This window comes from Oryza glaberrima, chromosome 6 (genome assembly GCF_000147395.1).
Source record: "Oryza glaberrima chromosome 6, OglaRS2, whole genome shotgun sequence".
Classification (NCBI taxonomy): Eukaryota; Viridiplantae; Streptophyta; class Magnoliopsida; order Poales; family Poaceae; genus Oryza; species Oryza glaberrima.
In genome coordinates, this window is record NC_068331.1 from 12,348,866 (window position 1) to 12,420,490 (window position 71,625).

General features: G+C 40.8%; 5 protein-coding genes across 5 annotated transcripts; 1 reads left to right on the forward strand and 4 right to left on the reverse strand.

The window, feature by feature from the left end:
* Nucleotides 1-1,686: 1,686 nt before the first annotated feature.
* Nucleotides 1,687-4,241, forward strand: LOC127775762 (protein MOTHER of FT and TFL1 homolog 1). The gene is made up of 4 exons (XM_052302051.1): nt 1,687-1,981; nt 2,142-2,203; nt 2,444-2,484; nt 3,820-4,241. The coding sequence occupies exons 1-4, from the start codon at nt 1,787-1,789 to the stop codon at nt 4,050-4,052; spliced, it is 531 nt and encodes a 176-aa protein (XP_052158011.1). The 5' UTR covers nt 1,687-1,786; the 3' UTR covers nt 4,053-4,241.
* Nucleotides 4,242-23,315: 19,074 nt separating this feature from the next.
* On the reverse strand, nt 23,316-23,864 carry LOC127776913 (U-box domain-containing protein 20-like). Its single transcript, XM_052303477.1, has one exon. The coding sequence runs from the start codon at nt 23,862-23,864 to the stop codon at nt 23,316-23,318; it is 549 nt and encodes a 182-aa protein (XP_052159437.1).
* A 6,796-nt stretch (nt 23,865-30,660) lies between these two features.
* LOC127777161 (nucleolar complex-associated protein 3) lies at nt 30,661-37,842 on the reverse strand. The gene is made up of 12 exons (XM_052303702.1): nt 37,319-37,842; nt 36,075-36,268; nt 35,055-35,263; nt 34,870-34,972; nt 34,320-34,483; nt 33,919-34,057; nt 33,533-33,703; nt 33,313-33,449; nt 32,852-33,166; nt 32,049-32,188; nt 31,772-31,869; nt 30,661-31,685 (listed from the first exon to the last, which is right to left on the reverse strand). Exons 1-12 carry the CDS (start codon nt 37,674-37,676, stop codon nt 31,173-31,175), a joined length of 2,541 nt encoding a protein of 846 aa, XP_052159662.1. The 5' UTR covers nt 37,677-37,842; the 3' UTR covers nt 30,661-31,172.
* Nucleotides 37,843-41,955: 4,113 nt separating this feature from the next.
* LOC127775867 (alpha-glucan water dikinase, chloroplastic) lies at nt 41,956-56,878 on the reverse strand. The gene is made up of 33 exons (XM_052302178.1): nt 56,775-56,878; nt 52,833-53,051; nt 52,706-52,747; nt 52,480-52,589; nt 52,260-52,338; nt 52,090-52,181; nt 51,833-52,007; nt 51,307-51,534; nt 50,893-51,228; nt 50,709-50,816; nt 50,512-50,610; nt 50,298-50,432; nt 49,607-49,698; nt 49,390-49,524; nt 48,990-49,152; nt 48,812-48,901; nt 48,541-48,726; nt 47,532-47,594; nt 47,393-47,455; nt 47,249-47,308; nt 46,881-47,033; nt 46,677-46,760; nt 45,681-45,857; nt 45,500-45,606; nt 45,220-45,433; nt 45,030-45,133; nt 44,230-44,365; nt 43,975-44,100; nt 43,499-43,609; nt 43,225-43,323; nt 42,658-42,924; nt 42,469-42,584; nt 41,956-42,387 (listed from the first exon to the last, which is right to left on the reverse strand). Exons 1-33 carry the CDS (start codon nt 56,868-56,870, stop codon nt 42,183-42,185), a joined length of 4,470 nt encoding a protein of 1,489 aa, XP_052158138.1. The 5' UTR covers nt 56,871-56,878; the 3' UTR covers nt 41,956-42,182.
* A 3,115-nt stretch (nt 56,879-59,993) lies between these two features.
* Nucleotides 59,994-64,050, reverse strand: LOC127775868 (uncharacterized). Its single transcript, XM_052302179.1, has 3 exons — nt 63,930-64,050; nt 60,359-61,220; nt 59,994-60,260 (listed from the first exon to the last, which is right to left on the reverse strand). Exons 1-2 carry the CDS (start codon nt 63,943-63,945, stop codon nt 60,517-60,519), a joined length of 720 nt encoding a protein of 239 aa, XP_052158139.1. The 5' UTR covers nt 63,946-64,050; the 3' UTR covers nt 59,994-60,260; nt 60,359-60,516.
* Between the last annotated feature and the right edge of the window lie 7,575 nt (nt 64,051-71,625).

Sequence of the window (71,625 nt, forward strand, 5' to 3'; positions counted from 1 at the left end):
ATATGGATTGAGAGATTACACCATTGAACATGTAAATTTGTAGACAATTTCAGCAGGGGGAGAAATAGGGACCCAAAGAACAAAACGTCATAATAAGTCAAAATCGAGCAATCCCTCACAAATGTCAAGCAACTAAAGCCTAGTCGCTCGCAACATGTGCATCATCTAGCTACTTTAGAAGGAAAGAGGATCGTGGCTAGAGAGAAACTAAGTACTCCATATTTTTTTTTGACATGAATTACTGTCAGGCATTAGCCCAACAGTATAGCTTTTATAAAAAAAAATGGAAAATATTTACATCTAAGTACTCCATATTCATATCTAAGTTCACTTGTTTGTGTTTCTACTATGTGAAATAAAATTATTTGTATGAGAATTCGAGGACATACTAGGAAATTCATCACTCGATAAAAAGAATGACACATATATAATTAGCATGCCATTCATCACCCGATACCAAATATATAATTAGCATGCCATTCATACTCGCATTTGAATGTTAAAATTCTAACAAATATTTAATATGCAAAATCTATCACTTGTTCTCTTTCTTTTTCTTTTCCATTACCTTTCTCTCCTTTTTCCTATGACATGGCAAGTTTCAGTGGGCCCAAGGACTACATATAGCAACATGATAAACTGTAGATTGCAGAGGTTCTATTCTTGTATTGTTATCTTGATGGATCTTTTAAAATAGATGTAGCTTTGTGATAAACTTTATGCTAAATATGCAGTTTTACAATACCATACTGTGATGATTTCAATATTAAATTTGTAGTTTTGTGATATGGCATATATTAAGTCTATCGTTTTGTTATTGTTTTATCAATTTATCTCTAGTTTTTTTTAAGGTTTACTAGCTCCAGTTTCAATATATATCTCATCACAGCAAAACAAATGGAGTAAATGAATTCTTTGCCAAGATTGATGGTCCCCGCAGAAAAAAGGCACTCCTTGTGCCTCACACCTATAATGCCGAGACAATATTTTGTTGTAATAATTATTGATGAACAAACTAAAATAATCAAGCTACAGGGACTAAAATGTTTTTATAAAAAACTCTACGCTTTAACCGACATAGAATTTCCACACTCCAATCTTTACTCTCCAGCTCCAGAAAAAAAAAGAAATAAATGATATAACTCTATATTCTTTTATCTGTACACGCAAAAACTTTAATTATGTCTTGAATTATATTAGAAGAAAACGGCATAGTACACACAACGGTAGCTTTAGTCAATAAAGTGAGCAGTTCACAAATTAAGAGATTACATAATATAGAATTCCAAACTATTTAGGAAGTTTTAGCATGTAAAAGTGGGAAAAGAAAAGAAAAGAAAAAAAGAAACAGAGGCCGGCCGGGACCAAAGCGTAGACATCTTGAATCGAATGCAAGTGTACTAATTCCTCAGGCGTGTCGAACAACCAAAGCCCCTCGGCAACATGCGGAACATCAAGCTATGGCACACCAACTTTAGAATGAAGGAAGATTAAACCAGGAGCTAGCTAGACACAGCAGACAAGTTAAGTAGATATTAATCCCCACACAATCTCCAAATTAAAACCATGCATGCTTATCATCATCACCATCACCACCAACAAGAATGTCCATGTCATCCTTCCACCATCGATCTCTCCATCTCTTTCATCCCCCCTCCACCTATAAATACTGCTAATTAGCTCCCTCTCTTCTTCATCCAAGCTAGCTATAGCTAGTATATATCTGACAAATTCAGAGAAATTCAGAGAGTCACCACGAGAGCTTAAGCTAGCTAGCTAGCCGGCCATGGCATCGCATGTGGACCCGCTGGTGGTGGGGAGGGTGATCGGCGACGTGGTGGACCTGTTCGTGCCGACGACGGCCATGTCGGTGCGGTGCGGGACCAAGGACCTCACCAACGGCTGCGAGATCAAGCCGTCCGTCGCCGCCGCGCCGCCCGCCGTGCAGATCGCCGGCAGGGTCAACGAGCTCTTCGCTCTGGTCAGCACACACACACACACGCACATGTGCAGCAGAATTATACTTGTGTTAATTACTAGTCCCTTTTGACATAAGCATGCTTAATTACTGCCTTGATCTGACTATTTGATAGACACATGTCGTGTTTTGTTGCGACCTGTGTGTGTTCGTGCGTGGTTAGGTCATGACTGATCCAGATGCTCCTAGCCCCAGCGAGCCGACTATGAGAGAGTGGCTTCACTGGTAATTAATTATTATTACTGTTACTGTTTTTCTTTTAGTCTTTTAATAATAAATATGGTATATACCTATATATATATCTCCGGCGTGTGGCAACATGCACACGGCTAATTTACTGTTACTGTTATGCATGAACTCGCCATGAATTTAAATGGTGATTATTTCGCATTGTGTCTTTTTCCTTTTGAAGTTACCGTTGCGGTTTTCTTTTTTTTTTTTAACTGTTCTATTGTTTTGGACCAGGCTGGTGGTTAACATACCAGGTGGAACAGATCCTTCTCAAGGTAAATAATCATGCAAGCATGCTAGCACCTTATAATTTCCTAAACAAGCTTAAGTGATATATATAGTACAGTATTACTTCCTAATTGACACTCTTTCTTCCATGCATCTTCACTTTTACTGTATATAGTCAAATATATCATGTATTAGGGTGTGTTTAGTTCACGCTAAAACTGAAAGTTTGCTTGAAATTGGAACGATGTGATGGAAAAGTTGTAAGTTTATGTGTATAGGAAAGTTTTGATGTGATGGAAAAGTTGGAAGTTTGAAGAAAAAGTTTGGAACTGGCCGTGTTTAGTTCACCCCCAACTACCCCAAACTTCCAATTTTCCATCACATCACATTACATCCAAAACTTTCCTACACACATAAACTTTCAACTTTTTTTCCGAACTTTCAACTTTCTCCAAACTTCCAACATTTTTTAGGAAATAAACTCAGCCTAAACAAGGCCTTAATTCCCCACAATGCAATTAACGAGTTGCATGCACTGATTTTGCCCTGTGCAAGGGAAGGTCGCTAGCTAGCGCTAGTAGTAGCAGTAAGCAAGTAGCAACCGACCGGCTAGATTCGGTGTAGCTATGCAGAGCCTGTGTCCATTTCAGCCAGCTATAGCTGCAGGCTGCGCACAGTAGGTGCCAGCCGGCGAGCGGCCACCTGTCGGCCGCCACGAGCAACACGTGGCGGGGCTGCGGGCCCCGCCGAAGGTACACGTGTAAGCCCACCTCCGCACTCCGCGCCGCCACGTGTCGCACGCCGGACGACGACGTCGGCCGCCACCGTCGTCATCGTCATCCGGCCGGTCGTCTCACATCGCTAGCTGGATTTAATTAGTTTAATTCGTTGGATTAATTAAACAGGGAGGAGGCTAATCTAGTCTAGCTACACGGTTGTTTTGGCTCTCATCGACCCTGATCCAACGACTAAAAAGACGTCGCCTAGCTTTTTTTGAGTTCGTCCTGGTAGGGTGGGTGGTGTGACCTGCTGGCGTGATCTTTTTCATCTGGCGACTCTTGGAAGCTTTTGGCCAAGGACACGTAGTCGCTTATCCATGATGATTAATTCACACTGTACATTTGGTATCTTCGTAGACAAGAGTAAGATTGCTAGCTAGCTAATTCAACCCAAGATCACCCGTCAAGAGTTATAGTGGAGTTGGTTCGCACGCGCACGGTTGATCTTGTAACAGCGACCGTCGTCTTATCGTTGATTAAAGCTGCATCATAATTTGATTTGATAATTAACACATGAATTATATTACTCCGTAGGCAAGCAGCAGCCAGAAGCTGTTTAATTACTGATTTTGATGTGTTCGTTTAATTTGTGGATCGATGCAGGGGATGTGGTGGTGCCGTACATGGGGCCACGGCCGCCGGTGGGGATCCACCGCTACGTGATGGTGCTGTTCCAGCAGAAGGCGCGCGTGGCGGCGCCGCCGCCCGACGAGGACGCCGCGCGCGCCAGGTTCAGCACGCGCGCCTTCGCCGACCGCCACGACCTCGGCCTCCCCGTCGCCGCCCTCTACTTCAACGCCCAGAAGGAGCCCGCCAACCGCCGCCGCCGCTACTAGCCTCCCTCCCCTCGCTCGGCGTCGCCCATCCATCCATCCATGGACGGCGACGGCGACCTAGCTAGCTAATAAGCCATCGGTCGGCCATGCTCGCCGTCCAAACTATCATGCACCATATCATGTCGTCGTTTATGTGGTTAATTAATTATTTCCGGCGTTTTATTACTGTGTGGTGATTAATTAGCTGAACTATTGTTTTGATGATGGTGATTGTTTTAGTACACTATGGACACACGCATATACAACACTACACGCACAACCACACTCACATCCTGTGAATGCACCCCTAACATACGCGTTCTAAGCGACGGAAACCTAAGACACATTCAGTACCCCGGATCAAGTCATCTCTGTCGGACCTAATCTATCACCTCTAATAGGTTCGGTCCTCACAAGATATTAATCGTCAGTGATGACTCCCCTCATATATGGCAGGTGAAGACCCATCAGTGACGATAAACATCTCCGATAGGCCGCATATAGAAGAGGCCCACCATATGTAAGGTTGACCACCTTGACTAGGTAGTGTTTGCTAACTGTTACAGGTAATTTGTGACGGATCTGTCACAGGTAAATCTCATATGTGATGGCTTGACAACGTAGTATAAAAAATAAGTCATTGATGAGTTAATTGGAAAAAAATAAATTTTAAATATTGGCTAGCCTCAGGATTGCTAGCAATGCTCTAAAAAAACAAATCATATCACAATCACATATATTCCCAGCCGTTCTCCCCAATAGGCAATAACTCCCGACCAACAACCAAAAATATGTACAAAAACATACAATTCAAACTCCCAAGTTACATATTCACAATGCAAATGTCTTCCTCATATATTTATTTTAACTCTTAAAGCCAAAAATTTACACAATGTTATATACTTGACGCCCATGGTTTCAAACAATGACATGTCATGTTAATAACTAGAAAAGGAATTGAATAATACGTAATACAAAATGATGATTGGATGTAAATGTTGAAAATATTATGATAATTTAGTAACCTATCCTAAATTACCAAAAATGACAAAATGTGAGGAGTTCGGGGTGCCAAGGTGTTTTAGTCTCTAACAAACCAACTTGGCACCCATAGCACTCCCCATTTTGTGATGATTTGATAATCAAAGAACTAAAAATAAATTAACATTGCATATATATGATTAAATAACATTGTCAACCACACCGAATAATACTTGTATGTTACATAACCAAGATTGTTTAATATATTGACCACAACTAGCACTTTGATCATCTACTTATCACGAAATACTCCTTTCTACTTCATGATTTCCGCGAGCATGAAAGCAACAATTTCCCATCTTATAGAAGATGGGTTGATGGGGCTAATTTTTCACATAGTATTATGTTGAATAAGACCTAAGTATGTATTGAGGAATAATATCGGTTTATATAAACAAAACATGATTTTGAGCACAAACCTCAGGGTCGGAGTCATTCACTTGTTTCATTATTGTTGACATGTTGTGGCACACGTGGAGAACCACACTAGTCCCCGATCTGTGATGCACATTTGAATTCGGTGTTGATGATGGTATCACTAGCTCGGATATGACCCTGATTACCTTATATATTCATCAACCAAATATGGATTCTTTCTATGTGAGAGTTATGTGTTATATATTTGAACAAGTATTATTGCATTATGAATTTTGTGTAGTCTCATTTGCAGATGTACTTGCTTGGATAAAGGGAAAGAAACCGAGTGCAAGAAGTAAAGAAGTTGATTGGGGATCAAACTAAGACCTTCCAAAGTTTACTCTAACATTACCACATCACTTTTGGTCTATAGAAGGCAAGAGATGAAGTTTTGTACGTTTTGGATTTGTATCTAGGTCTCCTTACAACATAAACTTCAAACGGACCTAGCCGCTGATCTAGAATGAATCTCAAGGCCCATGAGTACTTGTTGTAAAACAATCCATGTACCTCATTTAGTTCGAGTTTGATTTGGACCTTGGGCCTTATAATTGCGTCGTGGGCTAAGCCCAGGGGTGGACGCCCTAGGTCTAACACTAGGACGTCCCTAATTATATTTATTCAGTAGCCACATAGTATAGACTGGGGGGTTTTGCTTAGATTATTTCTACCATTGCAGTTTCATCGCTAGTACGGTTTGTGGAATCCCATCTTTGAGATCTTAATCATTCATCTATGAATTGAGCTACAATATACCTTGTTCTTGCTTGTGTTTTTCGATTCGCATGTAGGGATTAGCCTTCTCCACGAGGTCAACTAGGCAGCGCACTGTTGATAACCAAAGGAGACATGGCGCTATGATCTAGAATGAATCTCGAGGCCCATAAGTACTTATTGTAAAACAATCAGCGTACATCATCTAGTCCGAATATGATTTGGACCTTAGGCCTTATAATTGTGTCATAGGCTAAGCCCAAGGGGTGGACGTCCTAGGGCTAACACTAGGACATCCCTAATTATATTTATTCAGTAGCCACATAGTTTAGATTGGGTTTTTTCTTAGATTATTTCTACCATTACAGTTTCATCGCTAGTACGGTTTGTGGAATCCCATCTTTGAGATCTTAATCATTCATCTACAAATTGAGTTGTAATATACCTTGTTCTTGCTTGTGTTTTTTGATTCGCATGTAGGGATTAGCCTTTTCGGCGAGGTCAACTGGGCAGTGCACTGTTGATAACCAAAGGGGACATGGTGCTATGATTGTAGGGTTCGGATCATATTGATCGGAAGTCAGATCATGTCTGTCAAGTTTCTGCCAGGTCAAGAATTATCAATACCTATCAGAAGATCGGGGTCCAGTTTCTCATTAGTTGATATCAAAGTGCCAGATTGTCTGTTAGGTACACCCTGTATCTTTTAGGCTAATATTTTTTATACCTATAGCCAAAATATTGTCACATAAAAATATTGCATCCATTATATTACCTAGCCAATTTGAGACGTTGGATTTTTTGTTTAGATTTTGCTTTGTTGAATTATAGGTTGCATTGTTGTGTCAAGTGTCGGTTTAGTTTTAGACTTAATTGTTTATTTGAGTCTTGTATCTATCGTCACTTTGGTCTAGGGTGTGTGTTTGTCGCAGTGAGTTTTGGTCCAATTTTGCATCTCATCATTTTTTTTGGGACCTTGAAAAATTGAACCCTATCGTCATGGGGTTTCCTTTTATAGTTTGCGGAAGTTTGCATCATTTAGTTCTGGAGTACATTGCTAGGGTTCTTGTGCCTTTATGGTGCTTGTTTGTGCATCTAGATTAGATTGGAGAAGATATCCTCCACCACGTCAAGGTTGACCCTGCTCCACTTAGTTGGACTAAGTAAGTGTTCATTCGAAGTTGGTTATGATTAGGGCCTTCAGTCCTTCACTTTCTATAGTGATCAAATTTTGGTTTGCATAAACGGTACTTTGCATTTGATTCTCTATAGTTTTTGACTTTTACATTTGAGTCCCTATAATATTTATATTTACTTTTTAGTCCCTAGTCGAAGTTCATTCCTATTACAAAACAAATAAAAAAGCAAAAGAAAAAAAAGAAAAGGTAGAAAGGTGCTAAAAAAGAAAAAAAATGAAGTTGTACCTAAAAAAAAAAGGCATAGACATAGAGAATGGGCAGCGGGGAAACAGGTGCCCCACATCTTCTTTTTCGTGTAGGCATATCTCACACATCACGGACTAGACATTTCTTTTCAAAAAGAATTCACTACGCCGAATCAGGTCACCTTTGATGGGTTTAGCCCTAGTCAGAGATTAGTGGTCACTGATGATTAAACTCATTTTGATGGGTAAATGCCCGTCACTGTTATGGATCACCTCTAACGGATTGCAAATTACAACCTGTCACAGGTAATGTTCACCCCCTTTGACTGGTCACATCGCAAGCATGATGCGCCCGTCAAAGGTGCTGGTTACCGGTGAAAAAAAAACAAAATATAATATGTTGTTTTGCTAGTTGTAGTTGCATTCATCTCACAAATTCACACACAAAGGATGAAAGAAATGCCGCAAAATAGGTTTACATGTAAATTAACTTGCACTGGCAATAGTTCTAAGCACATCATGAAATCAAACAATCTGGGCAGCACAAAATCAATAGAGGACAACATAATCGATCAAACTGAATCATCACAAAATATGAATCTAGCAAAGGAGGAGAGAAAGACCTCCTGAGCACCACCGTCGCACCCACCTCCACCTCCCAAGCGCCATCATCTGCTCCCACCGGAACTGACCGCTGCAAGGTCAAGGGCAGTCAGATCTAATGACCCCCGACCTTGGGTAGGCTGGATCTGGAGGCGGAGGGGCTAATGGCATTAGGACCTCAAGAGGCGGCCTCCACCCCGAGCTTATTTCAGCGTCGACATCGCCTTCGATCCCGAGCTCCGCCACCAATCTTCCACCGCCTTCGCCTTCGCCTCCGCGCTCGACCTCCAAACACACATTCACATCCAAACACACGTCTGGGCATCACGAAATCAATATAAAATGCGCCAGAAAATTAATGAGAATGAAACAAAGACTTGCCATTGACGATGAAATCCTAAAGCTGCCGTTGCCAAGCTCAACGCTGGAGGAGGATGTCAACGCCGGTGGTGCTTCGGCATCATCGTCGCTTGAGCGGATCTGCAGGAGGCGGCTGCTGATGACCTTGGAGCAGAGGACGAAGGAGGAGGTGGCTGGAGCATGGGGCCATCCAGATCTGGTGGTCTCCAACCACCTTGAGACTTGATTTGGTGCCAAGGAGCACGGGGCGGCGGAGAGATGGTGGTCGGCGACCTTGGGCGGTGGTGGGCGAAGGAGGCGGCGGCCTCAAGCTCCTGGAGGCTAGTGGCGAGCAAACGAGACAGTGACGCGGTCGTGGGAAGGAGGCCGCGACAACCGGTGGTTGGCGGGCTGGTGGAGGAAGCGAGAAGAGAGGAGGAAGAGAGAGTGGAGGAGATGGGGAGGGAGTAGGGGTGGAGGAGAGGATGAGAAGGGGCAGATTGGTGGGTGGTAGGCCCCCTGGGTGGGGGGGTGGGGGTTTTCTTTTTTTTTTAAGTCACCACCGACGGTATAAAAATTGAACATGTTTGAGGTGAGATATCTCAACTGTGACGGGTGCAAACATAAAACCCGTCACAGGTAAGAGGTCATCAGTGACGGGTCTATATGTGGACACATCAAAGACGTTATGTGTTGGGTCCTTGTATAGATCCATCATAGGTGAGTACTTACCTGTGACATGTTATTTTCCTGAGCCCCATCTACGACGAGATTTATTTTAACCTATCAGAGATGACATCAATCATGATGAGACATCACTACTACAACAGAATCCCAAGTCGGTGCCAGTTAGGAAACCCCCTTAGGTGCCGGTTTTCCCATCCGGCACCATGGAGGCGGCACAGATAATGGAAGATTAAAGGTGCCGGTTTCAAAACCGGCACCTTTGAAGCGCACATGAGCCAAAAAAAAAATTAGCTCGATGCATCGAGCCGTCAAGCCGATCCCACAAATGACAAATGACAAATGACAAATGACAAATCACAAATCATCACATCATCAAATCATCACATCAACAAATAATCACAAGTCAAAACATCTTCCGGGCTATCGGACCACCGCCGCCTCCTCCCCTCCCGCCGCTGCCGCATCCCCTTCCGCCGCCACCTCCCCTCCCGCCAGATCTGGTGGAGGGGAGGGCGCCGCCGCCACCTCCCAGGCCACCGAGTCACCGCCGCCACATCCCCTTCCGCCGCCGAGCCGTCGCCGCTGCATCCCTTTCCACCGCCACCTCCCGGGCCGCCGTGCCGCCGCCACCGCCTCCCCTCCCGCCACCGAGCTGCCGCCACCGCATCCCCTTCTGCCGCCGAGCCACCGCTGTGTGGTGGAGAGAGAGGGAGCAAGAGAGAGAGAGAGAGCTGAGAGAGGGGAGGAGGCGGAGAGAAGGGTCTGAGAGGATAAGGGAAGAGAGGCTGAGGATAAGGCTGAATGCCAAAGGAGAGAGAGAAGCCGGGTATTTAAAAGGTGTCAGTCAGCTTGGCTCAGTTGGCTCCGCCGGGTTCTCTAAATAGGTGTCGGTTACCTATAATATAAATATGGGTGTCGATTCTTACAAAAAAAACCGATACTAATCTAGAAGGTGTCGATTTTTATTTAGAATCGATACCTATCTCTTCACAAAGGTGCCGGTTCTAGCCAATGGTGTCCTGTGGATGCGCTTTTTTGGTGGGAAAAGCATTATAAGTACCGGTTTTAGCTGTTCCGGCACCTATAATGGTGACACCTATTTGATGTTTTGTAATAGTGCATTTTGGTCCGTCACAGGTAGGCCATCACAGATGGGCTGATTTGGCGTAGTGATTGGTTTTTATGGGCACAAACGCATTTGGGTAATTTGAGTCATTTGATGTGAAGATCGAATGACTGTGGAATGAAAAGTGAATTTATGTGTATTTTCTACTAGCTAGGTGGATGTAGCAAATAATATAACTACTTCTTTTTATATATATTAGTACAAACCTATAGATAGATACAACGACATTCCGATTCTCATCGTTTCATCCTGGAACAAAAGTGAAAAATGACATTCAGGAACTTTCTCTAAATGGAGGCTGCAATGGCTCCTTTGCTATGTCTCTCCACGCGCGTGCAGTTATAAAAAAACTTAACTTGCATATCATTCATCTTTCAGTTGTACATGCATGATAGTAACCACTTGGAGAGTTAAAGTGCTTATGACGTACAGCATCAGAGTGCTTATTAGACAACCTAACCCCATTCGCATGTCAGGAAAAAGATCGATCTAATTAATTAACAGTAATATAATTAAGAGAAAAGGTAAGAGAAATAGCGGCTATTGGAAAAGTAAAAAGATCGATCTAATTAATGAAAACATGCCCATACGTTGAGATACAAGTGTATAATCTAATTGGTTTGGATATATATGTCCGAATGAATTGAAGGCTATGGCAAGAAAAGTACCTCATCTGAATAGAAAAGGGATCAGAGAAAAGGTAAGAGAAATAGTGGCTGTTGGAATTGGATGCTCAGTCGTTGCTGATTCATTGGGTTCTTCCTCATCATAAGGTATCTGTCATTCTCACCGTGGATTCTTCGTCTCCCACACAGGTGGCCAAGTTCGGTAAGCATCCTTATTTTAATGGAGCTAGGCAGAAATTTAGTAACCACAAATGCAACAAAAAAAAAAAGGGAAGCATCTTTATGTTTGTTAGTAGAAGAGTGATTTTATTGTTATTATTTTAAGAGGTACTAGGAGGCAGTGGTGGAACCACAATCTTCCTAAGCCTACTGCTCAATTAGTACAATTTACATAATTTTACTTTTATTTTATATTTTTTTAAAAAATGTAGCATAATTTGAGTAGGTATTTCGAGTCAGGAGTAACTTAGGTACCCTACTCCGTATTATCCTACCTTAAATCTTAAATATTAAGATACATTAGAAAATATTGTATTTCTGGCATCTTCTTAAGACCTAAATGTCCAGAAGGTTAATTCGTAAGCTGTATTTCAAATAGGAGAAATACATTAGTTTACTTATATAACTCTGGCCATCAACATTTTTTTAATATTTATGATTGTTCTAAAAATATAGGCATTTTTTCTTAAAAATACATGTGGTTAGTGGTTACAGTACTCCCTCTGCTTCAAAATATAATGTGTATGAATCTAAAGAAGTTATATTTTGTAACGGAGATATTGTATAGAGCCCCACTACAGTGCTCTTTACTCGTAATAGAAATCAATCTGAACCGTTGATCTCATTTGATCGAAGGGTTTAGATATATTTATACTATCATCCTAGTTAGCTGTAGTAGAAATATGGAGGGGCATTATTGTAAAAAAATATGTAGAGAGGTATAATCATCATTTAGCTATGAGTAAACTTTTTTTTTCCTTTTTTTTAGCTTTTTCGATGGAATATATGAGCAATATCAGCACAATGGATGAGCACATATCGATTTAGCTGGGGAAAAACATAAATAACAAAGTTAGCCATAATCACTGTATTAGTAAATTATTGATTTAACCTTAATTCAACTAGTAGTATTATATTACTAGTAGAGAGAACTGGAGAATCGCTCTATAGTATATTATACAATGCAAATAGGTGAGTGAAGAAGTTAGTATGAAGGCTAGCTAGTTCGTTGGAGTATGTATGTATTTTATTGGACACATTATAGTGCGCCACCTTTTTTTTTTGTTAGTGGCCACTCAAGATGCACGCGAACTATCTATCACGCGTACAAATTAAAGGCGACAGAGGTGATATCAGTCTCAACCTAGGAAGCACAGATTCTCCATCTATATGGTCTCTTTTCTTCTCTTTCTTTCTTTCTTTTTTTCTCCAGGTATATGGCCACTTCTTTGTACTGTCAAACCATAAAATGCCACGATCGGAGTAGCCAGACTAGGAGCTACTACTTCATACTCATGAAGTTTATACTCATGAAGTTTAGGACAATACTTAAGTCAAACCTTGGGAATATAAATCATAAATAACTTTTAAGTTGTTGAGTTTGAAAATGTAAAAAATATATGTATAGATTTGTCTTGAAAAATACTTTTATAAAAATATACATATATTACTTTTCAATAAATATTTTTATAGAAATAAGAAGTTAAAATTGTGTTTTAGAGACCGTGTCGCTGTCATAAACGACTTTTTTATGAGTATAGAGGGAGTATAAGTGAGAGATCGCTAGCCCTACCTAATAATTTCGCTCCGATGAGACCGGAGGTATATGACACGTTAATTAAGGACATATGGATCAACATTCATGGATTGTTTGGTCGGAGAAAAAGTGAAATATTCATGTGTGTTTTTTTTTCTAATAATTTCGCTCCGACAAGGAAGGAGGCATGGACACGTCCAAGAATCGATCGAGCATGGATTCTTTGGTCGGAAAATAAAGTAAAATATATTCGTCCATCAAATCAAATATCGATAGCTTCGAATAGGTTTTGTGGTCCTTCAACGTTTGCATGCATGAGAGGGCTGCATTAATTTCGAATGGTTTTTGTGAGACACTAAGGAAGAACGTTTTAACAATATGTTAAATATATACGTTATCGGTTACAGTTTAAAATTTGGAATTGTACTAAGTGTTAGATATAGAGTAAGGTACTACCACAGAACAGCACATCAGTGCTCCCATCATCAGTGCCGGTTCAAGAAAACCCGACACTGATGATAGTTTGTCCAAAAGTAAGCTTGCACTATGCATATCTTTCACTGGGCATTGATGAGGAGACATCAGTGCGGTCTTATAACCAACTGATACGGATTGTTTTGCAACATATTAGTGTTGGGTCTTACCAGTTGAAGCGAGATGACTACACTTTTGGTGGGAAAAGACATCAGTGCCGGGTATTCTTAATACATCAGTGTCGAACTTTCATCAGTGTCGGGTTTTTAGAATACCCGACACGGGTGACCTTAATCATACTAATACTTATTTTAGATACATGAACTTAACTTTTTCATATGAACTTGGATTGCGACAAAGTTTACATAGAAATTGTAGCTCTCGACGAGATCTACGGTTTTGTAGTTGAAAATTTTTTTATTTGAAATTTTCAAATAGTCAAATACATGATTCAAATCTCGGTTAGGATGGCTCAAAGGAAAAATATCCATTTGCTGATAGGATTGATGTGTATGTAAGTTGGTAAAAATAGGTGCATGTGAGGAGAGATTGTGGGTTCGAATCTCCATCGTGACAAAATTACATTTGATTTGAAAAAAATATAAAATAGTGGTTGCATTTTCCTATATACACACCTAAGGATGGTAGGAGTATAAATTTTTATGTAGGCCAAATTTTAAATTTGGATCCGTATCATCAATGCCGGTTGTAGCCATGAACTGGCACTGATCAGTCCTCATCAATGCCGGCAGGGGCGGATCTATCCATTAGGCAGGGTGAGTCAACCGTCCCAGCTACGACCCGTGTCGCCCTACACCCCTAAGACCCTCCCTACTCTCTTATAATAGTCATAGGCCATTAAATTTAGGTATAAGAAGGTATGAACGTCCAACAGATTAGTCTCTTTCTTCACAACGCATGCACGTCGCAAACAATGATCGAGACAGTTATGCGATTGAACTATAAATATGATATGTGTTGTGTTTGATTGCTCTAATCGAGTAAACATCTTCGTTCTCTGCCCCATCTATATTTAAAGCTGCGTCCATCACTGAACGCCGGTCCTTAACCCGGCACTGATGACCCTCCCTCCCCCTTCCTCATCAGTGTCAAAAGTTTAGTGCTGGTTTGATTTTTTGCACTGATGAGGGGTTACGACCCGACACTGAAGCTATTATCTGTAGTAGTGAGGGTCAGACTCTATTCTAAACTCTCTCCTAATAAAGGGGGCGGACATGTTGTAATCGCATAATGACTTAGCATAGGCGAGAGATAGTAGCTACATACGACATCTAGCTGAGGACCGTTGTAACTCTGATATATTGTAATTATACTAGATTGGGAACGAGCGACTGTAATCAGTTCTCCGGAAATGTAGGCTTCGGCTGAACTCCATTATCATATCTCAGTGGCTCCAACAATTTTGGATCTCCTATAACGCTTTTCCGCATTTGGTTACTGATGGTAATTTCGGACTGGTTTTATAACAAGTAGTATCAGAGTCAAATTTGGAACCCAAAACGATTTCCATGGGTCACATGGTGGAGAGACACGGTAAACAACTCTTCGGGGTTACATGGGTTAATGTGACAGGGAAGATTGATGGGTCTGATGTGACGAAGGAGATTGTTGGGTTTAGTGTCATATCGGCACGACTTAAAAGATAGGTGTAGTCCTCACTCATCAGATTATTTTTTTGGGTTGCGTAGGTTTTTTTCTGAACGACTGGTTACGTAGGTTCAAGATATAAAATTATGATTCTGGTTAGACCTGTGGTAGAGTAGACTCCATAAAACTTGAATGACCCACGATTGATGAGCCGCACTAAGCACTCTAACCATAATGTTAATAACAATATACCATAGCATTTTGAACTGATTCACGGTTTGTCAAGTAGCATTGTACTGGCTGCTCTTGCCATCTGTGCTACGTACTGTCAAAAATATGGCAGTTTAGTGTTAATGGTGTTAAAAGGAAACATTAATATATTCCTTCCTAGCGTTTTGAACTAGAAGAAATATTGAGCATGCCAACCAGAGTCCAAAGCAGACTGTCGAGTAGCACGACTTGGATATGCCTAGTATTTGACAACCACCCATTATGGGCCTCCGTACTCGTAAAAGAAAATCGTTTAGGATAATGTTTAAGTTAAACATTAGAAATATAGATCATAAATAACTCTCAAGTTATTAAGTTTAAAAATATTAAAATTATATAAATAGATTTGTCTTAAAAATACTTTCATAAAAGTATATATATATATATATATATATGTATATATTACTTTGTTTACACCTAAATTTGGCACCTATGGACGAAATAAGGGAAAATTGCTAAAGTTTGGAAAGTGACGGGTTTCCTTCACAGGGCCGGTCAGACCACAGGTGTGTGGGCGGTTTGACCGGCTTGTAGGGCCGGTCTGACCGCAGGTATGTGGGCGGTCAGACCGTCAGGGTCCGAGTCCGAGTCTGTTTTCGTCGGGTCTTAGGTTTCCTTGCTCAGGAAGGCAGGTTTCGTGTTTCCTTTGGTTTCTATCCCGAGTTAGACGTGGAGAAGGGCCTGTAGAGGGCAAGACCAACCCATATTTAATGGATAAGGCCGGTTCATTGTAAAACCCCCGAATACAATCTACTTGAATCGTTCTTTTACCGTGTTTTCTATTTTACCCTAGTTTAGTCCATCTTTGTCGGTTTGCGCCGTAAACCGTCCGCCGCCGCTGCGAGAGTGCGACACCTCTTTGTAGGTTTGTCCTGAAAACCTTCCGTTTTGCCGACGAGACGGGTAGTTATCCTCATATCGATCTAAATCGGCTCCGCTAGCCGGTTTAGCTATTTTTATACAAAACCCATCTTGATTTGGCCTTTTGGCTAGATCGAGGTGGTTGGCGACTTCATATCACCGCAAGGCGTTTAGGTGTTGCGATCGTGCTTGTCGACTTGTCACAAAAAGTTACCAACACGATTTTTGGCGACTCCACTGGGAACGATATAATCGGCCATATCACGGCCGAATTTCGTTTAATCTAGTAATTACTGTTCATTAAATCAGGAGTTTCGGCTAAATAGCCGAAATCAATCTACACTGTAATTGCTATCGCTACGCACTGGTTTCATCGCCGGATTAATCTGTTCGGCGGCGAAGTTAATTATCTGGTCGTCACTGAATCCATCTGAATACTTGCCGTTCAGCACGCCGCGTATACCGAGGATCATCGTCAGGAGGCAGAGGCCGGCTCGACGGCCTCGTTTCTTTTTGTTTCATACGGCAAACAGAGAAAAGATCAGGCTACTAGAGCCGATCTACCGGCAGACAAGCAGCAGGAGCTTTGTTTCTTTTTATTACTGTGCACGTGCTAAAACAAAGATCAGGCTATCCAAGCCGATCTACTTCTGTTCACATTAAAAAAAAACAACAAAGCCGATTCCTACTGTATCGGTTATTTCTGTGAAGCTTCAATTTCTCCAATTTTTTGCTAGGAACAGTAACATAAGAAGAAACATTAAGACCGTATATTAATCTATTCGGTCAACGATTTTGGCTATAAGCTATATGGCCAGATTTAATCAAGAAATTTCTTCATCAACTATAACGAGCGGGAATGGATTCAACAATATTACTGCACAATATATTAGGACCGATCAAGGCGTCGTGAGAGTAAACATCCCGCTACCTCAAGTTGTAGTTTCACCAAAGGTAACCTCCGATTCGTCCTACCCATACTTTACTAATCAAAAGGTTAATGATCGTTGTGTAGATGCATATACTATTTCTAGTTTTGCTTCTATACAATATGCTTATAGTGCTATGGGGGGATCAACGGGTGTTTATACAGGCGATTACACAGGAATCGGCTATATGCAAAACCTAGCTAACGGTATGACTGGTCGTGACACTAGTCTAACCGCACCCTAGGCCGGTCAGACCGTGCCTACAATAGCTGGTCAGACCGTGCCCTATTTTGGCTAGATCGGGCCTCTTGTGGCCGGTCTGACCGCACCACTTCCCACCGGTCAGACCGGGTCATCGGCCGGTAAGACCGGGTGCTTGGCCGGTCAAACCGAGCTATCTATAGCCGGTCAGACCGGTTCCCTGGGAATTTCTCTAGGTTTCCATACCACGACTAGCAGTACTGATTTTAATTATTATTCATCACCTGTTAATACTGTTAGTCATGCTATTCCACATGTCCCTAATGCCTACAATAGGGATATCCTCCCGATACTAGGTATGGCCAATATAATTATATTGCGCCGCAACAACCACCTCTTAGGCCACCAAATACACCACCGGATCCACATAGGCCTAAAAATATGGAGGAGTTAATTAGTACCATTATTAGGAATACATTTGGGATTGAAGCGGAGGATCGTGCTAGGGAGTACCAAAAGCCGTATCCTGATTTTTATGACATGATCCCACATCCTCGTGGTTATAAAATTCCTGAATTTACCAAGTTTAGTGGTGAGGATAGTAGGACCACATGGGAGCATGTAGATCAATTCTTAGCGCAATGTGGTGAGACTAGTAATATGGATACATGTAAATTGCGCTTGTTTCCTTTATCTTTGTCTAGTGCTGCTTTTACATGGTTTACTTCTTTACCAGCAAATTCTATTTTTACCTGGGCTTATTTAGAACAAAAGTTTCATGATTATTTCCACACTAGTGAAACTGAGCTTAGATTGGATGATTTAACATCGGTTAGGCATAAATACAATGAATCTATTGCTGATTATATTGAAAGGCTTAGAGATGTTAAAATCCGATGTTTCAATTTGAAAATAACTGACAAATATTTGGCCGACATTGCATATGATGGATTACTTGATTCTATTAAAGAGAGGTTGAATGGCCAAATATTTCTTAATGTTGATCATGTGTTGCATGAAGCTCTAGCTCAGGAAAGCCGAGTGGATGACAATAGCTTACATGCCAATTTAGATGATAGTGCAATATCATGTATAGCCGAACCAAGCGATGGTTCGGGTTGTGCTAATAATTTGTGCAATGATGTCGTGACAAGTATAGCCGAATCAAATGTTGGTTCGGATTATCTTACTAGCTTGGATGATAATACAACAACCATTATAGCCGAACCAAGTGTTGGTTCGGATTGTGTTACTAGTTTAAACAATGATAGAATAGCCGAATCAAGTAGTGGTTCGGATTGTGTTGCTAGTTTAGACAATGACATCATTGAAAATATAGCCGAACTAAGTGACGGTTTGGATTATATCACAAGTGAAAGTGAAATAGCATTGTCACCTAAGACCGAATCAAAAATCGGTCATGTGGATGTTGGAAAAAATAATGATAATGTCGTGCGGGATAGTAGTGAGATAGAATCTAAAATAGTTATGCATACATATCAAAGGCCGTATCCTGAACACGTAGATTCGGTCCCATACCCGCAAGGTTTTGAGGTGCCCAACTTCACAAAATTCACAGGTGAGGATGCTAGAACAACAATGGAGCATATCGGCCAATTTATTGATCAATGTGGTAAGGCCGGTAGTAATGATTTGCATCTATATGGTTTAGTTCGCTTGCTCCTAATTCAATTTCTACATGGTCACAAATGGAGCATGAGTTTCATGGTTATTTCAAAGATGCAAGCTTGATGGAGCAAAGACCGATTGATACTTCATCGGTCACTTGTGAAACTATTTCGGTTACATCTATGCCTAAGACCGGAATTGTTAGTGATCTTGTCCCTGTTAGTTCTATTGATGTTGGCAAAAAGAAAGGGAAAAGTGTTATTATTGGGGATCCTCGGCCCAAGAATAGGATCAAAAATGCGAAGGCCGAAGATCATAAAGTTGCAAAGAATGAGTCATCTAGTTCCCAAAAGACCAAAAAGCCGAAGCTCACTTTTGAGATGCTTATGGCTAAGTACAAGAAAGGATTAGCCGGTCAACGATTTGATAATCAAACTAGTGATTCAAAAAGACCAAGATCATCTCGTAGGGAGAGATTTGATCAAACACCAAAGAAATCGAAGCCATCAACTACACCAACTCCATACAAATCTCCGGTTGTGATGCCATGGTATTCACATCCAATGTCGCCATTTGGTTATCCTTTTATGTATTACATGCCATGGATGCCTCAACCACCTATGCCGTGTCATCAAGCATGGAAGCAATCACCTAGGATAGTACCAAGTCATTCTAACTTAAGACAAGACCGTTTCCCACAAAAGAATCGGTCTGGTGGATCAAAGGTGAAAAAGGTGAAGAAGTTGTGGGTGAGGAAAGAAGCCAAAGCTCCGGAGGTCGTTGCTATCAATGAGGAATCTCAAGATGTTCATGTACCTACTGGAGATGTGTTGAAAACTATACAAGCGGAGAAGACTGAAGCCGATGCCGTTGCTGTCGACATCGGCTGTCTGACCGAGACAGCTGTCCGGTCTAACCGCCAGACTACGGCCGGTCTGACCGACCCTCCTGGCCGGTCTGACCGACGGCTTGCGACCGGTCGGACTAGGCCTAGAGGCCGGTCGGACCGGGGGGCATTAGAGAAGAGTGGGAAAATTGAGAGCAACATAGGAGCTTCCACTTCGACCAAAAATATCAAGAATCATTGCTTAGCTCCTGGAAAACAACCACAGCTGAAGTGGATACCTTCTGGCTTATCTCGCTCTCAAAATAGGAGGCTACAACATCTTCGGGCCATAGGTAAAAAAGAAAAGAAGGCCGAAGATGTGGAGAACAAAACATGTAATAATTTAGAGCCTCAAACAACACCTAAGCGAGTGTGGAGACCTAAAGTAGTAAAAGTTAAGAGACCAGTGATTTCCCATAGAAGTAACAAATCCAATTTGATGAGAGAAGAATCATCGGTCATTAGAGATAAGTCTCCTCCACATGATGCTATGGGGATTAGTGCGGTATCCATCTTGCCTTCGAAATCATGCAATCTAGAAAGCCGATTTTGCTTGGGGGGCAAGACATTAATATGCTCATAAAGGAATCAAGAGAGATGAACAGCGATGGATACGACATCAGATCTTTGAGCCGCCGTTCGTTGGATGCTAAGGCAAGGTATGAGTTTATTGTGTTTACTGTTATATGCCTATGCCATGTTAAGAACATTGCTTGCTATCTAGCACATGTGTGTTTTTGCTTATCAAGTTGATATTATACATACATGTTGCAAATGCCAGTTCTAAGTAGTGGAATTGGTAAGTTGGCATATATTTTATTTGAAGTATGATTTGGCTCATGAGTCTTTAATATTTATTAAAAGCCAAATCATACATGTTCTTATGGATCACCATATAATATATAGATTTCATGTTTATCGCGTCATGAAAATTTTTCTTATTAGTAATTCAGCTAATGTCAATGGTCAATGTGATGATTTGTTCTAGAGTTGTTTTATTTAGGAACATTGGCATTGTTAATATTTTGCATACATGCTCAAGCCGATTACTTACATTTGTAGTTTATTGGAATCTATGTATGTGACACATATGACTTTGGTGATTCATTATTGATCATACTTCAATTGGCTAAGTGTTTTAATGCCATGATGATTATTGTTTCAAAAGCCACTTGAATTAGTATTCATCTAAACATGTTAGTTGGATATTATAATTATTTATATGTCTAGAGAAGGAATTTTGGTCCAATAATTTGATACACCAAGCATCTGGCTATAATTAATGTGAAGGAAAAATTATATACTAAAGGCCGATGTTTAACTTCAAATGTTTGGACGAAATTAGCGAAGTCACAGACTAGGGGCGGTCTGACCAGCATTGCACCGCTGGTCTGACCGGTGGTGGACTTGTGGTCTGACCGGCTCTGCATGGCCGGTCTGACCGGGTAGACAGGGCGGTCTGACCGGCATTGCATGGCCGGTCTGACCGATCCCAGGCAGAGAGTTGGGTGCACGTTACAATTGATTAAAATGCCGAATTAATTGTGAATTCGGATATTTGTGCCCATGAGTTAGAAATAGCTTGGAGAATTCCTTTGATTAGATATTTGAAAGATACTACACTTAAGATTGATCGGAAGATTCGGCGGCAAGCGCTCAAATATTATATCGCCGAAAAATAGATGGAGTATTACTTAGATAATGATCAATCTAAAGTTGCTAGGAGAGTAGTGCGTGAAGGGATTTGTGAGATTCATCAATCGGCCCGTAAGATAAATTGGTTGCTTAGGATAATGGGGTTTCATTGGCCGAAAATAATTGATGATTGTTTCAAATGCTATAGAGGGAGTAAAGCTTGTTAACGGACCGGCAATGTTCAATTAGCACCTACCGCTGTGTTGGATCCTATCATTAAACTATGGCCGTTCTGAGGTTGGGCTTTGGATTTCATTGGTCAAATTTATCCTTCGTCATCAAAAGGGCATTGGTTCGTGCTAGTTGCAATGGATTACTTCACTAAGTGGGCCGAAGCCGTGCCGCTTGAGAATATTACTTGTACGGAGGTAATTGACTTTATTTTGAAGCATATTGTTCATAGATTCAGTTTTCCTCAGACGTTAAAGGAGCTTCTTTTATGTCTAAGGAAGTGAGAAGTTTTGCCGAATCTTATGATATTAAGTTGTTGAGCTCTTCTCCTTACTACGCTCAGGCTAATGGATAAACCGAGTCGAGTAATAAAACATTGTTGAAATTGCCATTTTGCCAGTTGAGGTAAATCTTGGCTCTCTTCGGTATTTCAAGCAAGTGTCAGTTGAAGATTACAAAACCTTGATGGGAAGCAATTTTGAAGACGTCATCGACAAGCGTTTGAAGAATTTGAAGGAGATGAAGACACTTCAAGACGGTGTTTTCATAGAGCAATTAATGGGAAATACTTGAAGAAATACTTCCCGAGCATTTGGCAAGATGCTTAGGAAGTCCCATGACCAGTTATTGGATTATCGCGCTGAGATAACATGTTCTATGCTTTTACGTTCACGTATGTTCATCAAAAAGGCAAGGGGGCATGTGTTTACACCCAAATTTGGCACCTATGGACGAAATAAGGGAAAATTGCCAAAGTTTGGAAAGTGACGGGTTTCATTCACATGGCCGGTCAGACCACAGGTGTGTGGGCGGTCTGACCGGCTAGTAGGGCCAGTCTGACCGTAGGTATGTGGGCGGTCAGACTGTCAGGGTCCAAGTCCGAGTCTGTTTTTGTCGGGTCTCGGATTTCCTTGCTCGGGAAGGTAGGTTTCGTGTTTCCTTTGGTTTCTATCCCGAGTTGGACGTGGAGAAGGGCCTGTAGAGGGCAAGACCAACCCCTATTTAAGGGACAAGGCTAGTTCATTGTAAAACCCCCGAATACAATCTACTTGAATCGTTCTTTTACCGTGTTTTCTATTTTACCCTAGTTTAGTCCATCTTTGTTGGTTTGCGCCGTAAACAGTCCGCCGCTGCTGCGAGAGTGCGACACCTCTTTGTAGGTTTGTCCTGAAAACCTTCCGTTTTGCCTACGAGACGGGTAGTTATCCTCGTATCGATCTAAATCGGCCTAGAGGCTGATTTTGATCTCCAAATCGGCTCCGCTAGCCCATTTAGCAGTTTTTCTACAAAACCCATTTTGATTTGGCCTTTTGGCTAGATCGAGGTGGTTGGCAACTTCATATCACCGCATGGCGTTTAGGTGTTGTGATCGTGCTTATCGACTTGTCACAAAAAGTTGCCAACATACTTTTCAATATATATTTTTATAGAAACAAGAAGTCAAAGTTGTGTTTTGAAGATCATTCGCTGTACAAAATGATTTTCTTTACGAGTACGGAGGGAGTACTAAAATTGTCCCTAAATATATAAACACTAAACACTTCTGGAAAAAGTACGAATTACCCCCTGAACTATCGCGGTCGACCGAATTACCCCCTAGACCACAAAACCTGACATTCTTCACCCCCAACTATGCAAACCAGACGAATTACCCCCCTCGACCAAATCCGTGGTGGTTTTGGTCTACGTGGCGTACACGTGGCAGTCCAGTCAACATTCTATTTATTAAAAAGTATGGGACCCACTTATCATACTCCTCTTCCATTCTTCCTCTCTCACTCTTCCTCTCTCTCTTCTCTCTCTCACTCTCGATGATCCCGTCGAGGTTGTCGTTGATATCAATGGCGGTGGTGGCGCCGCCGTTGCGTTAGCAGCACGAGGACAACACAACGATCTCCCTGATGATGACCACCGCCTGGAGCCTCCTCTGCAGGTCGTCGTGCTTGGCGACGTTGGCGAGCAGCGCCACCGACGCGGTCGATGAGCCGATGGCCATGATGGCCTTCTCGTCGAGCGGCATGACGAGCACCAGCGACGCCTGGACGTCGTTGAGCAGGACCGACGACGCTGACGAGTCACTCACTGCGGCGAACGATGCGACCACCGCGGCGAGTGCGCTGGCGGCGCCAGATGACGCGAGGCACCGCCGGTCCCTATCGGACTCCCACGCGAGGCGGCCGACCTCGCGCACCGCCGCGCCGCACCTCGCCGCGTCGCCCGCCCGCGCGGCGGCCTCGACCTCGCCCAAGCCCAACACCTCGCCCGCCTGTGCCAGCGTGACAGGCACCCGCGGCGTGGGGATCCGCTCGACGCCACGGCAGTGGTTGGCGACGCACCACGCCTGGATGATGCAGCGGAGGGCGTGGTTGGGGATGAGGTCGTCGGCGCGGAGGTCACCTTTGGTAACCGGGCACATCGACGACGCCGTCGCTGCCGTCTTCCCCGCTCCGGCGGCGAGCAGCCACGCCTCAATGCCGGCCTGGGCTTCATGCGCGTGCGGGCACGCCGTCGGGCGTTGGGACAGAGAGTCTCGCCGACCTGGGCTTCATGCGCGTGCGCGTCGTCGGGCCGCTGGCGCCGTAGCCCGACGCGTCCGGCAACCGCGGCGGTGAGACCGCCGTGGCCGCGTCAGATCTCTGTGCCTGGCTCGACCAGTTCGCTGACGGTGCCGCTATGCCCGCACTCCTGACGGCGCCAGAGAGAGAGAGAGAGAGGGGGGGAGGGGGAAGCCACGCCGAGGGGGCGGCTGCTCGTCGTGGCCGCAGCCGCCGCCGCCTCCTCCTTATCCCCTGCTGCCACTACTTCCGCGTCACCCCACGCCGCCGCTGCTGCCGCCGCTCTGTGTTCCCCGCCCGCAGCCGCAGAGAGGAAGAGTGAGACAGAGAGTGAGAAGGAGAGGAAGAATGGAAGAGGAATATGACAGGTGGGTTCCACATTTTTTAATAAATAGAATGCTGACTGGACTGTCACGTGTATGCTACATAGACTAAAACTACCGCGATTTGGTCGAGGGGGGTAATTTATCCGGTTTGCATAGTTGGGGGTGAAGAATGTCCGATTTTGTGGTTCAGGGGGGTAATTCGGTCGACCGCGATAGTTCGGGGGGGTAATTCGTAATTTTTCCTATATAATACTCCTCAAGTTGTTAAGTTTAAAAATGTAAAAATTATATCAATAGATTTATCTTAAAAATACTTTCTTAAAAGTATACATATGTCACTTTTCAATATATATTTTTATAGAAATAAGAAGTTAAAGTTGTATTTTGAAGACCGTGTCGCTGTACAAAACGACTTTCTTGACGAGTATGAAGGGAGTACTAAAATTGTCCCTAAATATATAAACACTAAACACTTCTGGACTTTAACGGGGATTAATTAACAAGAGAGGTGAAACCAAATTAGAAATAATAATTTGTCCACGATATGATATTTTCAATTGTTGACAAAATGCTACTTCCACTTTTTATTAATAAAACTCAATATTATTTTTACAATTTTGTACGACTAGGATTCATTACACATTGTTTGCTAATACTATTTTTTATTTAACAGTGTTGTCAAATATAAGAACGAATTATTGGTCTGAAAGTGCATCGCCACCATCTTACGATTGTCGATTCTCCCGGTTAATTAATTTATACGAACTTGGAGCTATCTGAGCTAGATACTGATGAACGGTGATTTGGCTGTGTACATCCGTTTAGATGTAGAGGCCGGTTTAATCCATTATCTTAAAAAAAAAACTGATGAACGGTGACATCATGATCCACAAATACCCTGAGGAACAAAATCGAATTCTTCCAAAGATGGTAACACCAGAGCAAAACACATTTAGTAAGTGTTGTTGACGAGACACGTATGGCTCAAACATTTAGTAGCTAGCTAGCTAGATTAATTAAGAAGAATAAACAATTCATACTAAATTCATCATGGCAAAATGATGACGCCAATGAACCAGATTCTCTATCATGGATATCAGTATCAAGTTTGATCAGTTTAGCACAATAATGCACCTCTGATTATTAGCGGCATGCAATATATGCTTTTTTAATAATTCTAACAATGTCTGCGATTAAAAATTTGTTGCCAGCTTTGTGACGCATATATACCAGGGCAGCAAAATCCTTCTTTCGGGATCGGTAAATAAAAAATGGCAAAAATTTTTGACGTAGAATGTATATATAAACCTATCTTTGTAAGACTACACTCTAGTTTGGTGGTACGTAATTTGCTGAAAAACATTATGACCATTATTTTATTCAATTGGATAGATAAAATTTATAGGAATGAACATTTTTACCCTGTGACAAGTTGATGTTAGAATATGTGTCGAATATACTAGTCCTATTTGATTACGATTGAACTTGGAGTTGTAATAGTTGGTAGGGATGGAGTTAGAGTCAGACTCTATAACCCGGCATCTCTTTTAAATAGAGAGGGGGGCACCACAATGTAACCATAGCGACTACAATGCAACGTAGACACGCAGAGAGATGATGGCGGCGAAGCCATAGTCTCGTAGCGGCTAGGAGTTATATTGGTTGCGGAGGAGCACTCATAATCAGAGCCCCGGGGATGTAGGATTCGGCTGAACCTCGTTAACAAATATCGTGTGTTCATGTGTCTTTATTTGACGTGTCTTGGGTGATCAATGGCTTAAGCGATCAAGAAGGATAGTCGTCGTTCCGCTGTATTGACTAACTTTTATAACAAGTGGTACAAGAGCAGAAGGTTTTAGTATTGGATCAAGAAGACATGTGGAGGAGGAAACACGAGGTGGTGATAGCGCATCGACAGGAGATCGTCAGTAGTGGCGATGAGATCGATGGCGACAACGAGGACGTTGCGGAGGCGACGATCTCGCTCGCGATCAGACCGGCGATGGCGGAACGTGACCGGAAGACGAGGCCGGGCATGGCCGAAGGCGTTCAGAGAGATAGGAGGGGTAGCGCCACGGACTGCACGCCCGACGCACGCGGCGATCATGGATTCGTGGCGGCAGGGAGGCTAGTGTCGGAAGGGCAAAGCCGGCGAGCGTTCGAACAAATATTATTACACTATAAGTTTTGTGTGTTCTCATTTATAGAGATACTTGCCTTGGTAAAGGGAAAATATATGGATGACCAAAGAAGTTGATTGGGGACCAAACCAAGACTTTCCCCAAGTCTACTCCAACATTACCACATCATTTTTGATCCATAGAAGGCAAGAGATGAAGTTCTGTACGTTTTGGATTCGTATTCGTTCAGACCTTCTAACAGCATCAACTTCAAACAAATATAGCCACTGATCCAGAAGGACTCTCGGGGCCCATGAGTACTTGTTGGAAAGCTTATGGAGTCTACTTTGATATGGTTCTGGTCCTACATCAAAATTCTTTCCAAGGAGTTAGGAAACTACAAAACAAGCTATATACCTCATCCAGTCGGAGTCTGATTTGGGCTTTGGGCTTTGTAATTGTTTCGTGGGCTAAACCCTATCCCTAATCATATTTATTTAGTAGTCGCCATAGTTCAGAGTGAGGTTTTGCTTAGATTATCTTATCTAATGTAGTTTCGCTACTAGTTCGGTTTGTGGAACCCAAAATTCAAGTGATAAATCATTCATATGTAATTGAGTTGTAATCTACTTTGTTTTTGGTTCTGTTCTTCAATTCACATGTTTGGATTAGCCTTGTCAGTGAGGTCAATCGGACCACGCACTGTTGATAAAAGGAGACGTGGTGCTGTGGTTTGCAGGTTCGAATCGTGTTTATTGGAAACTGGATTGTGTGTGTCAAGTTTCCACCAAATCGAGAGTTGTCAGTACCTATCGGAATATGATTTTAGGTTTATTTTTAATGTAGTATTTACAGTGCTATATAATATATAAAATAATATTTACAACTTGTTTCAATTGTAACTTTGATTGTAATTTCTATCTTTATTAAGTGCAAATATTTCAAATTTGTTTGTTTTCCTTCATAATGTAATATATATTTTTTTTGGTGAAGTCATATATATGCTTTTTCTGATTAAGTGACATCCCACAAACTTTCTTCGGCATATATGTAGAATGAAGGAGACTTTAAAACAAATAGTTTTTATTGGATACAAACTTTGTAATTCTTTATAAGCTCCTTTTTTTCTTCCTGTAACTTTGTACATATTCTGTTTTAATAAAAATACACTGCTAGGCAAAGCCCTGGTAGTTTTTCGGTAAAAAAAAAATGACATCCCACAAATGTTCCATGAAAAAGATAGACAAATAAATGAAAATTTTGATTGGCCCATTAAGGAATTGACGTGGGCTCCGTCATGACCCTTACAACAGGCAGGCCCATTAACGGCCGAAACAACTCAGCAAACCTATATGAGTGGCATACATCTGTTGTTGGAATAAGTTCACATGAGTCCCTCAATTTGTCACCGAGTTCAAGATTCGTCCCTTGAGCGCAAAACCAGGTACAACGCATCTCCCAACTTACAAAACCATACAAATAAGGTCCGAGAGAAAGAAATAGAAACTAATCCTATCCTACCCTAACAAAACGGATACAATACGATCTTATCCACATACTCTAACAGTCCTTGGCGGGCCTCGCCTCAGGGCTCCCCGCCTCCCCAGCATGATGTACGTCAGGCACCCTGCCAGCGCCGTGATCGACGACCCACAGTCCGATGACGGCCCGGAGCTCCGGCCGCCGCTCCCTCCTCTCCCGTCTCCCGTCTGTCGCAGCGCACAGCTCCTCTGCTATCAGCTGCCACACGCCACTCCTCAACCGCCTCTCCGTCCGATGGTTGTCGCCCCCTGCGCTTCTCCCGCCGGCTGGCCTCCCCACTCGATTGTTGTCGTGCCCCGCCCTTCTCCCCGCCGACCGGCAGCCGCCACCCTTCTCCCTCTCGGCGTGCCTAGAGAGAGGAGAGGGGAGAGAAAGGAGGAGAGGGGAGATGGGGGAGAGGGGAGGAAGAAGAGGATGGGTGAGAATGACATGTGGGGCCCCACCATTTTTTATTAATTTGTGTGTGAAACTGACATGTGGGTTCCATGGGGTTTATTATTTTTTCTCGGATCAAATTGCCATGTAAGCGTCACGTCAATGCCACGTCAAATGAAGACTGAGTCAAATTAACCACGTAGGCGCCACGTCAGCCAAAACCGCCACCCAAACCGCTGAGAGACCTCATCTACACTGGTTTTGACAATTGAGGGACCCATTGTATCTGGTTTTCTGGTTGAAGGATGATAATCAGATTCGTGACAAATTAAGGGACCTCAGATGAACTTATTCATATGTTGTTTTACTACTTAATCTAACGGTGCAAATATTTGGGTGATTTTACGTTGAAAATCTGTCGACACATATGTAGCCCCTCCCAATTGTTAAGTTACAAATTTGATATATTTTAGCAGAAACGAAATATGCAGAATGCGAGTTTTCCATTTTTGAGATATTTTAATTTGTATCTGCATTTTCATTTGAGTACCTGTAATATTCACATTTATATTTTAGTCCCTAATCAGGTCAGTAGTCGGTTCCCGTTGAAAAAAGTAAGACAGAAAGGTGCTGAAAAAAGAAAAAGAAAATCAGTGATCCTTTTGATATGTTTTGAAAGTGTAGAATTATGTTTTGAATTGTGGCTTTGTTCGTTACCGGAGGTTCCCATTCAGAACAGTGCGCATGGAAAACGGAGCGGTCCATTAGCGCGTGATTAATTAAGTATTAGCTAATTTCTTTTTCAAAAATAGATCAATATGATTTTTTAAGCAACTTTCGTATATAAACTTTTTTGCAAAAAAAAACACACCGTTTAGCAGTTTGGGAAGCGTGCACATGGAAAATGAGGCAGATGGAGCTGGGAACTTGATGCGAGCACACTCGCGAAGGGTGGCCCGATCTTCACGACAGTAGGTAGAAACCAATGATAACTTGCTGTAGAAACAGCGGGTAACTAGCTTTATACCTGCCAAGGTTGGATGCGACCAAGCGACGGGGAGAGAGACACCGAAACCGTGAGGACTTCGACTCGATCTCCGAACGACCGCAAAACCACAATCCGGTACTAATCCTCACAATACGGTGCAGCCGAACTGGAAGCCGTAGAGCACGAACTAGGGGACCTCAAAGAGATCTTCCTCACAAGGCCAAGAAGAACTCGCAAGAACAAAGGGGTGTAAGATACTCAAGCAGCTCGGCTGCAAAAACCATTCAGGTTATCAAATCATCAAAAGCTGTTTTCTGGAAGCACATAGGAGATATTTCTACTAGGAACAACCCTCCTAGATAGGTATGAAAAGTCCTGAAAGTTTGAAGGACATAGGCTAGCCCAAAGGTCTCAACAAGCGAATTCCCGAGAATACTCGCGCGTCTGTTTGGATAGTGAGCAGCCTTCAGTAAAAATGTCATTACTCCTCATTGGGAAGTCCAAATGACATGGGGTCGGTTGCGTTGGAAAGCTAACTTAATAAGATTTCACACCATGTGCATAATGCACTACGAAATATTGTAGATTGATACAGTTTTGCATGGAAAGTTGGAAGTCTTGGCAAACTGTTGGCCTTCAGAGCAGTGTCCACTAATATGGCCATAACTCTTTAGTGGGAAATCCAATGGACGAGCGGTTTGTTGGGTGTGAAAATAGACTCAATAAGCTTTCCAGAAAGTGCTCATTCACCTTCATAGCTTTTGAGAATCAAAAGTTATGACGATTTCTTGAACTAGTCCGTTTTGAAACTGAACTGGTCCGTTTTTACTGGTCCTTTTTCACTGTCCGATTCAGCTTCCTCTTGTTGCATATTCATAAGCACAACCAAAGTAGAACGTTTAGGTAGTATAACATTCTCATCTATAGATGCATCTAATCGGTCCTTCCATTACTTTGTCACGTGTAGCAGTAGTTGAACTTGGTATAGTCATAACTGGAATGTCCTCATCAGAACTACTCCCTCCGTCCCAAAAATACTCAACCTAGTATTAGATAAAGTTTTCTAGCACAACGAATCTGGACATACTCTTATCTAGGTTCATTAAACTAGAAAACATCAAATCCAATACTAGATTGATTTTTTTTAGACGGAGAGAGTAGAACTATAGAAACACAGCCTTAGTGTGGTTAGGTGTTTGCTTAATCCGTTTTCGAGTCGTTTGCGTCCCTAATTATAAATATATGTCAATTGAGATGTTAGGTGAATAATGATACAAATCTATATACCTCAATAAAAGATAACAGTGATAGTTATGCTACCTGCATTCGCATGTTTTATAAATTAGTCCCCAGTATGTCCTCCATTATGCAATAGTCTAATATATGTTTAAATATGAAAAACATATATTCAAATAAATGTGTACTTTAACATAGCAAAACATGGATATTTACTAGTGGACAGTAAAACCTACTATTTTTCCCCCTTTCTGCGCGAGCACCCTACACCTTGCGACTACCAATCTGTAGTTTTGCATAGGGGATGGCATTGTTCATGCATAACAATATATATAGATAACACAAGCATGCCACTGTTATATCTTGTACAGCGGCAGCAAACTTGTTAGCCTGGTTAGGTCCAGGCAACAAGAATAAAAGGACATGTCAGGAAATAGAACGAGCTTAAAAAGAAATGCTTGTAACTGCAAATGTGTTACACCCAAAAGCTACGATAAGCTACAAAGTGGGTATGGCAAAATTGTTCATTCTGCACACCTTTGGTCCCTGGTGTGCAAAAATTTCCCCCAAACGCAGCACAACTTAAGCCCTTGAAACCTTTTTCTTAACAGCCTTTGATTTCCTGCTTTTCTTCTGCTTCTTGTATTCCTTGTACAAGTTGATGGATGACAACGTGTGGTTCAGCTCAGCTCTCAATCTCTCATTCTCTGAGATACCTCTTAGTACCGCAAAATGATTTTTTAACTTCTCTTTGAGTTCATCTCCACCCGCAACGCAATCTGATCCCTCAAGCGCTGCAGGGCTTAGGGCAACAAACTCCTTACCACGCCTCTTCTTTCTGCAGTTTAGTGGCAACAATTTATTCGCTGGTTTAGACAATTTCCGTTCCATTGACAAGTCTCTATATGCTTCTAGAGGGTTTGCATTTGAAATTGGAACAGGATTCTGTGTAGGATTCAAATTGGCCATGCTCAAGATATTTGAGGCCATTGAGGAAACAGAGGAATCGTAATGCTTCTGCAGAAGGCTAAGCTCCCATAGGACTGAGGCAAGTCCCCCACTCAGATAAGGATCTTTAGCTTCTGGGTCATATTTCTGCACAAATGAAAGGTAGCATTATTAGGTAAACACAAGCTGTAATTGATGTTGATGAATTGCACAACACAAGGGTAGACAAATACCGCAACTAAGCAAGACAGGGAGCCACCACCAGAATCATTTTCCAACATGTTTCTGCACTTGCTATTCTTTTGAAGAAGATGCTTCAGTGTGATTAATGCTGAAATATTGTTCAAATATGTCAGCAATTATGTCAAAGGAAATGAAACAGATGTTTGTACTTAATACATATTATGTACTGTCCAGGAAGGAAAAACAAATGTACCCCAATGGATCTAATATTTGGACTACAATCAAGGTAGAAAGACTGGGAAAGTGCAAGGCAAAACAAACACAAACCTGCCATGGCTTCTGCAGAACCAAAGGACAAAGCAAAGGTTGCTAGGCGTTTAATGAAAGCAGCTGCTCTTATCATATCCTGCTGTTTGCCTTCCCAGAGAAGTGTCTTCAGAGCATCAGCCAATACCTCACCACGATCTCTGGATAGAGACAGAAATCAGGTTGTGTTCTTAAGTTACTTGAAAACTTTGCAACAGCTATCTTAGACATAACCACCATTCGATTTACCAAAAAATGACAACACGAAAACATTCTGAAAGTGTATTGTTGATGGAAGACACAAAGTGGACCGCCATAAGCCATGAATTAAACATGTTGGTCACTGCTGCCTCCACATTAATAAAATGGTGCTTACCATACGCAAGACTGTATAATGTTCTTCTATTATACATTATAATCGGCATTGGAGTACATGATAAAATGCATTGTCAGTAATCAGCATGGTTATGTGGTATAGCTGTACATAACTACTTCCTCCGTTTCACAATGTAAGTCATTCCAGCATTTCCCACATTCATATTGATGTTAATGAATCTAGATAATATATCTAGATTCATTAACATCAATATGAATGTGGGAAATGCTGGAATGACTTACATTGTGAAACGGAGGGAGTAGTTATTTATGAGTAATAATAAGCATTTCAATGGTGAAACACTGACCAACAATAAGTAATGTAAGCAAAAAATAACGGAAGAAAAATTTGCTATGATGCTACCTATCCATGAATCTGTGTTTTAGAAAGGACAAGAGTATATATATTTCTTCCCCATCACCAGCACCAAAATAAATAGAATTCAAACCTGTCAGGCCAATACTCCAGAATGAGGTTAAAAAGCTGCACAAAGAAGTCTTGCAGGTCTACATTCAGAGCTTCAAGGTTGCTCCTCCAGACTTTAAATGCAACTATGCAGCACTGCAGACGTTCTGATACATTCAGTGTATTGTCATGTACTATGCCAGAGTGATGGTCGGTATACCCAGAAAGCTTCTTGAGGCACGCGACAAGTTCACCCATGAAATCCAAATCAATTAAGTGTGAGAATTTTCCTAAACCCTCCAAACATGGAGCAAGTAGTGGGTGTGAGCCATCTGGGGAGACATTAATGACCTTGCCCCTGATGATGATATAATGACTGTCAGCATAGTAACTTTATTCCAAAGTAAGTGAAAGTTTATCATATTGGATAAACTCGAATGGTACAATGCCAGTAATGAAATTGTTATGGCAAAAACTAGTGTGACAACATTAAAGTGCACATACCTGGAATTTGAAATACTCATGCTATGCTTCAAAATGCGAAAGTAAGTCTCAAAAAGAGCAGAGAGTGTTTCTTTCTGTATCCTTCTCCTTTCCTTTGGATCAAGAGTAAAGGAAACAGATCTAAGTTCAGCATCAACCTGCAAAAATAGTAATAATAATAAATAAGTGAATTTCTTATACAGTTTGAGCTATACCTATCAAATTATGCAACAAATGTTACCTCTTCTCTAGCCTTTGAGATCAATTCCTGTTTGGCTTTCTTATTATCACTCACTGGCAATTGCTTTGGGACTTCCTGGTTTTGTCGTCGTTTGTTCTTCTTTGGTTTTCCCTTTTCTTCCTCTCTGTCATCTTTTCCAAGATCATCATCAAATCTCAAAGATAGGAAGACCTTACAGAAAAAAGTGGCCACAATTAGCACATGGAGTTGATTTTCAGCTATGTTGGATGAAATGGGGCAGTGGTCAGCAGCTAGGAATGAGCTGCTGCCCATAGGGCCCAAGCTGGTGAAGTAAGTCCATTAACATATTAATTGCATGGTGAAGATGCGACAAGACAAATAATAACCACATATCACATGTAATAAATACAAATATTGGCACATACCTCAATGCTATCAGGATGAAGCTGGCAATCGTTTAGCTTCACATGATCAGCAATCAATCTCACAGCTTCAATAGTTGCCTCACCACGATGCTTTCCTTCATCTACAAATAGAGACCTTATCGTTTCACAACACATTTTCCTACAAAGAATTGGGGGAAATGCAAGAATGTGAGGACAACATTAAATGGAACAGTTGGCTAAAAAGGTAACCCAGTGTTTCCCATCATTTTAAGTAGACAATTTAGACCATCAGATGATCAAAAATTAAATAAATAAAAAACAGATGATCCACAAATCAAACTACACAAGACATTATTCAAGGAAATCAGTTGCACAGCTAAATCAACATCTAACAGGAAACAATGATTTTGATATAAATTAATACAGGTTACGTAGTCAACCTCACTGCATCATCTGGAGAACTTAAATTTCTCGCCACGCTAGCAAGTATACTTTCACGGAAGTTGAAATGTGGAGCAGTATCTAGTAAAGTACACATGCAACGAACAGCCAGAGCGGAAAAATTTGGTTGCTTCTCCAAGGAGATTAACTTTTGCAGGTATGCCTGAAAAAGCATAGAAGAGCAAAGGAAAATCAAACCCAAGAAATATAACTTCTGAAACTAACTTCCGAATGCAAGGAAAATGTAACTGCATTCGGCTATAGTGCATGGCATGATATATATGCACGTTATACACATTATGTGTACCTTTTCAACAAGACAATAATCCTCTTACATGGGGAGTTGGGAGGCAAACAAAAAATATGGGGAACAGGCAAAGGTTGAGAATTTTTGTAGCTCAATGTTTTTGTACCATATTCATCCCCATGCAAATCAATTTCAAACAACAAAATAAATGATGGAACCATTCAAACATAATTCATATGAGAGAATTACAGAATAAAGATAATGTCTGTCACTAATTAAAAAGCAAGGAGGTGGAATGAAACCTTGTAGGAGCGAAGAAGTGTGTATTCATAATATCTCATCTTTTTTACATCTTTTGAAACCTCTACCGTAAGCTCTTTTTCTGTCAACTGCCTAATGCGGTAACTGCAGCAAACAGAGAATGAGGCATGAGAAAGACACCTTAATATGTAATCAAAATACAAAATGAAAATCAACCATCACATACCTAGGAATAATGTCCCTGAACACAGCAAGCAAGGACATCAGACCAAGTTTAACAACCTTCTGGTCTTTGTCATTGCATATGTTTAACATATCATTTAGAGATCTAATATGTGATTCAGGATCTTCAAGCATAGACATCCCTATTTCAGCCAGCTGGGCCTTCTTTTTCTCAAATAATTCCTCAGCTGAAAGTTCCTCCTTCACCTCCTCCTGTCAATCGGAGCAAGTACAAGACATATGTGAAAAAAAAAAAAAGCATTAACAAACAAATAGCAACATGGTGATTTTAAGATCTTGAAGGGTTGAAATTGTGGGCCCATCATCGCATAGAGAAAAATTATTAATTAAATTAAATTACTACAGCAATCAAATCACATGCGAAAAAAGGGAAAGAAATACATAAAGATTGATATAGTAATGACACACCTAGTATGGTTATAACGACAAGCCAGAAAACACAATATGCGCCCCTGCCACGCCTTCATAACTCCAAATACCCGGATTCGTTACAGTCATTTGTTTTAATATTGACCCAACATTTTACAAACATGCTTTTTTCTCCATGGTTATTCTTGCACTGCATTCTATAGGCTGTATGATTAATAGTTTAATACCCAGAACTCATATACATACTGTGATGTTCACAGTTCCGTACCATCTGACCTAGCGTTTTCTCGAAAAATCTTAGGTTTTCATGTCAACAACGAATAAGCCAGAGAGCACTAAACTAATACAGGTATGACAGTCAAATTATATATGTGGATGTATGTTGATCAACAATGATGCATAGGATACTTCCATACTGACAAAGTTGCAATCAAGCAAGGCCAAATCATATATTTTTTGTGCTACCGTTATGAAGAAGGCATATATATAGTACATAGCATATGGTTTTTCCAACAACCAAAGCAAGGAGGTCGAGACAGCTTGTCTTCCTAACAGGCATTAAAATTATGTATCATAAGCAAAAGGCTTGTTGAAAAATGAATCTCTGTGATGCAAAAAAAGAACAAGGTAATACCAGCACTTTTGATTGTAATTTTCCATTTGAAGCTTCAGTTTGAGCTTGCACATTTTGCAATTTACCATCTCCCTTTTTGCTTTTGGATTTTTCCTTCCGTTCTCCCTTTTGAATAGTTTGTTTGGAATTTCCTACTTTGTCTTCAGATTTAGATTCAACATTATTAGAACTGTCATCAAATCTCGCTTTCTTGGCTGCACGGCAACACAAATATGTTAACTAAGTAGAATAGCACCAAGTAGCATAGGCATATGACAAAGGCATCTTTAAGCTTCAAAAGGCATCATTCAGTAACACATAGAAACTGATGCATATAGCTTCTTCTGTGCTTAATCAAAATTAATATCCACAGAACAATATTTGTGCCTTTTCTCTCACTATTTGGAGAAGGTCTTGCCGTGATCTTTCAGTTACACTGAACATCTAATTTATTTAAGGAAGCAAAGATCATTATAGCCAGTTCCATACAAACTAGTATGCGTTAGTCCTTTAAAACAATGGATACATGACCATACATGCATAACAGCATAAGCGCCAAAATTTAGCTCTTTCATAGAAAAAGAATGGTGGATTCTATGTACTTGCCAGCTGAAATCCAATGTCCAATTCATTCAACCTGGTACACAGGACTGCATGATTTGCGAATGAAAAGGCCGAAAGACCTAGGCTCAATGTACCGAGTGAATTTGTTCAGTACCCTTGGACATGTCAACTAGTTTTTATAGCTAGATCGGTCAGTCTTTCTTCCACTTGTATAGTTTATTCCAATCATTTACATTCCCAGGGGACCATTCCAAATACAAACATTTGTGATTAGGCATTGGCAATGCATAGACAAATTTCGCTTTGCAGTTCAACATTTTCTCCTCAGTACTGCAACTGTGACAACGAGAGTAGTGGATTTGGAAGTAACGAGTTTGCCACACCCTTTTTCTATTCAATAATATCGAAATGTCCTACCCAATTACTCCATCCGTCCCAAAATAAACAAACCTAGTACAGGATGCCCTGTCCAAATTCGTAGTACTAGGATGTGTTACATCAATTGTTTATTTTGGGATGGAGGGAGTATGTATCTATAGGAAGAGATGTGCAATTCTTACATTGCATAAGGACTATGAATTAGAGTGAGAATTGAATTCTTGCATTCGAATAAGGACTTGAATTATAGTGAGAATTGAATCGATTTAGTAGTGTGTCGCGGCAGCAGAACAACAAATAAGATTAAAATAAAAGTATAGTACCGTTGTTGTAGACCAGCTCCCCTTGCAGGGTCTTGACGGGGAGGGCGTCGACGCGGTCGACCTCGAAGTCGTCGTCGTCGTGGTTCTTGGGCCTGAGGGCCTCGACCGCCTTCCTCCTGCGCTCGCGCTCCTCGTAGAGGCGCTCGACCTCGTCCTCGTCGTGGTGGGCGACCCTGGTGACGTAGCTGTCGATGGACTTCCTGTCGAGCGTGGCGAGCGCGCGGGCGTGGCCCTCGTTGCCCCTGAAGAACTCGACGTCCTCGTCAGAGACCACCACGTCGTCGTCGTCCACCTCCGGCGGCAGCTGCGGGGGCAGGATCACCTTGTCCTTCTTCTTCTTGCTGCTGCTCTTCCCCATCGCTGCCGGTCCTTGGCGAGGCCGCGCGGCTCGGTGAGAGGGAGAGGGAGAGGGAGAGGAGGGTTTTAGCTAGGGTTTCGTCCGCGGCGGCGAGAGGCGGCGCGCGGAGAGGGGAGAGAGGAAGTGAGGAGGAGGATGGCACGGCAGCCTGCGGGGCCAGCGTGGAGGAGGCCTTTTTGGCGCCGATGACCGGCCCAGTCGGGTGGGCTGCCGCTGACGAGTGGGCCGTAGGGGCGGCCTCGCTGGATTGCGCCGACCCAGGAATTTTTTATGGAAAAAAGTTCATTTTAACAAAATAACTATAGGTTGTCTTTCTAACTAAATGTCCAACACAGTTCCAATTTCCAAAATATAAAGCAACATATGAACTCAAGCAAAATTATTTGTTGGATTAGTAGATAGACGAGCACCTAAGAACAATTCACGGATACATTAGTAGTTGTTGGACTAACGGTTCGATGGAACAATCAGTAAACACGTGAGCATATGCCTACAAATTTAACTGTTAAATTTACGTGCGCACATCTAGAATTAGAGGTATGCATGTGTTTAGATGAAAAAAATATCAGCTTAGCCCCGCATGCCGCCCATGCCGCCTACTCATGCGGATAGACCTGCGACCTCCTTCCCCCTGCTAATGCGCGTGGGTATCTGGTCTCTGAACAAAAACGGAGGGAGTAAAACTTATCTCTAGATCGACGCCTGTAAAATCGGCATGGTTTGTTAGTTGTTACAGCCGCCAATCCACACCCGAGTGGAGTCTCGACCTAGTACCACCCACGCACCGCACGCCACACTGCCATTATATATGTTGCGTTGCCGCCACCCTAGTACCATCTCGACACGCTTGTGCTGCTCGATCTCGATATCTATCAGATCGATCGATCGGAACGAGAAAAAGGGGAGCAAATTATGGAGGAGATCGTAGGCCGAATTTTTTTTCATCTAAACACATATGGCTCCCTAATTCTAGATGTGAGCACCTAAGGTTGGGAATTATGTTTCTAAGCAACATACATATGTGACCATGTCAATCAGGTTGAGCTGGTGGCCAGATGCCCAACAAAATAACTAGGTTGTCTATTTAACTAACGTCTACGTTTGATACACTTCCAATTTCCAAAATAAAAAGCAACATCATTAGTAGATAGATGAGCAACAAAAGATAATTTACCGGTGCATTAGTGGTTTGTTGGACTAAAGTTCGATGGAACAATCAGTACACACGTGAGCATATGTCTACAATTTTAAATACTGGATTTACGTGCTCACATCTAGAATTAAAGGGATGCATGTGTTTAGATGAAAAAAAATATCGTCTAGCCCCGCATGCTGCCCGAGCCGCCTGCTCGTGCGGATGGAGCCGCGACCTCCTCCGCCCTGCTAATGCACATGGGAGGGAGTAAAACTTACCTCCAGATCGAGGCATGCGAAATCGGCATGATTTGTTAGTTGTTATAGCCGCCAATCCACACCTAAGTGGAGTCTCGACCTGCTACCGGCCACGCACCGCACGCCGCGCTTCCACTATACATGATGTGCCGCCGCCACTTTAGCACCATCTCAACTTCCTAGTGCTGCTCGATCTCGATATCTATTAGATCGATCGAGCGAAACAAGAAAAAAGAGGAGCAGATTATGAAGGAGAACTTAGGACGAAATTTTTTCATCTAAACATATGCGGCTCCCTAACTCCGGTTGTGAGCACCTAAGGTTGGGAATTTTGTTTCTAAGTAACATGCACATGTTACCATGTCAATCAGGTTGAACTGATGGCCAGATGCCCAACAAAATAACTAGGTTGTCTATTTAACTAACGTATGATACAGATTGTGGAGGAGAACTAACCGAAATTTTTTCATCTAAACACATGCGGCTCCCTAATTCTAGACATGAGCACCTAAGATTGGGAATTCTGTTTCTAAGCAACATGCACATGTGACCATGTCAATCAGGTTGAGATGATGACCTGATGCCCAACAAAATAACTAGGTTTTCTATTTAACTAAATGTCCGATACAGTTCCAATTTCCAAAATATAAAGCAACATCTGAACTCAAGCAAAAATGTTTGCTGGATTAGTAGATAGACGAGCAACTAAGGACAATTCACCAATGCATTAGTAGTTTATTGGACTAACAGTTTGATGGAACAATCAGTACACACGTGAGCATATGCCTATAAATTTAAATGTTGGATTTGCGTGCGCACATCTAGAATTGGAGGGATGCATGTGTTTAGATGAAAAAAAATATCAGCTAGCCCTGCATGCCGCCTGCTCATGCGGATGGACCCGCGACCTCCTTCCCCCTGCTAATGCGCGTCAGTATCATCTGGTCTCTGAACAAAAATGGAGAGAGTAAAACTTATCTCTAGATTGAGGCCTGCGAAATCAGCATGGTTTGTTAGTTGTTACGGCCGCCAATCCACACTTGAGTGGAGTCTCGACCTGCTACCGCCCACGCACCGCATGTCGCGCTGCCACTATATATGCTGCGCTGCCGCCACCCTAGCATCATCTCAATTTGCTTGTGCTGCTCGATCTCGATATCTATCAAATCGATCGATCGGAACGAGAAAAAGGGGAGCAGATTATGGAGGAGAACTAACCAAAATTTTGTCATCTAAACACATGCGGCTCCCTAAATAAATTCTGTTTCTAAGCAACATGCACAAGTGACCATGTCAATCTGGTTGAGCTGATGGCCTGATGCCCAACAAAATAACTAGGTTGTCTATTTAACTAAATGTCCGATACAGTTCCAATTTCCAAAATAAAAAAAAACACCATCTGAACTCAAGCAAAATTGTTTGCTGCATTAGTAGAGAGATGAGCAAGAAAGGACAATTCACCAGGGATTTAGTAGTTTGTTGGACGAACAGTTTGATGTGATGGAACAATCAGTACACATGTAAGAATATGCCTATAAATTTAAATGCTGGATTTGCATGCATACATCTCAAATTAGATGAATGCATGTGTTTAGATGAAAAAAATATTGGTATAAAAAATCTCCAATGGAGCAATGGATATGGAACTAATAAATAGCAGGGTTCAAAATTCCGGGATGAAATTTACGACATTTTGGTTCTATTAGACCCCGATATGATATTATTACATCCGAAATTTTTATTTTTTTCAATTTTTTTTGTAAATTTGGCAATATTTTGTTCAAATTTTGTTCAAAAATTTAAATAATTTTAGTACATTGGTACCCCTGAGACAAACGTTGAAAACAAAAGATTGAACCCTGATAAATAGTGCCTCAAACAGTTTGAATGACAGTGTATGCTTCGTTAGAAACTCGAACAACTATTGGTACCTGTATCTTCTGCACCAATTAGTGTTGGAATTAATGGATGGGTCTTAGCCCATTCGAAAATTAATTCTACGATGGCATGTATCGGGAGACCTTCATATATGATCAGAAATGTTGATGCTACGTACCTATGTATTTGTTCTCGTCCTCAAAGAGTGCATGGCTTCTCACAGGCCCATTACAAACAACTGTACCCTTTTCCAGTGAAACCTCTCCCAAAGCCTCTGCCACTAGCATCACCGTTCCTTGAACTATTAATTCCTCATCAACACCTTGTATGCCTCATTCAGCAGTAGGGTGTAGTCATGCATGACCCTGAAAATTCAAGTGCGAATTTCACGTTTAAACTCCACAAGAAAGAACAAAATAAGCTTGATATCGATAAAGGTATAACATTTCTATCCGGGCTTCCAAGAAACTAAAAACTGAACCCTGTAGCTAGCAACACCAAAATCGAAGTAGATGCGGATGCGGATGGACGACACACCTTGTAGCCAGCAATATCAGGATATGGTGTCGTTTCTGGAGCTTCCTGTAAGCCTCCTTGATCTCCTGAGGCGTTGAATTAACCGTCACTCCCAGCACTTGGTAGTAGTCCTCCCTGGCTTTTCCCCTTTAGAGCTGCAGCACCTGATGATGCTCTTTGGTCTGTACTTAATTGGTCTAATCAGTTCATACTGAACTGATCCATTCCTGAGCTGCATGCGATAATATTGAGTGGAAGAACAGAGGCTGAAGAATCCCACCATTTGTGTCTTTCAGTATTTGGTTCCAGTCGACTGGGGATAGCTCTCTTCAAATATTTGCTTCAGATATCTCCATGTAGCTGTCCATTTCAGAGAACATATATTTATAAGAACTTTCTGATACTTTTCAACTTCTTGGCTTTATTTAAAGGGATAGGACCAAAAGCAAGCAGACCACTGATATTTACATTATCATTGCAGACGCAAAATCCAGTTGATCAAAATAACCTTTAATGGTTTTCAGTAGCCTAGGAGGCTTATTTATGATCATAGTCAGATTACACTTATTGGCGATAAAATAAGCCCTATAAATTAGTGTATTGTGAGTATGCAAGCAAATAATAAAAAAAAGGGCGTAACGTGTTATACATGTCCCACGGCCCGTATATCTTACTCTACAACATTGCCTGATTGACTTGGCTGTAAAATATACATATAGATTACATCTGTGGTCTTGTCTGTACTACGTATAGCTTCCCTTCCTTCACTGCACCCTCAACATCCTGTGGGGACCCATAAAGCTCCTCAATGGCATGACCAGCCCGTGCAATGCTCGAGAGGATAGATTTTTGGAATCCCTGATCTGTAATGAGGGGGTCGGTGGTGTAGTCGAGTATGACTTCATCTTCCTCATCCATAGGGACACTGAAACAAGCAGTCAGCTTAGTTGTAATGCCAAATAAATTCTTGAGCGAACTACAAAAATTATGATGGACTTTCACTAACCTATCATACAGTCCTGCTCCAGCATACCCTTCTAAATCCTCACCGTTGGAATCTGAACGAAAGATGATTGATCTCTTTATGAAGAGACCAATTGGCTTGCTTGGGAAACCCAGTACCTATCAAATGGAATGCATTTAGCTCAGGTAGACCTTAACATACAATTTCAAGTGGTAATAAGAAATCTTTTACCTTGGGAGAGTCAAGGTCGTTTTTCTTACATACAAAGCTCATGGCGCGACCAGGATAGGCTCCTACAAGTGTTTCTCCAAGCCCTTTCACCACTTCAGCATATATCTCAGACGAATCTCCCGATGATGGGTTAGTAGTATGAATGACAAAGGCATAGTCTGCGTTGACAATTTCTTGTACAAGTACAGCCATGGAAAGGTAGTCATGATCAAGCTTCACCTTACGAGTGCTAAAATATGCTCTTTCATTCCATTTTGACGCCCAAACCTAAATACAATAAAGTTAGATATCTGATGACCACTTTTAGAAAGGGCTTCTTTAACATTCGTATTTTACGATTAATAACTCTCCCTACCCATAACAAATCCAGGTGCCATTTGTGGTGTCAAATGATCCCATGAATATATTATGAGAAAATGTACTCTATGCAAAGAAGCTAAAGTTATATGCAAAGAAGTCCAATTCCAGTATTTAAACTGGTAAAACGTATTCTAAAGAGCTAAAAGAAAGAACTAAGAGAGATATATGTCTGGATCTATCTCCGGTATGAATGGTAGGACAGCAGACCTTTTTAATTGCCATCCATGCTTGCTCCCAACGTTGGTCACCTTCATCTCCAGGCCAGGGCATTCCAGAGCCTAGCATCTTCTCCTTCAGTTCCTTGATCTGGTAAAGAAAAGAAATAAGCCTTGTTCTTCCAAACAGAAAATTTAAACAAAGTAAAGATTTAGGTTTTTGATTGGAACAAATGCAAACAAGAGTTTATGTTCTATTTTTTCTATTGAAATATGCGGAGATGGAGAATACTTAATCAGCTTTATGTTGCGCTATAATATCTTACCAGTTGAGTAGGAGCAGTTAAATTGAGAACAGTTTTCCGTATTTCGCCTAGAGCACTAAAATCATCTTGAGCAAGTTTTCCCTTCAGCATTTGTATGGTTTGCGCGACTTCCTGCCAATAAAGAAAAAACAATCAACTGTCTCAAAAATCATTACATATTCAACGTGTCATTGTAAACCAGCTAATTTAGTTGATGTAATGCAATGAGCTAGACCTACCGGCTTCTGAAGATGCTACTAAAGGATCAATAAATAATTGCCTGCTAGAAACTTATCTGGGTTTTGCATACAAAAGAGACCTTTGGAATGCAGAAAATGTCGTTTGATAGAAACATAAAAAGAACTTTGGTTGAGAATATCAAACTGTACTTTTTTTTTTTATTTTTGTAAGTATATGTTGATCTTGAAGAATAAACAGGCTCATCACACAATCACAAGCTCCTGTCAGTATTTAATGTTCACAAAAAAATTGCCAACCTTATTGATTTCATCAGACAAAACCTTCTCAAAGGTCCCAAATGGAATTGCAACTGATGTAGGGACACCAACCCATGAGGGTACTTTTCCTTTGAGGTATGCTACGTTGCGAGACTTGGCCCCAACCTGACAATGAATAGTGAAGCTAGCTCAAGGTCAAAGGTAATGGGAAAAAGAATAACAACAGCTAATGCGGCAAAGTCTTAATTCAAAAAGAAGTCGATTAATATAACGGAGTATAATTGTTTTATTTACCATTTCCTCAGAGAATTCTTCTGCTGATATTGCATATTTTCCAAGAAACTTCTTCTTGACTAATGACACAGATGGCACTGCCTGGCCAGCTTCTGCATTTAGAGAACCTGATTGCAGTTCACTCTCTGGAATCTCCCTATCAAATGGTAGATACTGGAATGTAAACATTTGATGGACAATTAAGCAAAGCTGTGCATTATCAAGAAAAAAACACTAAAAAACTAAGCTATTAAAAACTGGTTGACTTGACTAACTGAAATCACCACATGGTGATAGTAAAGGGACTTAAGCTGCTGGTTATCTATGGGCCTGTTTGGGGGAGCTTAAGATTCGGAGAAGCAGTTGGTTGGTAGCCAGCTTCTGAGAATCTGGAAAAGCTAGGTTTTCCAGCTTCTGGCTTCTAGTTCATTTTCTGGATTCTACAACTACAGCTTCTCAGAATCTGGACCAAAAGCTAGACTGTTTAGGGGAGCTGCTGATTCTGGGAGAAGCTGCAGAAGCTAAAAGCTCACCCAAACAGGCCCTATATAACTGAAGATTTTATTAACCCTGTAAACCAAATCTTACTGGCCATTGTTATGGTATTGAAACTGTCCTTCAAAAAACAACTACCAGTAGTTCCCAAGAGATTTAATTATCCTCACCCTAACCGGAACTTAAGGTATTAAATAAAAACGATCTAGTCTCATAGAAGAAACCTCTGAAAAAAATAAGTTACTAGCATGATGAAATCCGTAGCATAGCTCACACATCATCAGATATATCATATATGTAATTCACAGAACAATAACAAGAATTACCTATAGGTGATATCTGCAGAAGTAGGTTTGAAGGAAAACACTTTCCCATCATGTCCTTGGAGTTCAGACAAGGTGTTAGGATCAAAGCATGTTGCAAATAAAACCTTCAAAAAGAAAAGATAGTCAATGTTACATCAATAAAAAAGACGAATCTTATTAAAGATTGCACATAACTGTGAACTGGGAAAACCTTGCAATTCCTTGCTCGGACTGATACATGGGAGAGAACATCTGGCATATCAGGTGTAATAACACCAACAACTCCATCTGGTATTTCTTCCTCTCCCTTGACACTCTTTGCCACAAGGATAGTTGGTTTATCATAGGATTTGTTTTGAACAGCAAGCAATTCATCAACCACTACAATGTAACCTGATACTTCAACTGGGCTTATAACCTGCCAACTGTTAGGCAATAAATGTCAGGCACAAGGTAAAGAATACAATGATAATCAAGAATTTGCAGTTTACCTTCCAAGCTGTGCAACATTCCTAAGAACAGGATCAATCCGATTCAGAAGAGCAGACAGGGTAGCAGCTGATCCACCACGAATAATTTCTTCTGTAAAGATATTAACCTGCCAAAAATGATACTTAAGACTAGTTCCTAAGTGTCTGGATAGAAAAATAGCTGAAGTTCCTAAGCACTTACTGCCCATTGGTCAATGTTAAGTAACGAGCCAAGATATTCAGCTGAGGGCTGCATCAAATTATAGTATTGTTCTCCCTTGCTTGCAAGGGCAAGTCTGGTTCTGTCCAGAAATGCTTTAGCATAGAGAGCCCATTGGTTGTTTTTCTGTTTAGCCATTTCCAAGGCTTGATTCCATCCCTTCATGACACATACTAGGTTAGTTTGCATTTTAAAAGTTTGTAATGCATAAATCACAAATAGTTCAAATAAAAAAGTTTCTTTTAAAAAACTAGTTATAATCACTCCAGTCCATAAAGAAAGACACTTTTGCATTATATGCCACTCAACCATAGGCATCTTTGTAATGCGAAGATTGGCTACATGAAAATGCTACAACTTCAGCTCCTTTTAACTTTGTCATTTCAGACAGCCACCATTACCAACAAGCACCTTTAACAATTATTTGTTTGAATGTATAACTTAATAAAATTATTAAACATACAACGACATTAATGTTTTTATGGCAAATCTAGTAGTATCATCCACATGACAAATCCAAATAATTTTGTGCGAAAAAGAGATTAGAAAATTAAACTGATGACTGCATACATTCCAGTAAAACATCTAAAACAAGAACGTCGGTACCATATCCATACTTCCATAGTATCATTAACAGTGACTTTCATAATATTATTTTAAAAAATGTTTCTAATTATAAACCAAAACTGATGGTCAAAGTTATATACTGAAGACAGTCGATTCATTCTTTTTTTTTAATTATTTCAGGGAAAAAGAAAACTCAGGACAACAGCCAAACTAATTGCTACATGGAAAAAAGGATAACAAGCACAGATGAACAGCAATATGACAAATATTCTCAGCAGCTGTCTGATATACATAAATAGTTATGTTGTGCTCTGCCACTATTCGTATCTTTGATTAGGAAAATGGAACAACTAAGGTAAATTTCTCTAAACAATTGTGTACATAACATGGAAAAAAACAGAACAGTTGTACCTTTAAGCAATATAGGATATCTTCATTGTCGTCGGTGGATAAAGCAAGATTTTCAAGGACAAGACTGATGAAGTACATAATTTTCTGGATTAGATAAAACAGGAACATGACTTAATACATTTGAATCGTCAAAAAGACAAGATACAATGTGAGAACAAACACATGCCATAATGTAACCTATAGCAACATCCTGTGTTAACCAACCTCTGGTTCTACATTATTGAGCTCCTCATATGATCTTTCAACTGCTGTCCTGAAAGTAGAATCAAGAGCAATGTCTAAAAAGATAAGATCCTTCATGCGTTCAGGAGAGCCAAGGAGCAAAGGGTGTAGTTCAGCTCGAGCCTCCAATAACCCCTGCAAGGTAGCATTTCAACATTGGCAACAAAGGATGCATATGGAAGTTGCAAAGACCAGATGGATTAGGCAGGTCAGCTATCAGTCATTTATAAGAAATCTAAGTATTGTCTTGTAATTTTGTTTTTCTTTATTTTTTTAGATAATGGAACGGAGGTAAACCCCTGGACAAGGCACCAAATATTGCAAACATGCCTGGGTTTAGTATTGCTCACCTCAAGAAGTGGTTCTGCTGATTTATCCTCAACATGGTCAAGTACAAATTCAAGCAATTTCTGTTGAAGTAATGAATATTATGAGCTTTTAATTATGATAAATGTGTTTTTTTTAAAAAAAAAAAGAAGGCAAGGATGTTTTACAGGAAATCCAGATGGCAAACCCTTCACTGGATTAATCTGAACACCAACCATGAAACCTTCACCCTGTATCCCAAAGAAACAATTACATCATATATAACCAAATGAAACTTTCACAGTATAACAGACATGAGAATGGTACCTCTGATTTGTATCCCATGCAAGTTGCTATAGCAGATTCAAGATCAGCACCAGAATGCACTGCCTAAGAAAACAGAAGTAGAAATGTACAATACTATTGAATCAAAGTATAATTATGAAAATGACAAATTTTCTAATTAGAAGACCAAGACAATATACTTGCAATACAGATCTAGCGGCACCATTTAATTGTTGGTCAAAACATACAAATGAATCTTGCAATCTTAGAATGAAATACAAATCTAGTGGTACCTTTTTATATCACTAAATGTATATATAATTAGCCTAATTATTGGTCAAACTTACAAAGTTTGAATCTTGGAATGTGTACGCCTGGTAAATTTGGTTGGATGGAGTAGTTTGATGTTAACACTTGCCTTTTATTAACAATGCTAGTAATAGGGGTGCTGGATAATGGAGACGATTCAAGAGAATGATTGGTAAACTATATGAAACGTAGAAACTATAGTGTGATATTTTTGTTTCATTTCCTTAAGATTCCCATACATGAAGGCAAAGAGATAAATTTCTATTCCTGCCGCAATTCCCTAAAATAATAATAGAAATGGGATTTCACTGGAGATGTCAATTATGCAGATTTTACTCTTAAGGAGCATGTTACCATTCGCAGTGATTGTATCAGGGTACCCTCCATCTAAAACGGACCAAAGCGAAACATTATCAATTAAGCAAAAAAGAAACATAAAGTTAGGTTTAGCTTGACCAGAGTCTCTTAATATCAGGACAAGCTCAGTACCAACGAGAGCAATCTAGCCTTTATCCTAATCTTTCGACCCTTATTCAGCACATATGGGACATAATAACATGTACTGTTACCAGAGAATGCCACCTTTCAGCATATGTGATTAGCAGTATATTGTTTAGGGTAGATCTTGTAATATTTCTTAACTACAAAGCAAAATAAGGCCTTTGCAAAAGCAAAAATTTACGTAAAATCGTAAAGATACTGCATAGATATCTCAATTATCTACGCCAGATGTTTGACATACCTTGAGGCTTCTCATATAATTGCCCAAGTCACGGAGTAAGCCATCTTTCTGTTCACTCCTGAAATTTGGCTCTGAATGAATCGGTCGATCATAGCTCAATAGACGCTCTTTTGTTATACCATCTTTTTTCAAGGTGTCCCAGTAAACACCAATATCAAAATCACTCTTGATATAATCAAGTAGGGCCTACCCATGAAGAGACACAAGTCCATAAATATCAAAACCCCAATGCTGAAATCTGTATGGCATTAAATATCTGCATGTCAATTACCTGGCAGATCACTACATCATCTGGGCTTGTATTGTTGTGCAGTTTCTGGTGCCACTCCTCCATCATTCCACCTTTGCAGTCATTATTTCTCTACAATACCAACCAACTAGTATTTATTGTTGTATAGTTCAAGTTGATCAACAAACAAGTTGATATTCACCTAGGAACATTAATTTACCTGGATTACTAATATCTCATCACGAATGCGTTGACCAACATCACCTTCACCTCCCCGACCAACAGCAGACATTATCATTCTTAAGATCTCCTGATATTGTGGGTAAGTTCTGTACATATTCTCAAGATCATCTGTAAACCTATCTTGTGCTTTGCTTATCTCACTGCATAGTTGTAGATCATTATGGATGTTAAAGAAGATGCAACGAAGTCATGTTTGTGTGATATGCAAATAGAATAGGTTCAGTCTGCTAAACAGCATTCTATTTTTTTTCCTGTTATGCTTTATTAGGACTAGAAGGTTTTTATTCCCATCACAAGAAAAAAGTACTTATGTAGTTAATTTGATTTCTTTTTGCACAGAGAGAAAATTCACTGAAGAATATGAAACAAGTATCTACCGTGGCTTCACATTGTAGTTCTTGTTCCATATTAGTTGCCTTGTAGCCATGAACCTAATCCAAACAAAAATGCCAATAATACCCAATAATCCATTATCTCTTGCTTGGTCAACTAGATCTGCTGCAATATTGAATCTGTAGAGGAATAAAGGTAGTTCAGGGATTTTTTTAACACACAGAACAAGTCATACAAGTAATAGATATTGTGTCACCTGACCTGTGCATAAGAGATCGTTGGGCATCTTCCTCTAGATCTGCTATTCTTTCAAGCAAGGCCTTAGCAGTGCCTTTACCAGCATCACCAGTATCCTTTAATTACGAATATATTCAACAGTTTATTAGTAAGTGATTTTTACCACAATTATTTAGATATTCTTATTTGCCACTGAAAATTTTTAAGGCCTTGTTTGGTTACATCTGGATTCAATCCGGGCCGGGAATGAGAAGTATAGTAACAAATTTATGATAGATGTAATAAGAGACCGGGATTTATTCCAGACCGGGAACCAATTTACTCATGATAGGGACAACAAAACATTCAGATTAGTTCCACACCTCTTGACTAGTGGATTGATTCCCGGTCTCTTATTGTCCATATCATGAGTAAATTAGTTCCCAGCCCGGAATAAATCCCGGTCTCTCATTGTATCTATATAAATTTCTTACTATACTTGTCATTCCCGGTCCGGATTGAATCCGGGCATAACCGAACAAGGCCTAAGTCATCTCTTACATGCCGCTAATTGACATATATCAGTGAGGAAATGAGTGGAAAATAAGGGATATAGCAAATATTCAGTGGCATATGAGGAATTTATCCTTAAAACATATCGTAAAAAAAGTTATCCTTAAAACAAAGGGAAAAAAGTTTCATGGTTGCTATGCAAAAAGTGGACAGAAGCAATTGCCTTTGTATTTTTTGCAACTTTGGTGCTGAAATCCAAGTAAAAGTCAGAGCCATTATTTTTCATCCATGTTTCACCAGACCGGAGAACAAAGGGCATCCGCTTGTATCCACCATCGTCAAGCTCAATCTCAACAACCTGGAAATGGGGAAGTACTTAGATGACAGGAAATGTAAAAGACAATGGAAAATAATAGGCTGATAAAAATTATCCATACCTGACAATGCAGACCATTCAATTCATATTCACTGAATGAAGTTTCACATGCCTTGTCTAGCAATGATGAACCAGATGGCAATATGCTTGAGGGAGGTGCCTTCACAGTTACAAAGCACCCCATCAGTACAGGCCCACATTGTCTATTTCAGATGATGAGTTCATAGCTTTAGGAGTTGCAAACATGTTTGTTTTTACCTGCCACTCTCCATTCTCTTTTGACAACGCCCAGTGAAGTATAAGTGGCTCCATATAGTTTGTTGCCAAGTGAACTTTGGTTTTTCCTAGAGCAACGGTGGTAATTCCCTTAAAAACAGTTAAGCCAGATTAGATTGGTGGATGCAAGGTTTGTGAATATGAAATGTCAGTCAAGAATCCTAACCAGTATCTCCTTGTCACCGAACTTGAAAAGCTTTCTGCTTAGAACCTCACAGTTATCCTGCTCCTGTAATGACTTTGTGAAGAGATCCAGAACAGTGGGTTGTTTAGGAGTCTCTACTTGCGCTTCCATAACAGTAGGCTTGTGTTTTTTAAGTAGTTGCACAATATCTCGTTTTTTCCGCTGAATTCTTTCCACAGAAAAGTATTTTTTGTCCTTCAGCTGCTTGGAAACTTTTGTCTCAATGTTCCCTTTCAAAATTTTGTTCCTCAACTGCTCAACTGAGGTCCCCTTATCCAACTCAGACTGCAGTTCCTTCCTTGCTTCCTCAAACTCGACCTGGCAAAAACAAAATATAAATCTTCATAAAGAGTCACCTTAGCAAAAGCTTGTTGAGCTGATAATTTAGAGTAGTACCAGTTGCTTCTCTGGGGCATAATTTGGCTTGCCTGCTTTCTCCCACCTTATGTAAGCCTGGACTTGTACAAGTTCCTCTGGGACTTTAGTAGTCACAGTGCTTTCAGATCCAGGAGCATTACTATCAGTTGCCTCAGGTGTCTTTGTCAGTTTCGCTCGTAGCTTCTCCAAAGAAACACCCTTGTTTAATTCCTCTATCAACTCAGTTCGTGCTGCTTCATACTCCTCCTAGAGAAAACCACAGAAATAATGAGTTAGTCCATTGAGTTGTATAAGGCAAACCAAAACTAGTACTATCTCTGTTTTTCAATATATGACGCCATTGAATTTTTACATCATGTTTGACCATTCATCTTATTTAAAAAATTGAAGTAAATATCTTTTTTTTTGTTGTGGCTTGATTTATCACTAAGAAACCTTAAGCAATATTTATATTTTTAAGATTTGCACAAAACTTTTGAATAAAACGAATGGTCAAAGTTTATAATAAAAGTCAACGTGACATATATTAAAAAACAGGACATGCCTTCTCTTGCTCAGGTGTATATGACTGCTTTCCCTTTCTTTCCCACCGAAGATATGATTGTATCTGCACAAGATCCTCTGGAACCACAGTAGAAGAAGTAGCAGTAGATGTACCCTGCCCTTGATATTGGCTCGCTTGTAGCTGAATTTGGAAATTCTGGCCATTGTTTTTGTACCTGTCCAAAGTAGAGTGTTGTTATTTGATATCTTCTGCATTCCAAGAAACAGGGTAGGATGGGTAACCCAAAAAGAACTGACCAATTATTCCGTGCCTCATCAAATATGAGGAACTCAATGGCTTGCACTGCAGGATCATCTATCTCAATTTTCAGCGTGGAGTTATCACCTGACTGAAATTCGAGACAGGAATAGAAATTACTAACCATGTGCACTTACATTGCAAGACAGATCCGTCATGCAAGACTGACCTTTATAAAAGGCGTCCTAAGAGCCCTGTTCTTGTACACTGTCGTGCCATCTGGTTTCCGGGATGGTAGGAGCCATTCTCTAAGTACAGTCAAAAAGCTTTGTTAGGGATTACCAAGCCTTAAATCGAAAATATACAAAACATGTAACACAGAAGCATATATTGATATTGGGCATGCACGCACGCACTAGTCATCAACAGGGACAGAAGATAAGTCTCACCCTCTATCCGGGCGAAGGGCGCCCCAATGCAGTATCAGGGAGCCGCTGGTGTTAGTTGCCTCTAGATTGATCTCCGCCACCGAACCCTGCGGTGCTGGGTTCAATGTCACCTGTGTTTGCAAAAATTTATGCAGCATATGCTCCATTAAAACGAACAAAAATCACATCAAATTGGTCGATCCAGGTGAACCCGCCCCCCACAAAATGCATGGTAGATCAGCAGCACCTTAAGCTCGGAGTTGGCATCCAGGGTGAACCTTCCGACAAGCTGCAAACAAACAGAAGCATAGAGAGAGAGTGAGTCACACCGTCGAACACGTGGCGGGCACGATAGAGCGAGAAAAAGCGCGTACGCCCGGGGAGGCGCGGCCGGTGGAAGCGGCGATGGCGCGAGGGGCGAGGAGGCTCCGACGGGAGACGGCGAGGGTGGTGGTGGCCGCGGGGAGGCGGCGGCCGCGGCGGAGAGCCGCCGGCGGGAGCAGCGCCGGCAAGGGCGAGGCGGGGCGCGCGTGGACGCCGAGGCCGAGCGCGCACCGCTCGGCCGCAGCAGCTGCCGCGGAGAATCCGCTCATCTGCACGAATATCAAACAGCTCGATCGTAAGGGCAGTATGGGATGGATGGATGGATGGATTCGGCTTCCGGGATCCGGATGGATATCTCTCCTTCCTATATCGAAAATAAACAAAAACGAAAACGCTTAAAAAAACGAAAACGTCCGGTGCACCGAGAAATATCGGACGCTCCATCTCATATAGTGGGTCCACCTTTTTCTCTTCACCGGTCAATCTATCATCGCTCTCTCAGCCATTCATTTTCCCCTCTTCTCTTCTCTCCCTGTAACCGCGCTAGGGTGTGTTTGGTTGTGAGGAGCTTTTAAGTAGGGATTAATAATTTAGAGCGATAAAACTATTAAATATTTTGTTTGGTTAGTACGAAATATTGGCTCTTTTGAAAAACTTATTTATAAATTAGCCCGCGTAAAAAACTTAAACCAAAAATAAGCCGTGTGCTCAGTGCTAGAGTGTTTGGTGCTAACACCTGCCAGGGTGGCGGCCCAGCATTCCCCTGGCCTACGTGGCAAGGACCTCAGCTCCAAATGACTTGGCGTTGGAATGGCAGACCTCAGTGCCATTTTTTCTGGCACTGGGTTCAGCACTTAGCAACTTACACCTGGACTACTTTAGATCCGCGATCTCAGCGTCAGCCGTAATGACGTTGAGCTTAGCTATCTCAACGCCATTTACACTAGCACTGAGGTTCGGCACTCCGCTCGCAGCTTTGCTTCCCTGGCTCCTCGATCTCAGCACTAGCCATAATGGCGCTGAGCTTAGGCATCTCAGCACAATTTACGCTAGCGCTGATATGGCCCCCCAGGGCAACTCTCACCTGCACTCCCCCCTAATTTCAATATCCATCAACCGGACGAACCCTAGTCGTGAGCGGGGAAAAGAGAAGCAGGGCTGGGCCGGGGTGGCTTGGCCAGGAAATTCCTCCTTTACATTACCTAAACAAATCTAAGCCATCTGATTTCATTTAAGATCTAGTCTTCAACTAAACTCCCTGTTAATTCCCACCGCCTCTATAAAATAAGAAAATGGGACTAAAAACCAAAATCTCATGTTATTCTCACCATCAATTTCTTGATCTAAACTTCCAATCATCTTTCCTTAAGTTGCCAAATAAGATGTGAGGCAAATCGCGACGGCAAGCATGAGAAGTGCATCTCGCTCTCTGCCGTGCCATCGGGATGCATTAGGTTGGTCTCCATCATCGTCGGCGCCTCGCCGTTGTCATCTTTCGCTTGACTTCAACCATGCCAAGCTTAGGGACGCCGCATCCGAGGGGCACTAACCATGATGAGATCGGAGCAACTCGGCCTTTGCTTCCTCGACAGTGCCGCGGTGAGCTTGGCCTCCTCAATCTTCATCAACAACGACAGCAGGAAGGATGGTGTATGCAGAGTGGATGCTTCATGGTGTGCAGGTAAGCAAAAAGTTGCCAGCGCGGCATCTCGGCGCTAATACAGTGGCCTACCGCCGAAGAGGAGGAAGACATAGATATATGTATTTTTCTTTTCCTTTTTGCTTTTTCATGTTTGAATTGGCATATTTAGATCTTTCATTACTTTAGAATAAAATGTTGCACGGGTATATTTCGGTGTTTCGTATTTTTCAAAAGGATTCACAGCGTACGAGCATTAAACTATTTTTATAAAATAAATGTTGTAACATACTAGCATTATGCTAGTATTTTAAAATATAATAAGTACTCCCTCCATCCCAAAATAACTTAGGGCCTGTTTGGGGAGCTTTAGATTCTGAGAAGCAGCTGTTTGGTAGCCAGCTTATGAGAATCTGGAAAAGCTTTGAAACCTAGCTTCTCCAGCTTCTGTCTTCTTAGTTCAATTTTCAGAATCTGTAACTACAGATTCTCAGAAGCTGTAGACCGTTTAGGGCAGCTTCTAGCAGAAGCAGCTTTTGGGAAAAGCTACAGCTGGGAGAAGCTCCCCCAAAAAGGGCCTTAATTTAGGATGGGATGTGAGGGTAGATTTCAGGTGATGTTTGGATCCAGGGACTTAACTTTAGTCCCTATATTTAGACACTAATTTAGAATATTAAATATAGACTACTTACAAAACTAATTACATAAATGAAAGCTAATTCGCGAGACAATTTTTTAAGCCTAATTAATCCATAATTGGAGAATGTTTACTGTAGCATTACATAGACTAATCATGGATTAATTAGGCTTAATAGATCCGTCTCGTGAATTAGTCTAAGATTATGAATGGGTTTTATTAATAGTCTACGTTTAATATTTATAATTAGTGTCTAAATATTCGATGTGATAGAGATTGAAAAGTTTTAGTCTCATGATCTAAGTTATTTTGGTACAGAGGGAGTAATTGAACATTACTCATTTTAAGGCGAACAGAAGGCAAAACAAAAGTGTCACGAGATCCAAGCGGCTGAGGCTGAGGTGTCCTGATTGGGATCTTGAGCGCGAATGAGAGGACAGCGCGTTGATTCCATCATGTGACTGACAGTGAGATGGAGTACAGGCTAACACTGCTGCTTATGGGTGCATGGAGAGGAGAGTATTAGAGCGACACGTGCCGAGCGCGTGGAACCGTTAAAGGCTGCATTTGTACTGCTACTAGCTAATTCTATCAGGTTTATTGTTCTCAGAAGAAATTAGGAGTATACATGTGAAAATCATGTCAACTTTCTTGTTTTCAAAAACAAATTACAGTCAAAATGGTTATCAAATGAGCAAGCGTGTGCAATCTGAAACTTGGAAGACCCATCATCTTAACAAAGTAAATGTTTTTTTTTTGAAACAAACAGAGCAAATGTTTACTCTTTTGTTCTGTAAAATAAAAGTCGATCTACTCACAAATACTACTGCACTAGCTGGGGCAGGTTGGGACAGCCAAACGTGTAGCGGTGGATCCAATTTTGGAAGCCCATATAAAAATGAGTAAATTGGAACCATGCTATTTGAATTTTGTAAAGTTTGAGATATGCTATCGATATCTCAATGACATATAGAATCCACATGAGTCAATGACATAGGTCAGAATGGCATATCTTAAATTTTATAAAATTATAATGATATGGTTCTAATTTTCCCTATAAAAATAGCTACAGTGAGCGCGGCTTCCCTCATTCATATGATAAACAAACAAAATTGATGGACCGTTCACGTCTGTCCGTTGGGGTCATCATTTGCGGTCGATGTTCCCAATGCGTACTAAAATGACAAAGCATAGTACTACTGTAGAATAACAGAGAAAAAATGACGAAAATATCACCTGCTGATGTGCAAAATAACCTTCATGGCTGCAATATAAGTAGGATTAAATGGTTTTGGGAGAAAACCTTTTTCCCATTGAGAGGGACTGATATTGCAGTGAATCATTTTTAAAGAAAATAGCCATACACGTGCGTCCTCCATCCTAAAATATATAGTAAACTAGTACTGAATTATACACCCTTAACCTAAGTCAGGCTCATAATACTAGGTTGTCCTGAATAATTGCTACTCCTTCTGTCTTAAAATATAACAAATTTTAGCATTTAGGATTTGTCCCAAAATATGACAACTTCTCCATTAACATTACTTTCCCAACCCTCCACCATTCAATTTTTCCACCTACCTCTACTTCTTAACCAATTACAACATCTACCTATTTAATTTTACCTATATTTTTAATAACCGTGTCCAGCTCTAAAACTTTTTATATTTTGGAACAAAGGTTGTATATCTGTAGATAGAGGGAGTTCTGACGTACCTGATCAATTATTGCTACTGAAGCAGTACTGGGACTTGTATGCTGAATATGCAGACTCAGAATTCTCTTCAGCTCAGATAATTTTGAGCATAGCATCTAAGAGCCTGAAATATATATATATATATGTGAAATTTCGGCCATATCCGTATGTGGAGTAGTACTGATCTCTTTGTCACGATTCAATCTAGTGGTAAGATCGACGACCCAATTCCTTGTGGAGCAATCAATTAAGTGTGAAGGATTAGTGTACACGGTTGCCAACTGATGTAAAGGCACTTTATTAGAGTTCAGAGTGTGATTGACTTGATGAGTTACGTTGAAGAGACAAATATATAAAGCCAGAAAGACAGCAAGGCATCCACATGCTTATCCCGTCCTAAAGAAGAAAAGAACGGAGAGATGGTGAAGATTTGAGCATGAAAACCGTGATAATAAACAGTTCACTCTGAACAAATATATCGCTCAGACCGTCAGACGTTCCTACTCTACTAACCAAGGGTCGTCTAAATCCTATACTGAGACTGTGTTTAGTTCACATTAAAATTTAAAATTAAAAGTTTGGTTAAAATTGGAACGATGTGATGAAAAATTTGAAAGTTTGAAGAATTATTTTGGAACTAAACACGGCCTGATCTAAGTATCCATCACAGGCAACACTCGCACACCTTCTTTAGCAAATGTGTCGATATACGCATACGCATAAATGCTCTGGCAAATTAACCAGACTGATCCAAGTATCCAACACAGGCAACACTCACACACCTTCTTTAGCAAATGTGTCGATATACGCATACGCATAAATGCTATGGCAAATTAACTAGACTGATCCAAGTATCCAACACAGGCAACACTCACACACCTTTAGTAAATGTGTCGATATACGCATAAGCATAAATGCTCTGGCAAATTAACCAGATGTGCTACTGGTTCTTGGCATATGCTAAGAACACATTCTGGTTTAATTTGCTACTTATAATCGAAGACGTGATCGACTTAACAAATTATGTAACTTCGTAACGTCAAGGCAGATCACAGCAAATATACATAGACTTAATTCTACCGCAAGTTTTAAAAAATACGTTTTAATAGGATGTGTTTGTTGGAGTTCTAATTACAGGATCTTAGGCTTTAGTCTACAAACAATCACCTCTTACTTATGCGGAAAAATAATTGATGTACTGATCTGTGTTTGAAGCCATTGCTGTTCTTCTTTCTTCTTCTAGAGATGCCTCACGAACCCCTTTCAGTGTCTAGATCGATCGGGCGATTAATTTAGGGTTTGAGATTAGAGAGAGAGAGAGTTCGGTCGTCATCTGCCTCCTTCCTTCTCTTTCTTTATATAGGCGACACTGGTGGGGCTCGGGGGTTATCTCAAATAGTTTAGAATTCGTTTTCTGTACCGATCACACAAAAAACGAATTTATCTTTTAGTTTGTTTCTTGTTAGGATAAGGAAACCGGTGGTTTAGATCCTCTCCTAACCCTTATCGACACAAGTCGATAAAATCAACCAACATTCTCTCCTTGATTTTTGAGACTTACTTACGAGTCTATTAAATAAAATAGCTACCCAAGGCAATGTGTCTTCAACAACATTATGCGTCACTGAGACAACAAGACCTATAGCTCACTATAGTACTTAAATAAACTCAAGCTTAACTTAGTGGGTGTTGATTGAAAAAAAATTAGTCCCCCTCATCCAGGATCTTAGTAAGGCTCTAGTTTACATATGTACTGGCCATAACATAATCTTAATTAATCTTAATTTTATGAGCCTTTAGAGTATGGATCCATTAGCAAATGCTTAGCTTAATAATTCGATCCTGGGACATATCTTTCACAACCATATCAATATGTTAGGCAGAAAACACACAACATGTTGCTACTAGAATAGAAAACTGTGTTTAATTAGTGCACAACTCATAACACAGTATATTTTGGGTGGTTTACACCTTTTGAGTGGTTTATGAGCGCTATTCACCACTCTTAGTTCTGGGAAATATTCTTAACATTAATCATAACATGCTTTAAAATCTAACTGCATCGTCGACTATACAGTAAGAGATTATTTTGGAGCTTTTCCATGGTTATTGCTCCCCTATGTGTGGACATAGCTTAATCTTAGTTAACTTAATAATCTTTATAAATATCCACACATGTCACAAAATAAGTGTTCAAATGTCTCTAAACTTCTGAGATCATTGGACTTTAGAAATATGAGCATGTTACTTAAAATTGTTTTGCAGATAATACAAAACATTCTTAATACCAGTGGTCTAGTCTGGATTTAATTAAATACTGCCAAGATTCCCAGTAAAATATATGCCAAATCTGTATGCATCCAGATTTGAGCTAATCTCAAGCTTTTGTCAGCTGAGTCCAACTTTAGAATTTAATCTCAGCTTGACTAACTTTAACTGAATTCTCTCAAATTATTTCTTTAATTTATGTCAATGTATGACTTACTAATATAAACCCAAGTACTCCTTCACACCAAAATAATTCATGGAAAAATTTCCTTAGTTTCTAACAGCAATATGGATTGCTTGACAATAAAATGTCATTAGTATAGAGTACCGGTGAATGAAATTCCCACCTTTAATTTTCATGCAGCTGTCCACCTCACTTGAATTGTTCGAAATTTCCATTAGAGTCAGGCTTAATTTTATTAACCCACTTAAATGGCCTATTTTTGACTCATTTAGAAACTTCTACTAAATTCTTTATTACATGGTTCGAAAAACCATTTAGATAAACACATTAATGTCTTATTTTGTTCATCAATCTCAATTTATGGTTCGAAAACCATTTGGATAAACGCTTATTTTAATGTATTCATCGGGTGAACAAGCTTTATTTAGTGTTTACCACCATAATCCGATCTCATAACTTCATTTGATTTCAGCATCAGTATCTTAAATTTCTTTAAGGAAATCGGAGGTTGCTTATGAGTAAACATAGCCTTATGGGTAAACATAGCCAAAAGTAATTTATTGGCTAAAATCTTAACTTAGTGAATCTTCCCTTAAAGCTTAAATAACATCACTAAAATCAATCCAAGGGAAAGAATATCTCCAACTTATGAGACGTTCTAACCTCCCCTAGAAATGTGACATCAATTACAATGTCACAATTTCAATGACGTCTCATCTTTTGTCATTACAGGCAATTATTATAATAGTCACATGATCATCCAAAAGAACAAATATGGTTGTCGTGCACAAGGACAAGACCAATCACTTTATTATCACACTTAATATATCATGTTCTATTTGGAAAAATAACGGACATGACCCGTTTCTCACATGACTTTAAATAATTAAACTAGTAAAGTTTCTCTTAATAGAGTGAACAAATGAGACATTATTGCAACTGCTGGAGAAACTAAGTGTGAGGTCTCCAACAACCCTTCACTTTCATCTTCACTCCATTAGTTACTCTAAGTGTTCACTCCCCTCTTTGCTACCGTTTGGACGGTGCGAGTTTCCTGTAATGAGTTAGAAACATGCACAGCGGCATTGAGTCAAACTCACTAAGTATTAAGGGAAAATTCATCACAAGGGATTTATTTAATTTCATTTATACCTTTCTTGACTAACCACGCTGTGAAGCGTGTGCAATTTCTCTGCCAATGTCCATATGACGCACAGAAGTGGCAGTAGGGACTTGTACTTAAAGGAACAGCTGAAGTGGAGGCCTTGATCCCTTCTTGCTTCTGCTCACCCTCTGGCTCGCTATTCTTATTAGAGGATTCCCCTTGATAGACCTTTTTTGCCTTTATCAAAGGCATTAGTGAGGTTGAGCCAGTCTTTAATCTTCTGCTTTTCAGCTTTCTGGCGCTCTTCCTCTTCCACGGAGTGTAAGATCAATTCTTGTATGGTCCACTCCTCTTTCTGAGTGTTATATTTTATTTTGAATGGATCATAGTTAGGACCAAGAGATCTCATGATGATGTGCACTAAAAATCCATCAGATATTTTCATATCCATGGATCTGAGTTGATTTGCCATATGAGTCATCTCAAGGATGTGCTTCCTTATACCACTTTTGCCATCGTAATGACTAGTGATCATCTCATTTACAAGCATATTGGCATAAGTCTCAGGTGCAAATTCAAAACTTTCTTCAATGTTTGCCAGATACGTCTTAATGTCATTAGAGTCAATGATTCCTCCAATAACTTCTGGAGAGATGGCACCCTTGACATAAATTAAGCACATTCTGTTGGACTTCTCCCAGTTGACTAACTTCTTATTGTAGGCCCATATGAGATTATCATATTCTTCCCCAATTATATTGAGTTCTTCAGCCGGTTGAGGTTCCTCGGGAGGATCCTCTCTTATGGCTAAGTCATAATCCAACATGGCTAAGCTAATAGGCACATTATTTCTCCATTCAACGTAATTTGATCCATCAAGAAGCTGAATAGCCTTAAGCTGTCCTAATGCTGAAAAATTAATTATTAATTAAACATTAGTAATGCATGCAATTAATTTCCATTGGCTTAATTAATCACATACAAATGAATCTTAATTTTCATAATCAAACACCATAGGGTAGAAAGGATTATGAAATGGCAGAGAATAATGAATTACTGAAAATCAATATCCTAAATCAAATTACCAAAAGTAGGTAAATATGATATAGGGCATAATGCCATTAGTAAATGACATGAAATTAAAATCTTTAGCCATATCACCGTTGGGCAGAAATGGTAAAGGAATTAAGCTTAGTAAAAAATTAGAGATCATTGATCATATCACCGTAAGGCACGAGTGACAGAGGAATTAATGCACTAATGGCATAAGTAAAATTCTAAGTCATATCACCGTAAAGGCCAAAATGACAAAGAAAATGAAAATAATGATTGACGATACTTAGATGTTTCCTTAATTACATCACCGTTGGGCAGAAATAATTAAGGAAATAATAATCTTAATGAAATCATCTTTCTTTCTAGACAAACTTCCTGTTGGTTCCATTAATCTAGAATTAAATTACCTAGTATTGCAACTGATCTTAAATAATAAGCATTGCCAATTGCATAAAGTTAATTTACATTGGCTTCATATGCAAAATAAACTTAGAATTTCATAGTCAAAGCACCATTGGTCATAAATAATTATGAATAATCTTAAAATTAATTCCTCAATTATATCACCGTTTGGTAGAAAATAACTAAGGAATAAAAAACTATAATTGACACGCAATTATAATAAAGTGGGTTGAATATAACTTCACATCTTAATGCTTTCTAGTCGAATTTCTCGTTGGTTCCATTCGACTATAAATAATTAATATACTAAGGAAATGACCATCATAATGATGTTGACATGAAATCATAAATACTTTCTAGTTAAATTTCCATTCAACTAGAAATAAATTAAGTGGCTTAAGGAAATAATAATCTTAATAAATATTGACATGAAATTATATTAACGTTGGTCAAATATAATATCATATCATTAATTTCTTTCTAGCCAAATTTCCCGTTGGTTCCATTTAGCTAGAAATAATTTTCTAAGTGATCAAATAATTGACCATAATTTTCCAGAAATTTTAAAATAGCTAAGAAAGCTCATAAATGAATTTCTGGAAATAAATAAAACATTAAATGGTGGGCTTAAATATAATAATGCGGCCCATCACTTCCTAAGCCGGCCCATAAAAAACGGGCTAAATAAATTCTGAGAAAATTAAGTTCACAGGCTCAATAATAAATTAAAATAAAAGGCCCACTCTTATTGAAAGGCCGGTCCATTTTTATGTGCGCGCGCGGCGCTTAGGCGTACGTGGCCCAGATCGGCGCGGCCCATGATGGCGACGGCCCGACGCAGGGCCGATCTCAGCCATCCGATCTGATAGACGGTTTGGATTGGTCCCGCGCCGATCAAACAGCTAGGCGGCGTGGGGGGAAAGGGTTTTGAAACCCTAACCCTAATCTCTTCCCTCTCTTCGACGACTCTCTCACCCGGGCGAGTGAGCGAGCAGCGGCGATGGCGACGGCGGTCCGGCGAGGCGGTACGCGCGTGCGGCGGCGAGCACCGCAGCGTCTCCATCTCGGCCGGCTGGGGGGCGCGCTCGAGGGCGGCGCCAGGCCGTGTGCCACGGCGTCGGCGGTCCGGCGAGGCGGTACGCAGGCGACGGCGAACGTCGACGCGGCCAGAGCTCGTCGGCGCACGGGGGGGGGGGGGGGCCCGAAGGCAGCCGCCAAGCTGGCGCTTCCCGTCCCCGGCGAGGGACGGTGGAGGTACACTCCAAGACGGCGCGCGTACGGGAAGACCGACGCGGCCGCAAGGATGTGAAGTGGCGGCGACGCTGCTTCCGGTTTAGGGGGCTTCAAAATCCGGCAAGTCACCGAACCCGAGCCTAATTTTCTTCTTGGATTTAATTCGGACTTTGTGACTTAGGGTTCTTAGAACCGAAATTAGGGTTCTTCGAATTTTGGGGATTTCTTCGAATTAGGATTTCTGAGGTGTGGATTTTGGGAATTTCAATCTTGTTTATCCCAAACTCCTCTTTTCTGAGCTAAATAGTTGGGGAAAAATTTGGGAGTTTCAATCTAGTTTATCCCGTCTTCCCAATTTTCTTCTTAATCCACTGCTAGCCGAAGCTTATTCATGATGAAAAACTTAATCATGCAAGAACAGTAGATTAATTAACCTTGCAATAGGCCGAGTAGATTAAAATAGTTAATTGGGGATTTTCGTTCTGACTTGACCGATCCTCCCCTCTAATATCTGGCCGAAACCATAGCTTCGGTCTGGGAATTCTTAGTGTGAGAATTTGGGAATTTCAATCTCGTTTATCCCAATCCTCATTCTTCTCTTAATTCTACTGCTAAGCAACGAAATTAAATTCTTCAATAACTTTGCTTCTTCTACTGTTGGTCGAGACCAATCAGTATAACATGGCTTAATATGCAACCAAGACTTAAAGAAATTAATCTAATCTAATTCAAAATTGTTCATGCCGAATCAATCTTGAACTTTTTAAGGATGGCTTCTAATCACAGGGATGATGTGATTATTAGGGATTGAGTGGACTAAAGATCAGCTCTGATACCACAATATTGGAGTTCTAATTACAGGATCTTAGGCTTTAGTCTACAAACAATCACCTCTTACTTATGCGGAAAAATAATTGATGTACTGACCTGTGTTTGAAGCCATTGCTGTTCTTCTTTCTTCTTCTAGAGATGCCTCATGAACCCCTTCCAGTGTCTAGATCGATCGGGCGATTAATTTAGGGTTTGAGATTAGAGAGAGAGAGTTCGGTCGTCATCTGCCTCCTTCCTTCTCTTTCTTTATATAGGCGACACTGGTGGGGCTCGGGGGTTATCTCAAATAGTTTAGAATTCGTTTTCTGTACCGATCACACAAAAAAACGAATTTATCTTTTAGTTTGTTTCTTGTTAGGATAAGGAAACCGGTGGTTTAGATCCCCTCCTAACCCTTATCGACACAAGTCGATAAAATCAACCAACAGTGTTATATCAGTACAAGAGTAGGTTTTTATAAGACGAAGTATACCTCTATATATTCTCTCCCCTCAGAAAAATATGTTTAAGAGAAACTTTCTTCAGCATTGTTGGGACCACTTGTTCCAAGCTACCTGTTCTGTTTATCTCCCAAATATTTTAATTTATAACTGATAAAATAGATAATCCTCGACCCTACGGCGATAGCTCTTTTTTTTTTTCCAGAGACAACAATCCAGCAATTTAGCTAGAAGTCCTGGGAAAAGAACAAACAGACATGTATTTTGGCTGAGCTTTCCGTTTGGAATTTTCCGTCGTTGCGTTAGCTTCTTGATAGCGAGTTGTCTACTCTGGGCCGTTCTTTCACATGGCTCACTTTTATATATATGGACGGCCAGTTATTTTCCCTACAAGAAAAGGAAAAGAAAAAGAAAAATTTCAATGGCACATAACATCACGCAAACATTGCGTAACCGGCGCAACTAAATTCAAGATTTGCAGAGTGGGACGTGCCTGTCACACTACGCTAAACTATCTATACATAATACACTACATCAGCCAGCCATGAACAGAGCCGTGAGGTGACCATCGCCGTCCAGAAATCCTCACGTTTCTGGTGGTAATTGAGATGCAAAAAAAATATCTCAGGTTCTCAGTACAAAAGTCCTTGTCTTTTGCATGCATGTTCCATGCATCTTCTTCAGTTAGGAGATTTTGTTTAGGTTTTATTTCCCCTATCTTCAGTGCTAACTGAAATTAAGGTCTTCTTACTGAGCTCACTCAGCCTGAACCCACTACAAAAGTGACGATATCATATACTTTGGTCGATTACATTAGCCTTCAACTAGTATTCGTCGAGAACTAATAGGACGACTTGTCGACTTGGAGTCGAAGGTTAACTGTAGGCTTGCTCATGGTTGATCTTCGATGTGCCTCGTGGCTATCGCTTAATATCTGATGCCCTCCCCTCTTGCGGGATGTTGTATTTATACAGTTAGGCAACATGTTCTCCAAGTAGAAATTAGTGAGTCTATGTGGGATACGGGAAGATAAATCCTTGTAGTATCCGGGTCGGAGTCCAACAACTTTACTTACAGGGAATGGAGTTTGCATCTTTAATTATATGCACTATGCCATATTTGAGTACACCTTTCCATATAAAACTAGGTATACAGTATTATCGGCAGCCACAAATCTAAGTATAGAAGGTATAGCTAGAGTGCCCAGAAGGCTTGGTGATGTTATATGCACTAGATATTGTATGGTTGTCATGCCCTGAAGTTTCCCCTCTCTTACTTTAAAACTTGTTTAATAAATCGCCTGAAGAAATTGTTTAAATTAAATTAACCTAGAGCTAATCTCTATTTAATAAATGCAATTCATAATTGGAATCGGTGTGGTGGAATTTTCTTGAGTTCCCCATGCTCTAATGCATTACAGGATTTTTAGTGGAATTTTCAGAGCCCTATAAATAATTTTAACCAAAGAAAATCGATTAACCGCAATATATAAATCCCAGGAAATCAATTTCCTTTTTTCTTCTTTTTCATTTCCTCCTTTTTCCCTCTTCTTGGGCCGTCGGCCCACTTTGCTCCCGCGCAGCCCTCTCGGCTGGGCCGACCCGCCCCCTCCCTTCTCTCTCCGGGTCACCGACAGGTGGCCCACCTGTCAGCTCCGTCTTCCTCCTCTAGCCGGCGGCAGCCACCGTTGCCGCCTTTCCCGCTCCTCCCGCGCCCGCACCCACGTCGCCGCTCATGCCCCCGCCTTCCCGCCCCACGCGCGCGCCCGTGAGGGGCGAGATTCAATTTGAATCCCCCTCTCTCTCCCCCAACCTCCCCCACGTCATCGGCGGTAAAATAGGCCGCCTCCCCCTCGCCTATAAAAACACTTCCCCGATCCTCCTCCATCCTTTTCCCCACTCGCGCGCACCGTCCCATGCTCTCTACCGATGTTGACAGTCGTTATCGACCAATTTCGACCGTCAATATTACCTAATTAATTAATGAAGACTAGCTATGCTTGCAATGCATCATTTTCAAATAAAATATCTACTTCTACTATATACTATGATACTAACATCTATGCAGGAGAAGCATATATAAATGGAGGAGAATCGACAGCAAAACACTTGAATGATCTATCAGACACTACCGAGAATTAGACATGGATAGATGGGCTGAAGCCACTGAATTGACACGAGTAAATAAGCCCAAAATTCATACTTCTGAAATGAGGAACAGAAGAGGAGAAAGCCTGCTGAAAATGGGCCGGTTTGAGCTAGCCTATGGTTCGGCCGAACCCTCCTCAGCGCCGATGGATGTGGGGTTTCGGGTAGACGGCTCAAATGGATTCCCAATGATGGTTGGAGGGTATTACCGACCTTTCCAACTTTCATAACCGTCATACTCAGCCTATAAAAGGAGCTCTCCTCACTCCCTACAACACACACTCACTCAAGAAGAAGAGCTCTCTCCCTCTCACAAGTTTAGTTGTACACTAGTGCTAGTGGAGTAGGAATTAGAATAACAATCTTGGTCCTCGAGTCTTCAGGAGAATTCGGGTATGGCTATAGTAGCTTTTTTCTCTTCTTTTGTAAGGCTTATTGAGTTAATAGAATATTCTTCTTTATATATCTTCAGTATTTTATTCCATTTATATTGTCTGAGTACCGATTTTACTTTATACTTGTGCCGATATAGTTGTGTAACTAGCTTACCAGAGAGGTGTAATGGTGTGAGTTTAATGTCCAAGTATTCGGTTACTCTATGTCGGATGCATGGATGTAGAGTAGAATTTAATAATGTAGACTTGGTGTCTAGATTATTAAGTATCATTAATTGGGGTTATATGTTGCGGATACGTCGGGGTGGGCCGCTGATGGTGATAGCTCAGTACGGGTATTCCTCCGCGCGTGTATATAATCCTAAGTGCAATTTCCTGGGGAGGGTACTCTTCCGTATTTAGCCCCGGTTGGATGGCCATGACAGGTTGTCGTAAGGAACTCGGCAACCAGGGGTGGTATCTCGAAACAGAGGACACTAGGTATGGGGTATTGGTTACATGACTGTATATTAGCTAGTATAGACTAAAGATGTATGTATACTAGAAGTACAGAAATCATACTTTTCTTATTCTTTCACCACTTAGCCTAGACTATATTTTAGTGAGATTATCTTAGGTCTTTCTTCTGTGTGTCACTCTAACTAAATTAACCCTTGCATAGACTTTGATGTATACAAGTGATATATAAACTATTAGTATAGTACTCTCTTATCATATCTTCCCTTGGGATAAAATAAATACGATACCTTGGAATACTCCCAGGAGAAATGCTACAATGGTATATCCGTGTGCTTGCGGATCACATCTGTAACCATAATATACCAGGATTATTTCTAGTGCTATTACTGTGAATTATATTTCCAGTAGTGTCGCTAAGAAATACCAACAACCGCCGCCGCGCCGCTCCCCCCGAGCTCCGCAGCCGCCGCTGGACTCCGGCCGCGTGCCATTGTTGCTAGAGCCGCCGTCACGCCGTGCATTCACCGCCGTTATCTCCGCCGCCGCGTGAGCCATCTCGGCCACCGCCTCGTGTTGTCGGACTCCCACTGGAGCCTTGGTGCCGTCCGTCCCTAGCCGCCTGATCTACTCCTCGGCAGATCGTGGCCGTCCATCCGTGGCCCGCGTGGCCGGCCGCGTGGTGCCACGTCGGTGCCACGTGGCACACCACCCTCGGTCCAATGAAGTTGGTCCACTATGGACCGACTCCCCCTTGATCCGCTGACATGTGGGGCCCGCTTGCCGGCGCCGCCCCTCCCCTTGGTGACGTCATCCCTGGGTTATATTGTGCAATAAATCATTAAGGCTTTTCTTTTTTATAGTGAAAACCTAGAGAATCTTCTAAAATTTATAGAAAATTCATCCGAGCTCCGTTTAAGTCCATTCAAGTCTTAGTAAATTCATAAAAATCCCTAAAATCCATTAAAAATGGTTTTGTTTCCTGTTTCAGTAGACTTATAGCATGTTTTGCTTGTGTGCTTTGTTTGTCGCGTAGTTTTCGGTCGTATTGTCGCTCCGTGGTGCGTTGAAGATGTTGCAGAGGTCTCAACAACGCAAGAGCAAGGAAAGTCATGCATTACAATTGATCATATTGTACCCAATTTACAAATGTCCCGCTTTCTATTAAGTGTTGTATTATTTTACAATGCCATGTGGGATGCGTCCTATTACTCAGCCATTGAGAACTTGGGTATTAATCTGACTATATGTTGGTTTAGGAAATGCTTAGCCATGCTTAGATCCACTAGCTCACATAATAGGATAATTACATTATTAGACATTTAGTTTCATGACGAGCTGCGAGCTCGAGACATCTGGCCATGTTTCGTTGGTCATAATTATCCAATTAAATGCGACTGAATGGTGGGCTGTGGGTGCATGGTTTTGCTCGTCGCACCCATGGCAATTAAGGACCGGTTCACGGGAAACCCTTGAAGACTTACCGTGCTTACCATAAGCGGGAATGGGTAACTGCTTGACTTGTAGTATAACTTGACCCTTTCCTAGGCACTAGTGGCGAGGGTGGGCGTGATGGAGTTGGGTCGGCCGGGGTGTCCGGTTGTCTAGCTGCCGGATTCACCGCGGCGCACGAGGGTACTGCCCACTCTGGGTTAGGAGTGGGGGTGAAACGTTAGAGTGGTGTGGATGGTTAGGGGAGGGTTATGCGAAGGGTCTTGTCACGATTTCCCCCTTTGCAGTACCATGGTGGTACTTCGGGGCATGGCAACATATGTGGAATCGTGTCTTGTGGGTACAGTTGTACACCTCTAGCCAAAGTAAAACTATTCGAATAGCCATGCCCGCGATTATGAGCGATCAACCATATTCACCGTGATTAGTCCCATCCTTAATAATTGGTTTAATGAACTAGTGTAGTTCAGGTGGTTGGTTGGGCCTGTTGCAACATGGTGTAGCGTTGGACAGTGATGATTAATATTGCTTAATTTACCTCAACTGTTTTACTTCTTTCAACTTATGTTCTTAAATGCCTGCTTTATGCAAATGAACCTTTAGCCTCCTTTGGTTATATCTTACATCATACCTCATCTTCTGGTATGACTTGTTGAGTACAATGGATAGCAGTCTTGCTCTCTCTTCCCCACACTAGAGCTGAAGTTCTTGCCAGTTGGAGCTTTCTCGGAGAAGTTGGTTTCGTCGCTGCCGTCAAGGATGCCTGTGGAGTGGAGTCGCCCCGCTGCAGGAGTCAAGCTTTCAAGTTTAGCTCGTCTTTATCTTTTTCGCTGCATTTGTAATCTTTTATATTTTTGTAAGACGTGGATCTGTATGTCAACAATTGTCGTTTGTGTACCTTGGCTGATCCTGGACAGGGGTTTTAATGCACATTCAGCTTAGAAATTTTGGTTCGTGAATTTCTGGGCTCGACAATGGTGCCCTATCCCAAAAATTACCTTTGAATTATACTAGGTTATTTAAAAACTAAACTTTCTATATAAAAGTTTCTTTTATAAACAAATAAATCTATTTTTCAAGTTAATAGCTAATACTTAATTAATCACACGCTAATGACTCATCTCGTTTTCATGCCGGTGATAATCTTCAGCCTGCAGCACATTAAAATGGAGCCTTACTCTAACATTATTCCTTCATGATATATTATTATCATAAGTACACGGGAGCCCTCGAAACCAAAATCACATAGGTTGGAACCCCAAATTATCGTGTGATTATTTCCTGTTTGCAATTTCATATTACTTCTCATATTATACTTGTTTATTCTTCTATTGGTTGCAGGGATTATGGTTGACTAGAAACATGTTTGAGTGGATATATCAATCAGGTAAGGCGCAACATGATGTCTCATTCATTTGTAGTTTGATTGTTAACATATTCTCGACCAAATCGTAGTTATCTTTTGTCACCGAAAGATCAGGATCCCAAGACACATCCAAATCTAGATTGATGGATGGTCTACTTCGCCAAGTATTAGGAATGCTTGGTTAAAGGGGTGTTTTGCTTCATATCAGATTCACATTTTTTTAACTCCATAGAGCATCCTCTCTGCCATTGTAAACATGACAAATGTTTAAGTTAATCTCCTTACTTCTAAGCAAAACCTAATTTCCTTTGCTTGTTGCTTACAACCAAGGAATTAATATATATCTATATGCCATATCATCTGTCTATCCTTTGTAAAGTCGCTTGCCCTTGCATTACTTACAACTTGCTTCACGAAAAAATAGCAGTGTGAAAGTGCACAATAGTTTTATAGGATACGCATGAGTTTCATAGCATTCACTTTGCATGCCCAAACTGGTAAGCAAACAAATGCCACATGTCTGTATCATCTACCTTTCTCATACAAATCATTATCTTGTAGCATGGAAGAAAATTTGTTTGTTTCAAAGCACACATGCATTTTGTCATATTTCCTTTTGTGCACTTATCCAAACAAATCAAACAAAGGAACCACGTATACAAACTTTTTCATACTTATCTGAACTTATCGAACAAAGGATCCACGCAACCCTGGCTAGATGGCATATGACCTATCGATCGCGTGCGTAACAATCAGTTCACTTTGTGCATCGTCATACTTATCGGTATCCCTATAAATAGGCAGGCTATGTTGCACATAAAGAACACAATTCAATTATACAGCAAATAATTCACAATTATTAGAATTGTAGCGAAGATGTCCCATTGGGGCCATAGACCAGAAAGGGCCAAGCACCATAGAGTTCCATCTCTAATTCCGGAGGACTTCGCTGTTGTAGACTTCAAGGAGGAGACTATAGTGTCCCGTGGAGAAAACACAACGGGAAGACAACCACTTAGGGAGGAACCACAGAAGATGACACTGATGGAGGAATCACACAATATTCACAATCAGGCCAAGCATCAGTGCTCTAAGGAGCTAAGCGATGAAGAGGACTCTGAGAAGGGTGAAAGTAGTGGTCAAAAGAATGGTGATGATAAAAAGGATTCCAAAAAGCATGGTAGCAATGGTGAAAAACGAGTATGATAATTGAAGGTATATATGCAGTGAAGATGTATGGATCCTATGAAACTAGCAATAAATGGAATAAGCATGCATGGCTTGCTTAATAGTAATTATAACCATATGAGGAAATGGATATTTGAATTCCAGTAGTTATTGTAAGTATTTTTAGTTTCTTCTATGAAAGTTATGTATTATAATTTTATTAATACCTACTCCCTTCATTCCAAAATAAACCAACCTACTAAGCATGTGACACATCCTAGTACCAGGTTGGTTTATTTTGGGACGGAGGGAATACCAATCTTGCTATCTCGTCATATCATCAGTGGCTTTATTGTCTATACATTTGAG

What these genes read in the sequence shown, in the direction of transcription:
- LOC127775762 (XM_052302051.1), top strand. Translation starts at nt 1,787, where the DNA reads ATGGCATCGCATGTGGACCCGCTGGTGGTGGGGAGGGTGATCGGCGAC. An exon ending in TCAACGAGCTCTTCGCTCTG is followed by an intron (nt 1,982 to 2,141) that starts GTCAGCACACAC and finishes GTGCGTGGTTAG; the next exon opens with GTCATGACTGATCCAGATGC. An exon ending in TGGAACAGATCCTTCTCAAG is followed by an intron (nt 2,485 to 3,819) that starts GTAAATAATCAT and finishes GGATCGATGCAG; the next exon opens with GGGATGTGGTGGTGCCGTAC.
- LOC127776913 (XM_052303477.1), bottom strand. Translation starts at nt 23,864, where the DNA reads ATGTGCCCGGTTACCAAAGGTGACCTCCGCGCCGACGACCTCATCCCC.
- LOC127777161 (XM_052303702.1), bottom strand. Translation starts at nt 37,676, where the DNA reads ATGGGGAAGAGCAGCAGCAAGAAGAAGAAGGACAAGGTGATCCTGCCC. An exon ending in TCTCAAAGGCTAGAGAAGAG is followed by an intron (nt 33,450 to 33,532) that starts GTAACATTTGTT and finishes CTATTTTTGCAG; the next exon opens with GTTGATGCTGAACTTAGATC. An exon ending in CTGGAGTATTGGCCTGACAG is followed by an intron (nt 32,189 to 32,851) that starts GTTTGAATTCTA and finishes GTCTCTATCCAG; the next exon opens with AGATCGTGGTGAGGTATTGG.
- LOC127775867 (XM_052302178.1), bottom strand. Translation starts at nt 56,870, where the DNA reads ATGCTATGCTCAAAATTATCTGAGCTGAAGAGAATTCTGAGTCTGCAT. An exon ending in ATGCCCCAGAGAAGCAACTG is followed by an intron (nt 51,229 to 51,306) that starts GTACTACTCTAA and finishes TGTTTTTGCCAG; the next exon opens with GTCGAGTTTGAGGAAGCAAG. An exon ending in TTAACATTGACCAATGGGCA is followed by an intron (nt 45,607 to 45,680) that starts GTAAGTGCTTAG and finishes CATTTTTGGCAG; the next exon opens with GTTAATATCTTTACAGAAGA.